Source organism: Rhinoderma darwinii, chromosome 5 (genome assembly GCF_050947455.1).
Source record: "Rhinoderma darwinii isolate aRhiDar2 chromosome 5, aRhiDar2.hap1, whole genome shotgun sequence".
NCBI classification, from domain to species: domain Eukaryota; kingdom Metazoa; phylum Chordata; class Amphibia; order Anura; family Rhinodermatidae; genus Rhinoderma; species Rhinoderma darwinii.
In genome coordinates this window covers 146,933,498-146,994,445 of record NC_134691.1, presented here as the reverse complement: position 1 = coordinate 146,994,445, position 60,948 = coordinate 146,933,498, and the positions used below count along the sequence as shown (strand labels likewise).

The 60,948-nt window shown below is 43.5% G+C and overlaps 1 protein-coding gene across 1 annotated transcript; it reads right to left on the bottom strand.

The window, feature by feature from the left end:
- Positions 1-5,445: 5,445 nt before the first annotated feature.
- Positions 5,446-32,155, bottom strand: MCUR1 (mitochondrial calcium uniporter regulator 1). The gene is made up of 9 exons (XM_075826616.1): positions 31,717-32,155; positions 27,235-27,351; positions 27,045-27,148; positions 26,064-26,165; positions 24,852-24,893; positions 21,596-21,667; positions 13,619-13,672; positions 7,132-7,246; positions 5,446-5,708 (listed from the first exon to the last, which is right to left on the bottom strand). Exons 1-9 carry the CDS (start codon positions 31,817-31,819, stop codon positions 5,653-5,655), a joined length of 765 nt encoding a protein of 254 aa, XP_075682731.1. The 5' UTR covers positions 31,820-32,155; the 3' UTR covers positions 5,446-5,652.
- Positions 32,156-60,948: the final 28,793 nt, after the last annotated feature.

Genomic DNA, 60,948 nt, shown 5'->3' with positions numbered 1-60,948 from the left:
TGGTAACACTGTTCCTTTAACTTTATTCTGCAGGTCCACACGATTACAGCAATACCAAATTCATAGTTTTTTTTATGTTTTACTACTTTTACAAGGAAAAAACTGATTGTTAAAAATAAAATTTGAGTTTTGTCACCATATTCTGAGAGCCATAACTATTTTATTTTTCCATCGATTGAGCAGTATGAGGACTTATTTTTTGTGGGGCCAGCTGTAGTTTACATTGGTACCATTTTGGGGTACATGAGACTTTTTGATCACTTTTTATTCCATATTTTGTGGGAGATGAAGTGACCAAAAACAGTGATTCTGACGGTTACATTTTTTGCGGCATTCACCGTGTGGACTAAGTGATATATTGTAATAGTTCTGACTTTTACGGAGGCGTCGATACCAGTTTGTTACTTTTTATTTGTTTTACATTGTGCTTGGGGAAAAATGCCAAAAGGTTTTTATTAACTTATAATATTTTTAATTAATTATTTTTATTTTACTGTATTTAACTTTTTTTATTTGTCCCCCTAGGGGACTTGAACCAGTGATCGTTGGATCGCTTGCATGATTTACTGCAATACTGATGTATTGCAGTATATCGTGATACTGACACTCTCCTATGAAGTGCCTGAGGCAGGGCTTCATAGGAGTACAAAGATGGCAGACCCGGAGGCCTTCATCAGGCCCTCAGAATACCGTGCCAACCAACAGCATTGGAACGTTACAGTGGCCGCATGTTTCTAACCATTTAAATGCCGCGGTCGCTATTTAACGAGTTAAGCTCATGTTAAAGCTTAAGGGTATGTGCACACGATAACGACAATTACGGCTGAAATTCCGTAGCTGTTTTCAGGAGAAAACAGCTCCTGCATTTCAGACGTAATTGCTCGTACTCGCGTTTTGCGAGGCGTCAATTACTGCCGTCATTTGGAGCTGTTCTTCAATGAAGTCAATGAAAAACGGCTCAAATTACGTCCCAAGAAGTGTCCTGCACTTCTTTGACGACGCTGTAATTTTACGCGCCGTCTTTTGACAGCGACGCGTAAAATTACAGGTCGTCGGCACAGTACGTCGGCAAACCCATTGAAATGAATGGGTAGATGTTTGCCGACGTATTTGAGCCATGTTTTCTGGCTTAATTCGAGGCGTAAAACACCTCGTTTACGCCTGAAAATAGGAGTGTGAACCCAGCCTAAGTGTCAGCTTTAAGATACAATGTATGTAAGTTCTATGGAGCGGGCTCAGCCCGTGACATACTTCCCCACCCGACGTGCGCCGTATATATACGGCGGATTTCGGAAAGGGGTTAAAATTATTTATTTGAAAAAAAAATTCATGGACGGTATGGAGGGTATCATGGATGAGTTGGTGGGCCCCATGTAGGGCACCAGTGCATGTAATGACGTCACTGGGGTGAGGATATCAAAGATGTTATGTCATAGATGTTGTGATGCCATAGATGTTATGATGAGCAATGTCAGTAACTTGTCTTTAAGTCCCTAATATGATGTCACAAGGGGTGCTGACCAAATAAATTCAGCACTAGTTTCTGCAACTGCAAGACAGTCATGATGGCTATACCAGGGAGCAGGCATGGCCTATACTGACAGCGGTTGATGAAGCCACATACATTACACTGCCTTTGCGACATCACCATGGTTTACATAATCGGAAGGTTGCCATGGACATGGGCTGGAGGGTCCCCTGTATGGCACCAGTGCATGTGATGATGTCGTGGGGTGGTGACATCATACAGGTGATGACATAATGGGCAATTTTATGCATCTTTGCCTGACGTGTCCCCTATAAGGCCTCATAATAGGTGTATGATGTCATAGGTCATGTCACTTGTGGGGTTGTGGTGGAGGATGACATCAAAAGGGATGCCAACTCTATACGTTGAGCGCCAGAATCAGTGGTTTCTCCAAAGCAAAAAATAACTCTGTAGTTATATGGACAGTGACATCAGGGGCTTCTCCAGTACTGGAGTCCTCGAGGTTGAGTTGCTGTAGTTCCTAACGCTTCCACTTTCCAACCAACCTAAGCATATTTGACTATATCTATTATACACCAAATAAGTTCACTGATCATGAAATGTAGCGTATCTGAACTGATTCTCAGCACACCTGACTGTTAGAGCATTAGTAAAGTTAGCTACTATATAGAATGGCCTCGATCTTTTTAGTTCCAATTCGTTCATTAAAGGAATTTTCAGGTAAGTAAATATTTTATGCAAAGGTTTCTATAAGCCAGTCTCACACACACATACCATGTCCTGGTATATATATCTCCTGCTTGTGTGACTTCATGTATTCTGAACATGTGATTATCTCCTCCTCCCTGTAGTATGGGACATCACATGCCTTTCATGACCACTGCTCCCTGCTCTCCACGTTCCCTCTGTCTCTGGGGGATCCTGTTTCACATGCTGGGCAGCAGATAGCGCAGAGCTATGTCTCAGCACTACCTGAGGCTCTATTCACACGACAGGGTTCAAGTGTCAGCCGATAAAAATGTCAGTTTTGGTCCGGTTTTCTCTGCCGTTTTGCATCCATTCTGTTTAAGTCCGTGTGTCCATTTTTAATGGCCGATATAGACCCGTTTTTTCCCTCTCCCGTTTAAAAACGAATTAATTTAATGTCACACACTGCCCCGTCGATAATGCCACACTGCCCCGTCGATAATGCCACACTACCCGTGTAGATATTGCCACACACTTCCCTCTGTAGATACTGCCACACAGCCCCCTTTAGATACTGCCACTTAGCCCCCTGCAGTTAGTGTCACACAGCCCCCTTCTATCCTCCTGACTCTTGGAAATATATTTGGAATGGACCATTTTAGACATAGTGATTACCATTAATTATCTATTTGCTGTTGGATCATTAAAGATTATCACGATGTATCGATGCACACTATATATACGGCTAACGTAACCCACTTTATTATAGAGGACCAAGCTGAGCAATTTTTTTTTATATTTTGCCTGAAAGCCTAAATACAACTTAAGGAAGGGTTCCATTTATTTTAGGGTTTACATTCGCTGTGTGCTGTCCATTTCAGCATGATGTCTATACTTCTGCTGAATAGTAGTCAGTCAATCAAACAAACAAACAAACAAACAGGAGTCCTGTTCCAAGTTTTGAGTGAAGATGCAGCTACCTATGTTCCACTGCCTCTACAGTTATACAGCTTAAGGCCTCATTTACACGAGCGTGTGCGTTTTGCGCGCGCAAAAAACGCTGCGTTTTGCGCGCGCAAAAGGCACTTGGCAGCTCCGTGTGTCATCCGTGTATGATGCGCGGCTGCGTGATTTTCGCGCAGCCGCCATCATAGAGATGAGGCTAGTCGACGCCCGTCACTGTCCAAGGTGCTGAAAGAGCTAACTGATCGGCAGTAACTCTTTCAGCACCCTCGACAGTGAATGCCGAACACAATATACAGCAACCTGTGAATAAAAAGACTTTCATACTTACCAAGAACTTCCTGCTTCCCCCAGTCCGGGCTCCCGGCCGTTGCCTTGGTGACGCGTCCCTCTCTTGTCATCCGGCCCCACCTCCCAGGATGACGCCGCAGTCCATGAGACCGCTGCAGCCTGTGATTGGCTGCAGCCTGTGCTTGGCCAGTGATTGGCTGCAGCTGTCACTTGGACTGCAGCTGTCATCCCGGGAGGTCGGACCGGAGTTATCGGTAAGTCAGAACGTCTTTTTTTTTTTACAGGTTCATGGATTTTCGGAGCGGAAGTCACTGTCCATGGTGCTGAACCAGTTTAACGCTTTCAGCACCGTGGACAGTGACTGTCTCCTGACGTCGCGTACCCGAACATTTTTTACCGGTTTCGGTCAAAACGAGTTTGGCCGAACCCGGTGAAGTTCGGTGCGCTCATCTCGAATTTGACACTCCGTTTGGATGTTTGTAAACAGAAAAGCACGTGGTGCTTTTCTGTTTACATTCAGGAGTTTGACAGCTCTTGCGCGAATCACGCAGTTCGCACGGAAGTGCTTCCGTGCGGCATGCGTGGTTTTCACGCACCCATTGACTTCAATGGGTGCGTGAGTGCGCGAAAAACGCACGATTATAGAACATGTCGTGAGTTTTTTTCTGCGCACACGCGCTGAGCGCAATTCACGCATCGTCTAAACTGCCCCATTGACTAATATAGGTGCGTACGACATGCGTGCAAAGCACGCGCGTCGCACGCGCGTATATTACGTTCGTGTAAATGAGGCCTAATACAAACTCATGCTGGTTACCAGCTCTGAGCCAACGTTCAATTGTTCAAAGACTCTTTACATTGTAATTATTTGTGAAAATTTACATCATCAGTTTTCTTGGCACCTTAAGGAAATTCGGTTTGTCAGATTCGATGTCTTTCAATGTCTAAGTTTATACAAAAGACTTGAAGGTTTTGTCCAAGTAATGAACATATTTCACTTTTATGACCGATCAGTAACCAAAATGTGGCTGCACAGCCAATCTCCAGAGATGAATCGGAGTGATTACAATAAGCAATGAAAAATTTGACTACAATGATATTGCTTAGGAACTTTGCAATTTAATTTTGGTATGACATTTTTGTTGTGCAGTTCTAGATAATGTTTTATTAATTAACTATTGTTGTGTATGAAAAGTAATGCTACTGTCATGTTGCAAGTTATGGATAACATTTCTCAATAGATTTAAAATAAAAGATCACCAGAGCATTGTATTGATATATTCTGAAGCACATACATATAAGCAATTAAATGAAAATGCTGGTAATTTTTGCCAGTGGTATATTTGTGATGACATAGCAAATATACATGTTACTGGTGGGTTTGGAGGTATCACTGTATCTGGTAGTGCCGACTGCACTTCCACCCCCTGTGTTTTACAGGGAAAGATGGGCACAGGTCCCTTTTTTTGGAGCATTATCATTTTTTTTTTTTATTTTTTTTAACGAAGGCCAACACGGACACTTTTTCTTCTCTTTTGTTTTAACCAGAAATGCAGTTGACCGTTAAGAGGTTGATATATCCAATTGACATACTGTACATAAACGAGCTAATCACCTTTGTTTAATGCACTATACCAAAGTTGTAACTGAAAAACTATCCTAGCCAGCAAAAAATAAACATATAAGAATCAGATTTTCTATTGTTGTTGCGCCAGTATTCTAGAAAAGGGGGCAGACATAAAATATGCTGACTTGCGCCAAAACTTTGACACAAAAAAACTGGCTTAAAATAAGCTAACCAAGAGGTCGCATAAAATAGAAAAAAGAATAACATGTCTAGGAAGATGCGCCAAATTTATTATACGGCATGCGCAACTGTGAAAAATTTGCCTGGTCTAAGTTTACGCTGACTAAATATTAGGCTGCGTTAGTAAATCTGCCTCAGTGTGTCCATAGAAGTAGGATCATGTGTGTGCATTTGCATGGCCTTACATTATACAGAAGAAATAAAAACATTTCATATATAGCACCCTTTTTATTGAGTGGACGGAAAAACATTAACAGTCACTCCATGTGTGGTTCATGTGCGTGATTGTTCACCATTCTTTGGTTAGACAGCTGCTTGTTAAAATGAATGAATGCCACGGAATCATCATATACAAAGTATGCTTCTGATAACATAAGAGGAGATGACATACTCTGAACTGTGCCGGTGAATAACGTTACATCCACAAGCGGTAAAAACCCAGTGCTATTGTAAGGCATGTAAAAACAGATCCTGTGATGGAAAGAAAAGAAAAATCAGGTTATAGAATGGCTATCATTTACGATACAGTACATTGACCTTGCAGACAACATTCACTAAGTCGGCAAAAAATATGGACACCTAATTAGAGGGTTCCGCCATTTTAGCTATCACTCCATGTAATCTACACTGAAGAGCATTAACAGTTGACTGGGTCATTCTAAACAGTCAGTGGCTTTTATTGTGAGGTGGAAACATCAATGAGCAACAGAAAGCGGTAGGTCACACAAGATCGGAGAACTCGGGACAGCCAAGTGGTGAAGCACGTAGAAAGATAAAATATTCTATCCACAGTTACAACACTTATTTCAGAGTTTCAAACTGCCTGTAGAAGCGATGTTATTAAAATCTTAATTTAACTTATTATTAAATATTTTTTAATAGGGGACGTGAATAAGTGATCAGTAGATTGCTAGTACAATATACACTGCAATAGTTATTAAAGTGTATTGTACTTTTACCGCTCTTCTATTAAGCCCCGTCTCTGAAAAGATAACAGACCTGGGGGCTTCTTTAGGCCCCCAGGCTGACATGTCAACCATCGACACCACACCATCGCATCAAGGGGAGGCCGATGGGATGACGGAAACCTCCTTTCTTTCTAAAGGCTTAGATAACGTGCTCGCTATTGAAGCGGCATCTAAGTGGTTAGACATCCGGGTTTGGAGTGATCTCCGATTTTTGCTGCTAGAGTGAAGTGTCGGCTGTAAAATACATCCAACACCCGCTGGGTATGGAGCGTGCTCAGCCTGTAAACGTGCTCCATACTCCACTTTCCCGGCTATGATGTAGTTACCTCAAATGTCTTAAAGGGGTTAAGCATGAAAATGCCACTGTATACGAATCAAGGCCCGTTAAAAATATGGTTTTCAGAGTTAAGCTTGGAAAAATTTTACTGGTCTGCACAAAGTCCTGACCTCGCCTCCATTAAATCTTCCCCTCTTCTATGTCCCATTGTGGTTTTCTTTACTGGGGGAATCTTTTATGACAGACATGATGACAGACAGACATCAGTATGAGACTAATGAAGTAATTGTCTGCGGTTACAGAACTCCTTTGTTGCTTTGTGAATTTGTAAAGCGGAGTGGATAGCTGCACTGGAGGCTCCATTGGCAGTTGCATGAGATTTTACAGCAAGAATATAAGTCCATGCAGAGCTATTCTTCCCGTCAAAACCCCAACTTCATTGTAAGTCAATATAGTCCATTGGGTGCCGTTGGTATCCGTTGCACAATAATCAGGCACTACCATTATAAACGGAAGGCACAACGCAGATGTGAACAGAGCCTTAGGAATTCTCCAACCTGTAGAGGCAGCTTTACACCTTCACTTTTTGTATCTTTTGTAGGAGAAGGAAAACATATTGAAAGACGAAAATAGTATAAAAGAAACTTACCTGCAAGGTATTTGATGGTGTCAAGTTTATTGGATTCTAACATTGTCTTTATTCCTGCTATTTCTGTGTCAATTTTCCTTTTTGTTTGTGTCAGGGCTCTGTCTTGTTGGGAATGCTAAAATAAAACCATGTTCAGTTATATGAACAAACTGCTCCACTTTTGCAATATATATATATATATATATATATATATATATATATATATATATATATACACACATATATATATATATATATATATATATACATATATATATATATTTATTCATTTATTTTTTTTACGCCGTTCATCGTCTGTAATAGTTCAGATTTATGGACGCAGCGATACCATTTTTTAAATTTATTTTTTACATTGTGCTTGGGGAAAAATGTGAAAAGTTTTTTTTAACCTTTAATATTATTTTACACTCCTGAAAATGTATCTAACTTTTTTGTTTTACACATTTTATTAGTTCCCCTAGGGGACTTGAACCAGCGATCATTAGATCGCTGGTACAATACACTGCAATACATGGATGAGTTATGGAAACAGCGTAACTCGCTGAGCTACGCTGTTTCCGTAACTCCCATAGTAGTGAATGGCAGTTACAGAAGCAGAATAGCATGCTACTCTGTTTCCGTAACTACTATTCAGTTCTATGGGAGTTACGAAAACAGCGTAGCTCAGCGAGTTACGCTGTTTCCATAACTCGACCATGTACGCTGTTTTGGTAGCTACCGAGTTCCGGAAACAGTGTAGCTCGCGGTGCTACGCTGTTTCCGTAACTCCCATTCGAAGTGAAGCACTCGGCTGTTTCCATAATTCCGAACACCTAACCAGGAAGTGGCGGGGAGACAGCGGAGCCGAGTAAGATAGAACGGGGTTTAGGGGGCCCCGTTCTAGACATAGGTGCGGGTCCCAGGGGTAGGACCCGCATCTATGTGACATTTATGACATATCCTGTGGATGTCATAAATGTCCTTCATGGGAAGACCCCTATAAATGCTGCGGTCACTAATGACTGCGACATTTAACTAGTTAAACGGCCAGGAAGAGAGCCATTGCGGTTCCTGGCCGTTAGAGCAGCGTGTCAGCTGTAAAACACAGCTGACACCTGCAGTGTATGGAGCGGCTCAGCGCGTGAGCCCGCTCCGCTCCAAATATCATCCTCTCCCCGCTCCATGATGTGCTGGCACATCATGGGTCGGGAACGGGTTAAGTTAGAAGCAGTCAGGGGGCCCTGCGCTGCCGGGTCCCATGACTGCCGACTATAAGACACAGGGACTTTTTAGCAAGATTTACTCTTGCTAAAAACTGCATCCTATAGCCTGAAAAATACTGTAATATATATATATGTAAATAAAACAACAACAACAACACACACTGGCAACTTATAAATAGCAGATGAAAACATAAATTATAAATGTAGGGCAGGCAGACTTAGTTTTCTAGGATTCAATTCAGTATTTTCATGGAAAAAGTTGCTCAAATGTGGCCAGAATGCATAGAGAAAGCCTGTGAGTCCTGTTCCCCTGCCCGTACACTGTGATTGACAGATTTTCTTGTATGAGTTTGTGTGCAGAAAAAGCTGTCAATCACCCTATGGGTGGATTCACACACGGCAGATTTTGTAGCAGAAATCTCTGTGGCTGAAAATCAGTTCAAGTCATCTGAATAGAACTTGCAGAAATGCATGCACATGCTGCAGAAAGCTACAGATTAAGGCCTAATTCACACGAGCGTGTTCGGTCCGTGATATACGGTCAGTATGTCGGCAGTATTTCCCGGACTGAACACACTGCAGGGAGCCAAGCTCCTAGCATCATAGTTATCTATGACGCTAGGGGACACTGCCTTGATGCGTGAAAACTGTCCTGTACTGTAATCATGTTTTCGGTATGGGACAGTAGTTCCACTCGTGTGAATTAGGCCTAAAAATCACTGATCAAAGGGATCTAAATAGCTGTAGATATGCACATAAGCCTTGTAAACAGTCCAATATGTTGCAGTCATAGTAGCACCTCTTCCAATCAGAAGTTAAGTAAGGACAGGTAAAATTGCTAAGTACGCATCAAGCTAACTGACCCTCACATATAAACCCTAAAAAATTATCCCTACATTTTTATGTAAGCATCCATACCAATTGCACAGTTGTCTGCATTGAACTTCCTGGAAAGTAAAGGTTGGTATTATAGATTAACCTTTTCAAGTATACGAAATACAATATCCAACTTGCAACTAAGACATACCCTTCAGTGTGAATTTCCATATCCTAGGCTACCCATTTTTCACACATTTTGGTGTTCATCAGCCCTTTGGGAGGGCCAATAATGGCTAGCTGACACTCAGGAGACTAATTCATGGAAGAACATTTTCAGATGTATACCCCTATCCTGACTCTTGACAGGTGCAAGGCTTCCTGGACACACAGGCTAGGTACTGAACATAGACCTTTATCAGATCACCGGCTCTACAATTATTGCATGGGTGCCCCATAACACCTTTGCTTATTACCCTGGTCACACCTCAAAACAAACCCTAGTGATAAACTAAAGACAAAACATTTTTCCCAGCCTGATTGCCCTGGGCTGATGGTGTCCCTGAATTGTTTAAAATAGCACTGCCCTCTACGGGAACAGGAACTTGGCCACAGCTCAAAAAGCTATTTTCAACTGGAGTTGTAGTTTTGATATTAGATATATAAGCACTTCTGAAAGCCTTGTAAACAGTCCAATATGTTACTCTCTGTCTCACACCTGTTCCTTTCAGATGTAGAGATACCTCACTCCCCCTTTCGCTTATTTCCCTTTACTCACCTCAAAAACAAACCCCTTTATAAACTTAAGGTAATTCTATTTTCCCATGCCTTAGTACCTAGAACGGTTAATGATGCCCTAATTGTTTCTATAAACAGCACTGTAAATAGCACTGCTCTTCACTGCTTTAAAAGGGGTTCTTCAGGATTGTCAGAAACAGTGCCACACCTGTACACAGGTTGTGTGTAATACTGCAGCTCCATTCTATTAACTTCAATGTGGCTGATCTGCAATACCAGACACAGTCTATCGACAGGTGTGGAGCCGTTTTTATTTCTACGTTCACTTTAACAGGAACTTACCTGCTATAGCAGCAACTTAAATGTATCCAATCTCTGCATAACAAATGTGAAATGAAGAATGATGGATACCAAATACCTTGGTAAACTTGTGATTTAAAAAAATAATAATAATAGAAAATTATATTATATATAAAAATAAATAAATATATACATATATATATATAATAAAAGTGGAAGAGTCCATTACTTTTGGCCAAGTCAGCAAAAAAAATAATATAAAGATGTATATCCTGTTTTAAATGTGGAATACATTTTCACAACTGCCTGTGGCCGCAACCTCATCATGTATATAATTTTATTAAACAGGATCAGCATGTTTTGACTCAGGCACGTTCCAAGGTGCAGCAATAATCATCTTCACGGTATACAATATCAAATTTTGTGGTGTGATTCATTGGGCTGGACTAGATTTTGCAAATCTTTTATGTGTAAAGCCTGTCATTGCTGGCTTTCTTGTAATCCCACATAAAACGTGATCTCCTTTCACAATAGAACACAAACACAAAAAAACTAAAATTGCACAAATAATAAAATTAGACAATCTGCCTAGAATAAAAGTGTAAGTAAAAGAGTGATCTGTTGCCTTTTTCTCTCTGGAACGGCTTTCATCTGGAAATAGTCAGAGAGGTCACTGTACCCAGCGTAGTCCAGATGACTTTTTGAACCTTGCAGGCCCTATCAATTATCCAACTGTAGACACGTCTACAGTCACCAGAGAGCTGAAGTCACCAGCAAGTATATTATCTAATAAGAATGAAAGCAGTAGAAAAGTCTACAGCAATCTGATTTCAAGAGGCATTTTTTACCCTCTGAATACCCTCTGCACTTAGAAGTCACACCTGCATTAGGAACATAACAAATGTAACTTGACAGATTGCTATGGGAAAACCTTCATTTTGTTTACACTGGTTTTTATTGCTAAACTCATACACAAACAGCACATTGCTTGCGGTTTCCAACACATTTTCTGCAACATAGTTGGGATGGAGAAACAACTTGCCTAATCTTATTTGGGCTGGTGTCCTCTGAGACACGCCAATTCCAATGAGACATCATGCTCACATGATGCTGCATCGGGACCGGATTGGTAGGGAGAGTACTGGGACAATGATGAGAAAATTTAATTTATCAAGGTTTTCCAGGATTTACCATTTTTATGAATTTGGGCAGAAAAAAAAAAAATGCAATATACTTACCTTACCAATTCAGCTCCCTTCACCTGCCACCAATCTTGTTGTCCCTCTGTGCGGCATGTCAGTTGACCATGATGGCCAATTGTCACCACTGTGGTGTCATCTTTATGGAAAGAACAGCACCATTGTCCACCACTGGTCATGACATCAAGTCAGAGGAACAACAGGGCATATGGGGGATGCCCAAGACCAACGAGCCCAAATTCATAGACTTAAAGAGGCTCTGTCGCCACATTATAAGTGGCCTATCTTGTACATAATATGATCGGGGCTGTAATGTAGATTATAGCAGTGTTTTTTATTTAGAAAAACGATCATTATTGACGGAGTTATGACCTATATTAGCTTTATGCTAATGACTTTCTTATTGCCCAACTGGGCGTGTTTTACTTTTTGACCAAGTGGGCGTTGTGGAGAGAAGTGTATGACGCTGACCAATCATACACTTCTCCCCATTCATTTACACAGCACATAGCAAAATAGCTATATCGCTATATGCAGCCACATAAACACACTATAACGTTACTCAAGTGTCCTGACAGTGAATATACATTATCTCCAGCCAGGACGTGATGTCTATTCAGAATCCTGATACTTCTGTAGCGTCTGTGTGATATTTACAGCAAGGCAATCGTAATCTCGTTTTAAATGACAGGTTACATCGTAATCTCGCAAGATTACGCTTGCCTTGCTAAAATAGGTCACAACTCCGTCCAAAATGATCGTTTTTCTAAATAAAAAACAAATAATCTACATTACAGCGCCGATCATATTATGTACAAAACAGGCTCTGTCACCACATTATAAGTGGCCTCTTTAAATTCCATAATATTTCTTTAAATTGTTAAAACAACAAGGTGAGGTTTACCTTAAAGGAAAGGTGTCATGATTTTCTTTTTATTAATTTATGTGTTTTTATTTAATAAAATATAATATTGACTATTTTTTCACACACACTGGTTTTTTTATTAACACTTTCTTACTTTACTGGGGGCTGCCATGTTTTATTTAATTTGTGTATGTGCCTTTTAACATACGGCAGCTACAGGGCATAGGACATAACAAACGGGACCCATTCCTTACATCCTCAGCTTCTGCCGTCTCGCTCTGTACTGCACATGCGCACTTCAGAGCGAGCCAGCATAGAAGCTGGTTTGTAGGGGGAAAGCCGGCACTATTTTGAAGACCGGCCGCACTGCAGGTAAGGTGTGTGTGTCTGTCTCTCACAGCCCCCTTCTCGCGACCCCCCCTTTGCACACCTTCTGTAACTGTATGTGTGTGTAGCAGAGCTGTGTGTGTGTATATGTGTGCGTGTGTATAGCAGAGCTTTATGTGTGTGTATCAGAGCTGTGTGTGTAGTAGTGCTGTGTGTGTGTATATGTGTGCGTGTGTATAGCAGAGCTTTGTGTGTGTGTGTAGCAGTGCTGTGTGTGTAGCAGTGCTGTGTGTGCGCGCGTAGCAGAGCTGCGTGTGTGGTGTGTGCGCAGCAGAGCTGTGTGTGTGCGCGCAGCAGAGCCGTGTGTGTGAGTGTATGAGTGTGTGTGTGTGTGGTGTGTGCAGAAAAACTGTGTGTGCGTGCACAGCGAAGCGGTGTGTGTGTGTAGCAGAGCCGTATTTGTGTGTAGTGTGCACAGCTGAGCTGTGTCCTATTTTTGTGCAGCGGAGTATGCACGGGCGCCGCTGATCCTTCATAGTCGCTTATCAGCTGTTTTGAAGAATCAGCGGTGAGCACCCCACCCCCCCACACCCACACAACCCCCCCACTGCGAAAAAGTCTGCTGTTAGTCAAAGAGGGTGGGCAGGCAATCGGGCTAGAAATGAGTGCACAGAAAACTCTGATGAGCATAATTTGCATAAGGGGTACAGAGATTTTACAGGTTTAGTGCGGGAGAATGAACGTAAATTTTATGCTAATAAATGCAATCAGCGTACTGTACTAATTAGTTATAGAAATTATATTGGTTCAGAGAACTTTCATTCCTGCTGACAGATTCATTCATCTCCCATCTGTTTCATATGTCACAAAGCACAGGGAAGAAAGTTTTATCATTTCATAGTCTAAGTAAATGTATAGAAAACAATTCTTGAATTAAATTTGCTATCCTGTCTGAACTTAATTGTTTAAGCAAACTATTATGTGTATAGGCACTATTACTGTAAATGTGTTATTGCTCTATGAATTAAAGCAGTACTTACCATTTCTACTATTTCTGTTCGAAGTTCCTGAAGTTTCCGGTTATTGTCAGCAAACTATGTGAGCAAAGGGAACACAAATATGCGCCTCAAAAAGTGATATACAATATATAACTAAAAACATATTAAAAGATAACTTCTACAAGGGGATGTCATAAAAAATAGTTTCGTAGTGGTCTTCCTTGTAGCTGCAGTAAATAAAACTGTCATATCATGTAATTTGATATTTCATCACTATATAGAAGATGCAGCATGTGTAGTTGATACAGCCAGTTTAGCAATGGCAACCCTGTTGTGTGAGTGCATGAAAGAATAGGTCCAATCAGTAAATCAAGGCAGAACAGAAGACGAACCGTATGAAGGCTTTGCTCGCATTCCTCCTGCGGTACATCAAAGGTGTATGGACAGTTTGAGTGCTATAATAAGGGAAGTACAAATCAGCCGAACACCCTCCCTGGATACTTTATTTTTGTCCATGCAGAGAGTGGTACGCATTTGAAAAACCTGCTTAATTAGCAATCTCCTAATAACATTTTATTATGGGAATTTTTGCTGTTATTAGCAGGAGCGTCCCAATAATGAAGCGGGGAAGCTGCAGATCTGTCAGCATATACAGGCTGTTTTAAAACACTGTGTCTATTAGCCCTTATCTAGAATACAGGATCACTTCTGCTGATTAAATGGGACAAAAGTGGATAACTTCATGTAAAATATTTATATTCAGGCAATTTGTTTAATGTTATAAGTATCAGTGTCACAATCTGGGGGTATGTGGACCCACTGGGCCATACCACCGTAGCGGGATAGCAGCTGGCCAAACAGTGTACCAAGTCAATGTCTATATAGTCCAAGCACAAGGGTACCTGTAGCAGTTCAGACATTAGTAACATCTAGGCTCAGATGGGACCTTGGCAGCAGACACCAGGCGTGGCGTAACACAGCAGGCGTGACCGATGGCACAACACGACTCCAACCTTCTAGGGCACAGAGACAATGATAGCACGCGATACAGGTAGCAGGTAAGACAACACTGGGAACTAGATGATACTAAGGGACAATTTGCAAGACTAACACGGGTAAACACAACGCCCAGGCAATGAGTGAAAGGGCAGAGCCCTTTTTATAGTCCAGGGTGATTATGGGTAAATTGATGATTATATTCATGTGCGCCCTTTGGGCCGTGCACGAGCGTGCGGGCGCACACAAGAACGGAGCGGAAGTGAGCGCTGGCGTCTCCTGGGGGGGGGGGGGGGAGAGGCGGGCTAGCGATCACAGATCCATGGCTGCGGCCGTCGGGGATGAGTAATCCCAACGGTCCGCGGCCGTGGACGCTACAGTATCTTACGCCCCCTCTTCTTGGGACCGGAGCGAGAGAGGAACTTTTTAATGAGGGCAGGATCATTGAGGTGCTCTTCTGGCTCCCAGGACCTCTCCTCTGGACAAAACCCAGTCCAATCCACCAAATAAACGTTCTTCCTCCTATTTTTTTGAAGTCCAGGATCTCCTTAACCTCGAATACATCGGAAGAACCGCTGGGAGCAACTGCAGGGCTAGGCGTTTTTGTGTAGCGGTTCAGGACCACAGGCTTCAGGAGGGACACATGAAAGAAGTTGGGGATCCTGAGGGGAGGAGGCAGCCAAAACTTGTAAGAGACAGGGTTGATTTGCTGTAGGATCTCAAAGGGTCCAGGGAACCAGGGAGCAAACTTGTATGACGGCACCCTTAGCCGGATATTCCTTGAGGATAGCGAGACCTTGGTACCTGGAAGAGGCCGCTCTCTTCTCCTAGCATCTGCTTTTCACTTCATGCGATCGACTGCCTGCAGAATAGAGGACCGGGTTTGCTGCCAGACCTGTAGAAAATCTCCAATATTGAGGACCCTGCTCGCAAGTGCTTACAATATATGAGGAAATAAGGGAGACACAAAGTGTAGAAGTGTTTGTTCAGTACAACGGTCCAGCCAGCATTTATACACATGTGGTAGTACACATAAAGCTGCATGAGCCAGTCACCAGCCAGTATCCGTGTATTGCAGACATGAAATGCAGTACGCTGCAAGAAGTGCGAGGGAATCTTATTCTGATGACTAATGGGGCCGAGGGAAGGAATCCGATTAGGGAATGTTATAGGCCTAGAAAATTAGAAAGAATTACAAAGGTTCGCTCACTGCGTTTCCACTGTGTTATTTTCTGCGTTGGTTGGTTCCACGTCTAGATGTTACAGGTGCTTGAAGATACTCCCAGAAGAATCCTGAGTCGACAACAGGTATGCAAGACAATGAAAGTGGACAAAAATTCGGTGTATGTATCCAGCACTCTGATAAAAAATTTAAATTTTATTCGGTCATTTTAAAAACAGAACAATTAAAATGAAAATCCCGGGACCACACTTAGGTGTTTCGAACCTCTGTGGTCCTTAATCATAATCAATGTTATAGGCCTGTCTAAAAAGATGTGTTTTCAGGGCACGTTTAAAACTGTGGATATTGGGAATTAATTTGATTGTCTGGGGTAGAGCATTCCAGACGGGAGTGGGAGTTTCGGATTATGGAGGATTTTAATCTAAGGTCGTTGGCAGAACGTAGATCACGAGTAGGCAGGTAGACAGAGATGAGGGAGGAGATGTAAGGAGGTGCAGCACTGTGGAGAGCTTTGTGGGTGAGAGTAATAAGTTTGAATTTAATTCTGAAGGGGATGGGCAACCAGCGTAGTGATTGGCACAGGGTAGAGGCGTTGGTGTAGCGGTTGGTCAGAAAGATGAGCCTGGCTGCTGCATTGAGGATAGATTGGAGAGGGGAGAGTTTAGTTAGGGGAAGACCGACTAATAATGAGTTACAGTAGTCAAGACGAATCAGACCAATAATAAATGCTTTGGCTGTTTCCTCAGTAATAAAAGGGCGGATTCTGGAGATGTTTTTGAGGTGAAAATGACAGGAGCATGTAAGTGATTGAATGTGAGGAGTAAAGGGAAGATCGGAGTCAAAACTGACCCCTAGACAGCGGGCGTGCTGCCTAGGAGTTATGGTAATGCCACACACGGAGATGGAGACATCAGGTTTTGGTAGGTTAGTAGACGGTGGGAACACAAAGAGCCCAGTTTTAGAAAGAGTCAGTTTCAGATAGAGGGAGGACACGATGTTAGAGACAGCGGACAGACAGATAAGATGTGCAGGATGTAGAGATTCGCCAGCCAAGGAACAGAAAGTAGGCCGGTCAGCAGGATAAAATTAGCCATCTTCGAGAACCAGTCCACCACCACCCAGACGGTATTGCATCCTGCAGAGGAAGGAAGGTCAGTGACAAAGTCCATTGCTATATGCTGCCAGGGAGCAATGGGCACAGGCAGAGGTTAGACCAGACCGGCAGGCTTGGAGTGAGCAACTTTGTTGGAAGCACACAGGACGAGACAAAGTCCACTAATCTTTTGGCAGCGTGGGCCAACAGAAATGACGGGCAATCTGATCTCGGGTCTTACGAGCACCCGTGTGCCCAGACTGTTTGGAGCTGTGCCCCCCCCAGCGAAGGATTCTCCTCATGTCTGTCAACCGCGCAAAAGTCCTTCCCAGGGGGATGTCTCTAACTTGCAGAGGATTAACAGGAATAATACAGGACGGGTCAATGATACTTTTCGGAGACTCCACGGTGTCCTCTGTTTCAAACGACCTGGAAAGGGCATCGGCCATTACGTTTTTGTCAGCGGGACGGTAGTGGAGCACAAATTGGAACCGGGTGAAGAACAGTGACCACCTGGCTTGACGGGGATTCAGCCGTTGGGCCGACTTGAGATAGGTGAGGTTCTTGTGGTCGGTATATGAGGTGAGCTGTGCCCTCTAGTAGATGTCTCCAGTCCTCCAGAGCCAATTTGATGGCCAGTAACTCCTGATCCCCAATAGAGTAATTGCGCTCTGCGGGAGAAAAATGTCTAGAATAATAGCCACATACCACTGCCTTCCTTTTGGAACCTCTCTGGAACAGAAGTGCACCTGCACCAATAGAGGAGGCATCCATCTCCGACAAAAACTGTTGAGACACGTCGGGATGATGGAGGGTTGAGGTTGACGTGAAGGCACTCTTAAGGCTATTGCATGCAGATTCTGCCTCTAGAGTCCACACATTGGCGTTCATACCTTTTTTGGAGAGGGTAGAGATGGGAGCTGTCAATGAAGAGAAGTTTGGGATAAACTGCCGGTAGAAGTTGGCGAATCCAAAAAAACACTGTATGAACCTCAGGCCTTGAGGACGTGGTCATTCAAGGAGAGACTTTACCTTCTCAGGATCCATCCTGAGGCCTTGGTCCAAGATGATGTAGCCCAGGAGGGGTAGAGAATTCTTCGAAACCATTCTCTCTTAATCAAAGCAGAACTTGACGGACATGCCTCCGATGTGATGTCGGATCTGGAGAAAAAAAATAATCTGAATATCATCGAAATAGACCACAACACAGACATAGAGGAGATCTCGGAAGATATCATTGACGAATTCTTAGTAGACCGCGGGAGCGTTACACAGACCGAAGGGCATTACCAGGTATTCATAGTGCCGATCTCGAGTGTTGAATGCCGTTTTCCATATGTCACCCTGGCGGATCCGGATCAAAAATTGTAAGTACCACGCAAGTCTAGTTTAGAAAAAATCTTGGCTCCTCGTATGTGATCAAATAGTTCAGAAATTAGTGGCAACGAATATTTGTTCTTGACCGTGATTTGATTGAGACTACTGTAGCCAATGCAAGGTCGAAGAGATTAGTCTTTTTTCTTGGCAAAACAGGAGAGGAGGATTTTTGTATAAAACCCCTCTCCAGATTCTCCTTGATATAGACCGATATAGACGGAGTCTCTGGCAAGGAGAGTTATACCAGACGACAGGGAGGGGACACTTTTGAAACCAGTTCAATGTGACAGTCATAAGCCCGGTGTGGGGGGGGGGGGGGGAAGCGTCTCAGCCTCCTTCTTGCTGAAGACATCCGCAAACTGAGAGAAATGAGGGGAAAATCCTGACAATGACCGAGGCAGAGGAGGCTGGACAGGATGGATCTGAAACAGACAGCGGCGGCGACATTTGGAGCACCATTGGAGAACCTCTCCGGAATTCCAATCCAGGACTGGGGTATCTGGTCAGAGCCAAGGAAGGCCCAGTAGAACAGGAATGATGGCTTTAGGCAAAACAAGAAACTAAATAAGTTCAGTATGAAGGGCTAGAAACTTGGAGCTTCAGCGGCTTGGTTTCAGATACAATCGGGTCGGGCAGAGGCAGTCCATTCACCGAAGCAACAGCCAAAGAAGTCTCTAGAAGGACTGTGGTTAACTGGAGAATAGTCTCCTTAGGAATTTCTGGATTAAGTTTGCTGCGGACCCAGAGTCCAGATAGGCAGAGACCCAGTGCGTCTTCTCGCTGGACACTACGGTCATGGGGATGGACAGTCTTGAAGAGAATTTTTTATTGAGCGCCGTTCCACCTAGGGGTTGTCTCTTCAACCAATCCTAGGCATTGGAGTCCTTTTGGCTTCTTCTGCGGACACAAACTCACAACATGGCCTCCGAGGCTGCAATACAAAGTCCCGAAATGCATCTGCGTAGTTTCTCCTGGGCTGACAATTTGAGCCGGTCCACCTGCATAGGCTCCTCTGGTGGAACAACTGGTGAGGGCAACAGGGATTGCTGGAAAGTAGGAGCCAGCCTGGGGAATCTTCTCTCCCGACGAACCTCTTGGGTTAGCACCCGGATCCTCAAGTCAATCTGGGTGGCAAGAAGAATGAGGTCATCCAGGGCAGGTGGCAGATAAAGAGAGGCAAGTTCGTCTTTAATCTCAGAAGACAGTCCCTGCCAGAATTTAGCCACCAAGGCCTCGTTGTTCCAGGACAGCTGTGCCACCAGGGTGCGAAACTGAATGGCGTACTCGCCCACGGAGAGGTCTCCCTGGTGAAGGGTCAGCAGAGATGCAGCTGCTGACGAGACTCATCCAGGTTCCTCAAATACCGAGCGAAAAGTCTGTAGGAAACACTGGAAGTCACGTGTCTCTGGTCCCTGATGCTTCCAGATAGGATTCACCCATGCTAGGGCCTTGCCAGTAACCGTTGGCACAACATGACTCCAACTTTCTAAGGCACAGGAACAACGGTAGCACAGGCTACAGGTAGCAGGTACGGGAACACTGGGAACTGGATAACACTAAGGGACCATTTGCAAGACTAACACGGGTAAACACAACAACGCTCAGGCAATGAGTGAAAGGGCAGAGCCCTTTTTATAATCCATGGTGATCATGGGTAAATTCATTATTATTTTCATGTACGCGCGCTGGCCCTTTGAGGCAGGGCACGGGCGCGCACGCGCACCCTACGGGACACAGCAGAACGGAGCGGAAGTGAGCGCTGGCGTCTCCTGGGGAGGAGATGCGGGCCAGCGCTCACAGATCCATGGCTGCGGCCGTCGTGGGGGTAAGTAATCCCGACGGTCCGCGGCCGTTACAATCAGAAAGTAGACATGAGTGCAAAAATAAACAAAACTCAAAAAGTTTTGGAATACATTGCTAAAACAAAGCTCAACATGTTTTCCAGTGTACAACATACACTCGCTGATCAATGATCCATCCCTAAAGGCCCTTTTATACAGGACAATTATGGGGCAAACCATCGTTCATGTGTAAACATGGCAGCGGTCAGAAAAATCGTATCGTTTTAAAAAAGTTAAATATTATCGTGCAAGGAGACATGCGGCCGACATAATAATAACGGATGGGGACAAGCGATCGGGGTAACGAGCTCTCGTCCCCATGCTAGCTCCTTGCGAAAGGAGCAAACGAGCGCCTATCAACTAGCTGTCTCGTTGATCGGTGCTCATTTATACGGCCCAGGACGGGCCATGTAAGAGGACCTTAAAGAGACTCTGTCACCACATTATAAGTGCCCTATCTCCTACATGAGGAGATGGGCACTGTAATGTAGGTGACAGCAGTGCTATTTATTTAAAAAAAACGATCTTTTTTCACAAAGTTAGGAGTGATTTTGGTTTATGCTAATGAGCTTTCTTAATGCCCAAGTGGGCGCACTTTTACTTTCGACCAAGTGGGCGTTGTACAGAGGAGTGCATGACGCTGACCAATCAGCATCATGCATTCCTCTCCATTCATTTACACTGCACTAGCGATATAGTTATATCACTATGTGCAGCTACATACACAAACCCTAACATTACTACAGTGTCCTGATAATGAATACACATGAAATCCAGCCTGGACGTCATGTGTACTCAGAATCCTGACACTTCTGACTCTTTTTTTTGTGAGATTCCGGCAAGTGAAACCAAATCTCGTTTAGCTCCGTGATCTCGCGAGATTTGGTTTCACTTGCCGGAATCTCACAAAAAAAGATTCAGAAGTGTCAGGATTCTGAATACACATGACGTCCAGGCTGGATGGTCATGTGTATTCATTATCAGGACACTGTAGTAATGTTAGGGTTTGTGTATGTAGCTGCACATAGTGATATATCTATATCGCTAGTGCAGTGTAAATGAATGGAGAGGAGTGCATGATGCCGATTGGTCAGCGTCATGCACTCCTCTGTACAACGCCCACTTGGTCGAAAGTAAAAGTACGCCCACTTGGGCATTAAGAAAGTCCATTAGCATAAACCAAAATCGCTCCTAACTTTGTGAAAAAAGATCGTTTTTTAAAATAAAAAGCATTACTGTCACCTACATTACAGCGCCTATCTCCTTATATAGGAGATAGGACACTTATAATGTGGTGACAGAGCCTCTTTAAGCCTTAAATGTTCAAAATTATTAGTATTCCTTTAGCCGCACAATACAATTATTAGCACCAAGCAAACCCATCTGAGAAAGGCCTTCATATAAAGGCAGGGATACTGTAGGTTGAAAAATTCTAGTTCAGCTTACAAATAAAGAGTCCACATAATGGTTGTTTTCTAATCATCTAATTAAAAATGAATAGATATAAATATCACAGAGACTATGCTTACCATTTCTTTTACTCTGCTTTTCTCCAAATTAAAATCTAATTTGTTGTTTGCACGGACTTTGGCAATTTCATCCTTAAAGGTAAGAAGAAAAATCATAAGATTTGTCAGTGCAGAGATGTGTTTCTATAGTTCATACCTGCATGAGAACGATTCATAGACGATTCATGGCAGTAGTGTTCTGAGGAAAAGCTGCTGGTCAAGATCAGCAATTGCTATAGGGTTCACAGTATACCACCCTTAGGACACCGAAACATTTCAGCCCAGTTAAGTACAATTATTCTGCCAATATGAAGCTGCTGTAAAGAAATTCACAATAAATCATACAGTAATGGATCTTTGCTAAAGATACTGATGTATTTCATTTATCACCCATATGGTAAAGTCAGTTCTGGCCTAACAATTCTTTCAGTTGTTTCCCTCGTGTAAGTGATGAAGCCAAAGCATAACTTGTGGAAGATTTATTAATTTGATTGCGCCTAGACCTGGTCATAAAATGCGCCAAAATGTGGCGCATTTATGGTGCATAATGTCACATCAAACTTTAGACATATTTATGAAGCAAATGCGCCAAAAAGAACACGTTTGTGCCTCTCTAGACACTTTTCAAAAGTGGCTCGGGGGCATGGATTAACAAAACGAGGCGCGACCGAAAATGTGCCAAAATTGCATACATTTTTTTCCAAAAAACTAAGCCAACCAAGAGATGGTGTAAGGAATAGAAAAGTGTCTAACATGTCTAGCAAGATGCGTCAAAATGTATCATTCAGCGTGCGCCACTATTGACTAAATTTGGCGCTTCTGACTGCCTAGTCTAAGTTTACTCTGTCTAAATCTTAGACGGTATTAGTAAATGTTCCCCCTTATGTTTTTTTTTTACTAAAGTCAAAGTACAACTAGAAAGCCGGATCATTTGCTTCACAATTCACTGTAGATGGGCTGTTCAGTTGGAACAGACCCCACCCGTCCCACAGGATGATGATTGCATATATAATAGTTGCTTTATTGGAAGAGCAGATCTCATTACAACTGTGGGAAAAAAGGAAGCTCATACACATTAAAGAGTCTTTTAGTAAGAGTGACTTGGAATATAAGATTCACAAACAGTAGATTCCGAGTCCATATATTAATATGAAAAATGAATGAAGGAACCTTGTTCACCCTGCTATACCGTATACCAGTGGCGGATTATCATTAGGGCGTTTCGGGCGGTCGCCCGGGGCCCAAGGCTGCCAGGGGGCACAAGGCTCCCACGGGGCCTATGACCGCCCGAACCCCCTCATGCCCAGTGGCGTCGCTAGCACCAGAGGGAGCCCCGGTGCCAGGACCGCACCTGTCAGGCGAGGGGAGCTTTGCTTCTACTTAGCAGCCGTGGTCTGTGCTGCTTTAGAAGCTCCCTCTCCAGCCCCCCTTCCCTGCTCTAAACATCTCTCCTCTGCTGCTAGCTGTCGGGACATGGGGGAGGGGAGACTGTCGGCGGGCTCTGTGTAGTGCTGTGAGCAGGAGAAGAGCTGCAGTGAAGACATAAAAGGTAAGTGCATGTGTGTTTAATGTCCATATTCATGTATGTTTAATGTCCATATTCATGTATGTTTAATGTCCATATTCATGTATGTTTAATGTCCATATTCATGTATGTTTAATATCCATGTTCATGTATGTTTAATATCCATATTCATGTGTGTTTAATGTCCATATTCATGTGTTTACAAGGTGTACTTTGTGTATAATGTGCCTACTTTGTGTACTTTGTGCATAATGTGTGTACTTTGTGTACTGTGCGTACTTTGTACTGTGCGTACTTTGTGCATAATGTGTGTACTGTGCGTACTTTGTGCATAATGTGCGTACTTTGTGCATAATGTGCGTACTTTGTGCATAATGTGGTACTTTGTGTACTGTGCATACTTTGTGCATAATGTGCCTACTTTGTGCATAATGTGCGTACTTTGTGCATAATGTCCTTACTTTGTGCATAATGTGCGTACTTTGTGCATAATGTGGTACTTTGTGTACTGTGCGTACTTTGTGCATAATGTGGTACTTTGTGTACTGTGCGTACTTTGTGCATAATGTGCCTACTTTGTGCATAATGTGCGTACTTTGTGCATAATGTGGTACTTTGTGTACTGTGCGTACTTTGTGCATAATGTGCCTACTTTGTGCATAATGTGCGTACTTTGTGCATAATGTGCGTACTTTGTGCATAATGTGCGTACTTTGTGCATAATGTGCGTACTTTGTGCATAATGTGCGTACTTTGTGCATAATGTGCGTACTTTGTGCATAATGTGGTACTTTGTGCATAATGTGGTACTTTGTGTACTGTGCGTACTTTGTGCATAATGTGGTACTTTGTGTACTGTGCGTACTTTGTGCATAATGTGCGTACTTTGTGCATAATGTGGTACTTTGTGTACTGTGCGTACTTTGTGCATAATGTGCCTACTTTGTGCATAATGTGCGTACTTTGTGCATAATGTGGTACTTTGTGTACTGTGCGTACTTTGTGCATAATGTGCCTACTTTGTGTACTTTGTGCATAATGTGCGTACTTTGTGCATAATGTGGTACTTTGTGTACTGTGCGTACTTTGTGCATAATGTGCGTACTTTGTGCATAATGTGCGTACTTTGTGCATAATGTGCGTACTTTGTGTACTGTGTGTACTTTGTGCATAATGTGCCTACTTTGTGTACTAGTGTTTAGGTAGTGTTAGCAATAGTTACGGCGCGGCAGGGTGGTGGTGGAGAAGGGGGGCCCAAGTTTGGGTAACAGCCCAGGGCCCATGGTCTTCTTAATCCGCCACTGCCGTATACACAGAGAAAGAATAATAACCAAATATAAATAAATGTATTAATCATGGCGAAAAGAACTGGAGCACATGAAGTGCTCTAACTTCCTAATATACTTTGTATTACAATTTGGTGCCCATACCATGGTCTCAGAGACTGCTGTTTTTAGTGTGTGATGGGAGTACAGCCCTCCTTAGCCCTCTATAGAATCTATAGCATTTTATCCATAGAGTGACACGTGAGAATAACCCATGCGGAGGGTGAATACAAATTCCCCACTATTAGATCTATTGTAAATCTGGAGCAACAGACATAAACTACAAGAACCTTTGTCTACGGATGAGCCGACAGGGAAAAGGAAGAGGATTTGAATTCCCTATGGATTCCCTACTGTTTCATCAGAAATATCCTGCTTGTAAGCGAATTGAGTTTGGAAAGTAGATCAGAGTTTATTCAACACTCACAATAGACTGTTTCTTCAGTTGCTCTAGCTCACTCTTTATTTTCTGAAAAAAGAAAAATAAATGTTAACTGTCCTGAATATTTTGAACTTTAAAGAACTATACTTAGAGAGGATTTCCATACGTTCTAATAAATCAGAAGTTAGAGCAGTAGCCAAGGTTTAGTAATGACATTTGTTTAACTTGTAGCGTTAATCTGGCCACACACATAGGACTTTAATTTTTAAAATAACTGACTCCCTGGGAGTAAAGTGGCAAATGATCCTCCGAATTAGTCTAATAATGCAATACACACAGTTTCAGCCGATCACGGCGAAATTCTCCAACCATATTAGATTAGAGGCAGCAGCAGTGCCGCTGCCTCTATGGGTCCCATCACATGATCACAGGTATGCCGGTAGTAGAAGGCTGCTGCTGGGTCTAACTAGATCCAGCCCCAGTTAAGTAAAAGAGTAAAGTGTAAAACAAATAAAATGAAATAATAAAGTCCCCCAATGGTCTTTTCTGACCTTTTGGGTACAGACCATAATAATAAAAATAATAAAAGTAAAAAAAAGCAAAAGTAAAACAGAAAATACACATAAAAAACACAACCCAAAAAGAACCGCTCCCCCCACCAATCATTGTAGTAACACTTGCCCTGACCTAATTACCCTAAAATAGATATGTAATAAAAATTTTTTTATGGTAAACAATGCCGATTACACATAAAAAGCTTATTTTAGCGTAATACTATATTATGAATAAAAACTAAATTTCAGCAAAAAAGCATATTTTATTTAAAATTTTAAGCTTTAAGATTCTGGATAAGCAAGAATTATATGTATGAAAATGATAAGAAAAGAAGCCTGAATTGTTAATGAAAATAATCTGTTGCAGAAATCATATTGCTAGCCCAACAAATAAAAGAGTTATAGCTGTTAAACTAACGAATGCTAAAAATGGCTAAACGATGTCCTAAACAGGTGAAAACTTACACTGAAACAGGATTTGTACAGTCAGTGAATTATTTGATATCTGCAATTGTTTTAAAAAAATAAAAATAAAAAATGGTGGCCATACCATAAAAATCAGGCAAGAGTGGGACCATAAATGGGACCGACAGATAATCACAGGTAATGGAAACTTCTGGAACTAAGCAAAGGAAGGTCCCTACAGGGTCTAGGGGGTGTCAAAAATCAGAGTTCCCTAGTATTCCCAGTCTTTATAGAGTACCTCATTTTCTGTTCTGAGAGCTGAAAATTCACTTTTCTCCAAGATGATCATGTCCTTTTTCGCAGAGGCTATATGTGACATGACTTGTTGAAGACTGATCTCCTGTAATGAAATGCGCAGATCCTGAGTTAGCTTCTTGGCAATGACGGCACATTGCATATATTTACTAGTGGTCTCGCAGCGGTGCGGGTCTCTGCTGCACCATTACTGACGTGCTTTATTGTACAATAAATAGGATTATGCCATATACTTTGCTTTAGCAAGTAATCAAGTATGTTCTATAAATTCATATAAATTTCTAACATCAACCACCATCTATTATGTGAAACGTGTATGATTTATTTAACTCAGAAACAAAAAAATAAAGGACAGCAATCTGCTTGTTTGCCAGGTTATTTGAAACACTGCTCAAGGAACGCAGACTCTCTGAGCCTACCAATAGTTATTGGGCACAGCGCTCATGAAGCAATGTGCCCGATCATTGAGAGAACTGTGCATCTATTTAATCAGAGCCACTCAAGCTTCTCTATCCATTCCCTGCACTGATCTCAGGGAACTGGGCATTAACACCTTAACTACCCTAGATCACTAGAAACTGTGGTATTAACCTCTTAAGTATGCTAGACCACTAGGTATGTTGGTATTTAACGCTTCATTACCTTTGACTCCAAGGATGTCACTAACTCTTTTAGTACCCTAAATCTCCAGGGATGTTGGCAAGAACCTCTCCACCACCTTAGCCCCCCCCCCATTAAAAGCTGGCATTAATCCCATCATGGTCTTAAGTCGCTAGGGATGTTGGTATTAACTACTTACTAACCTAGGCCACCAGAGAACGTGCCTTCATACTTTCACACCCATAGACTACTAAGCAACACTTGTCTTATGGGCCCAATCTATGGGCTGCCCTGATTTATTTGTTATTTATAAATGGTTTGTAAAATTGAGACCTTGATAGTCCCCAAAAGTCTTCTGTCTAACCTGTTGTACTTTGGAAACCATGTCCTGATATATGAGGTCCATATTGGTATTCATGATTTTAAACAATGCCGATACAATCATCTCCGACTGCTGAGTTGTGAATCCTATACAAAACAAAGAGGTAATAAAACTAAATATCTGAAGAAAGATATAATAGACCGTACGGGGTGCAGGAACAATCAACAGTTACCTCTGGCCTCCAGGATCTGAACAACTGCATGAGTATCAAAGTAGAATTTCTTTCCCACTGATGAAAATATACTCCTTTTATGTGTGTGCCCCCTCGCTAAACACAAGGCATTACAATCTGTAAAACAAGAACAAGCAGCAGACTTATTAGCACTATTGTACCATAATACATGTAACATACTCCTATGGAAAGTTGTGACGTTGGTATGATGGTGAATGAAGATACAACAGTACGATAAATCAACACAAAATATGCATCATGTGTGCTGTTATGGTCTAAAAACAGATTGAAAGGAATTGTAAAACTCAGTAAAAATAGACTCCCATTATAAGCAGACACTACTAAAACATTGCTCTATGTAAATGGACCTCAAATCATAGCTATAAAATAGAAAATACATAGCATTTATAATGTTAATAGTAAAAGGTCATTAGGCTTCATGTACAGATGTGTCTTTCCTTTCCTCTTATCTCAACATATACTGAGATTAGTGGCACATGATGAACAACTTTAAAGAGGCTCTGTCACCACATTATAAGTGCCCTATATTGTACATGATGTGATCGGCGCTGTAATGTAGATTACAACAGTGTTTTTTATTTAGCAAAACTATCATTTTTGACGGAGTTACGACCCATTTTAGATTTACGCTAATGAGTTTCTTAATGGACAACTGGGCGTGTTTTACTATATGGCCAAGTGGTTGTTGTGGCGAGAAGTGTATGACGCTGACCAATCAGTGACCAATCAGCGTCATACACTTCTCTCCATTCATTTACACGACATATAGCGATCTTACTAGATCACTATGTGCAGCCACATACACACACACAGTAACGTTACTCAAGTGTTCTGAGAGTTAATAGACATCACTACCAGCCAGGACGGGATGTCTATTCAGAATCCTGACACTTCGCTAATGTTTGTGTGTCATTTACAGCACAGCAAGCGTGATCTCACGAGATTACGCTGTAAATGACAGCCCAGCGTGATTTCGATGTGCTGTGCATCACACACAAACGTTAGCGAAGTGTCAGGATTCTGAATAGACATCCCGTCCTGGCTGGTAGTGATGTCTATTAACTCTCAGGACACTTGAGTAACGTTAATGTGTGTGTGTATGTGGCTACACATAGTGATCTAGTAAGATCTCTATGTGCTGTGTAAAGTGTAAATGAATGGAGAGAAGTGTATGACGCTGATTGGTCAGCGTTATATACTCCTCTGTACAACGCCCACTTGGTCAAAATGTAAAAACACGCCCAGTTGGTCGTTAAGAAACTCATTAGCATAAAGCTAAAATAGGTCGTAACTCAGTCAAAAATTATCGTTTTTCTAAATAAAAAAACACTGCTGTAATCTACATTATAGCGGCAATCATATTATGTAGAAGATAGGCCACTTATAATGTGGTGACAGAGACTCTTGAAAACAAAACATGATTTTGTGATACTCATGAGATGTCTATGCTATATGTGTAGCCTTCCAGTGGTTGTAAAGTAGCCATCCAGCCTGTCAAAGATTTTGCTTGTATGTCGCAATATTGTAGCATGAGAAATTGGAGTCCTTAACCAAATTCAAGAAAAGGTAAGGGTGGAGACATCTGCACACAGCAAATCCTGTGTGGACGCACACAGAATCCCTGCATTCCATACGACAAAGCCGCAAGCCCTCCGTGTGCGTCGCTGCACTACCGAGATATCCTCCCCTTTAAATTGTTATTACCTAGTAACATCTGCATTGCCTCCGTGGAGCCTTTTGGACTCTTAAGAATTACGGCTACCCTCTGTTAAGGAGGCAACTGGGTCACAGAAGGTGTACTTTATCGTTGTTCTTTAAAGGGGTTTTTAGGATAGGCCATCAATATTAGATCGGTGGGGGTCCGACCCTAGGCATCCCTGCCGATCAGCTCTTTGAAGAAGCCGTGGTACCCGTCCGAGCGCTGCAGGCTTTTTTTTTTTACCTTGGTTTAATTTCTGTTCGTACTTGCACAAGCCGTTACTTTTGTAGCGGCTGTGGAAGGTATTGCAGCACTGAACAAGACACAGCGCTGCAATACCTCACACAGCCGCCACGGAAATAACGGCGCGTTCAAGTACGAACAGGAATGAAACACAAGGTAAACAATGAAGAAACTGCAGCGCTCGTATGAGCACCACGGCCCCTTCAAACAGCTAATTGACTGGGGTGCCAAAAGTTGGACCCCCACCGATCTAATATGGATGGCCTATCCTAAGAATAAGCCACCAATTTTAAATCCCGATAGGACCTCCCTGCTGTTATTTTTAATTTAGGAATGGATGAGTACAAATCTTATTGGACACATAATTTTTTCAATTTTTCGTCCCATTCAACAAATGGAAAAACATCCAATGAAGTCTGTTTTTTGTATCCACCGCTTCTTCTTTTATACATGGTGGAGATTGGTTCAGAGTGCACTAGACTAGAGGAGGTGCACGAATAGGGTCCCAACCCAATCGTATTAGAAAAAGTATTCGGCACACAAAGTCGTGGGTTTTAAATTCTTTGAATTTATTGCATTAGATGCCAGGGGTTTGGTGCGTGCAACGTTTCGGTCAAGGGACCTTCGTCAGGCACTTGTTCCCACTGGTCGCTGGTGTGTCCAGATGTTCGGCGCTGTCATCGGTATGGCGGGTTTCCACTTATTTTTGGCTTCACCAAAAATAAGCCGAATACTTCTTCTTTTATACATGTTTATTATTATCGGCACGATGGATGTAAAAAAAGCTGATGTGAAATCCGTTGTTTTGATCTATTGTCCCATTGTCTGCAATGTTACACAACTGGATTGGACAGGAAAACATTACATGCAACGTTTTCCGGTAAGTGGCAAACAACGCTCAGGACATTTTTAACCAAACGTTATCCCATTAAAATTAGTGAGATCTTTTTTTATGTCAATTTCCATACGTCTTCATGTCAGATATTGACAACAACAAGAGAGTGAAAAGAGCGGAACTCACCTTTATCTCTCTGATGCGGTGAAAAGTTTTACATTTTTATTACACTCCAACTCTTTTCTGTTACAATACTTCAGACTTCATGATAGCCCAAAGAGTGGAGCCCATATATACACAAACACATGGCTGCGTTGGAGCGTATGCCGCAGATCCGGTCACACATGCCAGACAAAATAGCACAGGCTTCATCACAATTTTGTCTGGTAAAATAACGGAAACCCAATGGACCCCATTATAGTCAGGGGCGCCGGTATCCATCTTGTAATTGAGCCGTCACTGCCTTCATTTTCGTTGTTCTGCTCCTATGACGTAGAAGAACAGCGGAAATAAAGAACGCAGATATGAGCAGCGCCTTACGCTGTGAGCACCTATGGAGAGTGGTGTCAATTTCTTTACATTGCTGTGGAATTTGCTGGTGCTATATAAGCAACAGGAAATAAACAGTAACTAAGAGCCTGTTCACATCAGCGTTCATTTCCGTTCCGGGGTTCCGTCTGAGGTTTCCGTCGGTTGAACCCCGCAACAGAAAGTGAAAGCACAGCTTCCGTTTCAGTCACCATTGATCTCAATGGTGACTGAAACATCGCTAATGGTTTCCATTCGTCACCATACCGGCGGAATCAATAGCGGAGTCGACTGCGCTATTGATTCCATCGGAAAACCGGAAACCTGCCGGAATGGTGACGAACGGAAACCATTAGCAATGTTTCAGTCACCATTGAGATCAATGGTGACAAACGGAAGCTGTGCTTTCACTTTCTGTTGCGGGTTCACCCGATGGAAACCTTCCGACAGAACTCCGGAACGGAAAGCGAACGGTGATGTGAACAGGCTCTTACACAGATTTTAAAAACGGAGCAGTTACCCTTAACTACCAATCAGCTTTCAATTTTCAGGGCAATTTAGTTTGCTATGGGCAACGAATTCACGTTTTATGTGACCCAGTTTTTTTTATGTTGTTTACACAAAAATTCCTCTGGAGCATCAGGGTATGTTCACACGGCCTATTTACGGACGTAATTCGGGCGTTTTTGCCCCGAATTACGTCTGAAAATAGCGCCTCAATAGCGCTGACAAACATCTGCCCATTGAAAGCAATGGGCAGACGTTTGTCTGTTCACACGAGGTGTATATTTACGCGCCGCTGTCAAATGACGGCGCGTAAATAGACGCCCGCGTAGAAGAAGTGACCTGTCACTTCTTTGGCCGTAATTGGAGCCGTTATTCATTGACTCCAATGAATAGCAGCGCTAATTACGGCCGTAATAGACGCGGCGTTCAAGCGCCTGCACATGCCGGTACGGCTGAAATTACGGGGATGTTTTCAGGCTGAAACATCCCCGTAATTTCAGCCGTTACGGACCCCCGCCGTGTGAACATACCTAAGGCGTTTTGCAAAAAAACAGAGGTGCAGGAAGCTTATGACAGTCTATGCTAGGACTTGTTGTCCCGCGCCACCAGCAGCTGCGCATGCGCCCTTATGTGATAGCCGAGATCTCACCTCTAATGCGCGGCCTCTGTACCGCTATCGCGTGCGTACGCCTCACGCATGAGTATGTGGAGCGCAGTATCGGCTCCATCGTAGAACGTCCGTAGCTCAACATACCGAGGCAGCTATGGCCGCCCAAGTGTGTCCTGTCACCAGAACATAATCCTGATCTCTGCCGGCCTTCGGATGCTTCTCATATGACAGAAGTATTACTCATTCAGTTAACAATTGCTGTTATAAAATTCCAGGCTCATCGCCCACGTATATGTCTTTATTAGTATTTACATCCACCTGAGCTGTACAGTTAATAAAGTTCGGAGGATACAAAAATGAACGCGGAAATGGGCGTCGCACTGTCAACTCGCGTCATTCAGCTGTTTGTTGCTGTGTTTGTCTGTTACACAGGAGACATTTTGGGTGAGCCAATTGAGAGCGTTACCACGTATTGCAGTCGGTGGCCACTGGGAAGCGCTCTATCCAGTACTGCAAAAACTTTATTTAGACCCTATTATAACAAAAAAAAACTACAACTTTATTTAGACCCTGTTGTTAGCGTGCTGCTGTTCGGAAAAGGCATAACAACTAGACAAAGCTGTGACTCTTTTTGGTTTTTATTTTGTGAAGATCAGTGGGACAAAAAGCATCTCATTCATACAAACAGCAAACTTTAGTTTCTGGACAGCTTCAGTCAGGGGCGTAACTAGGAAAGACTGGGCCCCATAGTGAACTCTTGACTGCCCCCTTATAAATAGTGCCCCCTGTAGATTATGTCATACAGCGCCCCTGTAGACAGTGCTATACAGCCCTGCCTCTAGACAGTGTCACACCCACTTGTAGATAGCGCCCCCACCTCGCCCTTGTAGATAGTGCCATACAGCCCCCCTATATATAGCGCCACACAGCACCCCTCCCTTAGTAGATTGCAACACACACACACACACACACACACACACACACACACACACACACACACACACACACACACACACACACACACACACACACACACACACACACACACCCCCTGTAGATAGAGCCACAGCCCTCCCCCTTGTAAATAGTGCCATGCAGCCAGCTTAGTTGATAGTGCCACACAGACCCCCCTTAGTAGTGCCACACAGCCCCTTATATATAGTGCCACACAGCTCCCCCATGTGTCTAGTGCTACACAGCTCCCCATGTGTATAGTGCTACACAGCTCCCCCTTGTGTATAGTGCCACACAGCCCCCTCTTGTGTATAGTGCCACACAGACCCCCCCTTGTATATAGTGCCACAGCCCCCCCTTGTATATAGTGCCACACAGACCCCCCCTTGTATATAGTGCCACAGCCCCCCCCTTGTGTATAGTGCCACACAGCCCCCCAAGTATTACAAGGCAATGGCGCATCTGAGAAAGTTGTATCAGCCAGGGGGATGTCAATCAAACATGGAAAGGTAGGTTTGGAGGCAGGACTATGTGGCTCTTCAGAATAGTGGCACCGCCCCATGAGCCTTTAATGAGTAATTAGCCTTTTAACAGTTGATTTTATAGATTTTGCTGCATCTGAAAAAAACATACATTTGGAAATGTTGTCAGGTCATGTATTACCGCATGATGGCGGTTCAAGCGGTTAAAACTACCAGACAGGTTCCCATTAAATATACAATGAATTGAAAACACTTCCATCTGCATTGCAATTTTGTTATAAATATATCCTGTATAATTACATCTCCATAACCAAGCTCATACATATATACAGTACCAGAACCAAGCTCTGTACATATGTACAGTACCACAACCAAGTTCAGTACATAAATACAGCACTATAACCGAGCTCAGTACATATATACAATACCAGAACCAAGGTCAGTACATATATACAGCCCCGGAACTAAGTTGAGTACATAAATACAGCGCCAGAACAAAGCTCCGTACATAAATACAGCACAAGAACAAAGCTCAATACATATATACATCCCCAGAACAAAGCTCAGTACATATATACAACACCAGAACAAATACAGCTCAATCTAGTGCAACCCCTGCTGTATAGGTTTGTGCGGCGTAAAACTACAGCTCCCAGCATGGCCCGAACAATGGTAAGGATATGCTGGGAGATGCTGTTTCGCAAAAAAAAATCATACCACCCATCATCTAGCTGCAGATCATACAGTGACTACAGTACTGATTAGAGGCAGAATAAACATTTACATTAAGTGACTCATCGGTGATGTCTCAGATTCTTGTTCTTTTTCTCTTTTCTTCTCTCTCCGGTCCAGACCTCTATGATGGTTTTATCCCGGCCACGACCCATTTCTGCAATTTTCCGCTCAGATATCTTCAGCTTCTCACTTTTGAAACGTTTCTGCACCTATAAATGAAGATAAAATTCTCAACACATCTAAATATAACAGTGCCATACACTGTGTCCCTGATTATAATAGTACCATACACTGTGTGCCACACACACCGTGCCCCCTGTAGATAGTGCCCCCGTAGCCCCCCTGTAGATAGTGACCCCCATAGAGCCTCTGTAGATAGTGCCCTACATAGAAGCCCCTGTAGATAGTGCCCCGCATATTGACTCCAGAGCTACAAGGCAATAGTTCTAACAACTGAGCCACCGTGCTGCCCTACATATAGCTTCCTTATAGATAGTGGTCCACATATAGCCCACCTCTGTAGATAGTGCCTCACATATAGCCCACCCCTGAAGACTGTGCCCAACATATAGCCCCCCTGTAGATAGTGCCCCACAGGTTACCCACCCCTGTATATAGTAGGGTTGTCACGATACCAGAATTTGGACTTCGAAACCGATACTTTGTGTAGTATTGCGATTTCGATACCAAAACGATACTTTGCTAACGGTAATAAAAAAATAAAAAGTTCTTCGATTTTCTGATGTGAGGAGCGTGGTGTGATGATTAATTTAACCTCCATCTGCCTCACATTAATAGTAATTAACCCCATTATGTTTCTCAGTCATAATGGGTTAATGTATGAGGTACATGATGGGGTTAACTACTATTAATGTGAGGTACATGGAGGTTAAATTCATCACACCTCGTGCCTTACATTAATAAGTGAAAGATTTTTTTTTTATTTTTTTTTTACAGCGTACACATCATAAACGTCGCCAATACCGAATATGTGTATATTTTATGTATTGAGACCTATTTTAATGTTTATTGTAAAAAAAAGGTGTATGTGTATTTTTTTAAATGTAATATTACTTTATTTTTAAACTTTAATGTACTGGCATATATCAGATATATGCCAGTACATTAACCTGTGTACAAATAGTACACAGGCAGTTGTTAGGACATACCTAAGTGTGCCCTAACAGGAGATATGGTAAAACAGCCCTGGGGTCCTTCAATAGACCCTGGGCTGTCTGGCCATATATGGTATGTCCCTCAATCGCGTCACAGGAATTTCCTGTGACCCGATCCACGGGCATCCCCCCTTCTCCTTTTCCCCTGAATGCTGCAGTCAGCTTTGATCGCAGCATTCAGGGGAATAGCGGCGGAGATGAGAGGTTTCTCTGATCTCCGCCGTTATAGAGCGGGGCTGCGGCTGTGTAATACAGCCATCGTCCCGCTCCTGACATTAAGTGCGCGCGCGGTCAGCATGAGGAGATGCGGCCGGCACTGCACTAATGAGCGCAGGCACTGAAGACAGAACATGGGGGTGTTTTGCAGTGCGCCCCCACCTCCCTGTTCTGTCTTCAATGCCGCCGCTCATTAGTGCAGCGCTAGTCGCATCGTATCATCCTAACGGCGCGCACTTGTCAGTACTCAGGAGCGAGGCAATGGCCGTATTACACAGCCGCAGCCCCGCTCTCATACATTCATGTGTTACTATACTGAGCTGTGCGGCCGCACACCTTAGTATCAAAATACATGAAACAACGGTATCGAACAGTTTGGGGATGCACAGTATAAAAACAGTATCGAAGTTTTGTTGCATCGTGCATAACTAGTATATAGTGTCCGACATATAGCCCACCCCTATAGATAGTGCACTACATTTAGCTCCCCCTGTATATAGTGCTCCACATCCCCTTATATAGACCCACCTGTAGATAGTGCCACTCACAGTTTTAGCAGAATAAAAACACTTTACATACTCACCCTGATCCCGTTCCGGCCCCGTCATGTGGCAATGCAGATCTGCTTTCTGCTGAGCAGGTCTGCTGGAGCTGAACGACGCAAGCAGCGCGTCGTTGAAAGGTGCTGATTGGCAGGGCAGAATGACTTGCCCCGTCAATCAGCTCCTTTCATCCACAGAAGTGGTGCGATGGCGTCATCGCGCCGCTAGCGTCATTGAAAGGTGCTGATTGGCGGGGGAAGTCATTTTGCGCCGCCAATCATCATTGCAAGGCGCTGAATGTTCGGGCACGTTACGTGCTTGGCCATTCAGCGCAAATGCATGTATTTGTACCAGCGTGCTGTAGACGCAGGTACAATTACTGCAAGAGGGGATGGCTGTCGCTAGCACCGGGGCCCCCTCCGGTGCTATTGACGCCACCGGGCATGAGAGGGCCTGTGCCGCCCGGCCCATAAATTTTAAAGGCTCGGCGTCGCGGGCCCCGTAGCAGCGTCGCTACCGCTGTAGCTGCCATAACGGCTGCTAGCAGCGCCACCGGGCATATGGCGGGGGGCACGGGCCCCCTCATGCCGCGGACCCCGTAGCAGCTTAGAACATAGACAGCAATTTCTCATAGTTTTAAGAAAATTTCAAAAGCCTTTTTTTTAAGGTACCTGTTCAGTTCTGAATTGGCTTTGAGGGACCTATGTATCATAAAACACCCCATTTTAAAAACTAGACCCCTCAAAGTATTCAAAACAGCATTTTTAACCCTGTATGCATTTCACAGGAATTAAAGCAAAGTGGACGTGAAATTTGCAAATTTCATTTTTCTTGCTGAATTTCAATTTTAATCCATTTTTTTCTGTAGCACAGAAGGTTTTACCAGAGAAACACTACTAAATATGTATTGCCCAGATTCTGCAGTTTTTAGAAATGTCCCACATGTGTCTCTAGTGTGCTCGTGGACTAAAACACAAGCCCTAGAAGCAAAGAAGCACCTAGTGCATTTTGGGGCCTCTTTTTTATTAGAATATATTTTAGGCAGCATGCCAGGTTTGAAAAGGTGTTGAGGTGCCAAAACAGTAGGAATCCCCCAAAAGTGACCCCATTTTGGAAACTACACCCCTCAAGGAATTCATTTATGATTGTTGTTACCATTTTGACCCCACAGTTTTTACATAGCACGTATTTGAGTTGGGCTGTGAAATTAAAAAAATGATTTTTTTTCCCAATAAAATGATAATATCCCATTTTGTTGCCCAATTTGTCCTTAGTGCAGCAATACTCCATTTGTGGCGATAAACTGCCGTTTAGGCCCATGGGAGGGCTCAGAAGGAAAGGAGCGCTATGTGTTCTTTGGAGTCCAGATTTTGCTGGATTTTTTTTCCGGTGCCATGACGCATTTGCAGTGCCCCAGAGGTATCAAAGCAATGGAAACCCACCAGAAGTGACCCCATTTTAGAAACTGCACCCCTCAAGGAATTCATTTATGGGTGTTGTGACCATTAAGACCACACAGTTTTTTTCACTGAATTTATTTGAATTGGGCTGTGAATTTAATTTTTTTTTATTTTTTCCAATAAGATGTAGGTTTGGCTCAAAATTTCTTATTTTCACAAGGAATAAAATACCCCATTTTGTTTCCCAATTTGTCCTGAGTGCGGCAATATCCCATTTGTGGTGATAAACGGCCGTTTGGGCCCATGGGAGGGCTCAGAAGGAAAGGACTACCATTTGCCCTACTGGGGATTTTCTGGTGCTAAGTCATGTATGCAGAAGCCCCTGAGGTACCAGTACAGTTGAAACCCCCGAGAAGTTACCCAGTTTTAAAATCTACACTCCTTAAAGAGGCTCTGTCACCAGATTTTGCAACCCCTATCTCCTATTGCAGCGGATCGGCGCTGCAATGTAGATAAGAGTAACGTTTTTTTTTTTTCAAAAACGAGCATTTTTGGCCAAGTTATGACCATTTTTATATTTATGCAAATGAGGCTTTCTTAAGTACAACTGGGCGTGTTTAAAGTTAAGTCCAACTGGGCGTGTATTGTGTGTGTACATCTGGGCGTTTTTACTTGTTTTACTAGCTGGGCGTTGTGAATAGAAGTGTATGATGCTGACGAATCAGCATCATCCACTTCTCTTCGTTAACACCCAGCTTCTGGCAGTGCACAGACACACAGCGTGTTCTCGAGAGATCACGCTGTGACGTCACTTCCTGCCCCAGGTCCTGCATCGTGTCGGACGAGCGAGGACACATCGGCACCAGGCGACGCCGATCTGCTGCAATAGGAGATAGGGGTTGCAAAATCTGGTGACAGAGCCTCTTTAAGACATTCATCTAGAGGTGTAGTGAGCATTTTGACCGGAGACATACACCCCATAAATTGTAATGTGGGTTCTCACGGGTTCGGCAATACCCTACATGTGGCTGTTATCAGCTGCCTGGGCACACAGCAGGGCTCAGAAGGGAAAGACGAGGGGGGATAAGCTGTGCGGAGTGCATCAGGGTAAGTAAAACGGGGCTAGATTAAAAATCAAGGGATGTATGATAAATATTAAAACACTCTTTCATACAGAGCCCTGGTTTTTCGGGACACGTGTCACATTGATATATTGTGACTCTTATAGCAGACTTTGCAGCTCTTTTGACTTTTTCCCTTCTTGCCAGTTTGGGGAATTTCTCCTGGAAAGTGTTGCCCTGGTACGATGCGTGTGGCCTCGCTTCCTGAAGTACTGGGTGCCCCCCCTTCTTGTTCCCTAAGGATTAGGTTCTTGATAACCACCTCTTGAAATTCCAGGGAAAGTTCCCCTCTGGCCTGCCCATCGACGTAGCACGTACGCATTGTACAATGCCATCTGTATGATGTGCACCGCCAGCTTCTTATACAACACCGCATGGCGCTTCAGGGCTTGATCTGACAAGTCCACCCCTCCCATGTACCTATTGTAGTCCAGGATGCAGTCTGGTTTGGGGGTCTCTGTACTGGTACCTCGTCCTGCTACATTGGTACTGGTGTGGCCATGTATTATTGTCAATTCAAGGACATCTCTCTTGTCCTTTTACTTGACACACAATATGTTGCTGCTAAAATGTGCCTTCTCTCACCCCTGTTTGCCCAAACAGAGTCTTAGGGAGGCTTCTCAGATTTCTTCTAGCAGTGCTGCATGCCGCAGTCCTTCTGGAAGCGAGGCACTTGAAGAGTGGGACTCTCGTATAAAAATGATCCAGGTAGAGGTGGTAACCCTGGTCCAGCAGTGGGTGCACCAAATCTCACACAATTTTTGCATTAACTCCCAGTAAGGGGGGGGGGGGGGGCATTCTGTGGGCTGAATACTGCTGTCCTTCCCTTCATATATCCTAAATTTGTAGGTATACCCTGATGCACTCTCACATAGCTTATACATCTTCACGCCATACCTTGCCCTCTTACCCGGCAGGTACTGGCGGAATTGAAGCCTCCCTTTAAAATGTACCAAGGACTCATCAATAGAAATACACTTCTCGGGGGTGTATGCTTGGGAAAACTGGGCATTGAAACAGTCTAATAGGGGTCTCCGTTTATACAAACGGTTAAAACTAGGGTCATCTCGGGGTGGGCACTGCTCATTGTCAGTATAATGTAAGAAGCAAAGTATTGCCTCATTTTTTTTTTTTTTTAGGTTCCAGTTCAGTTCTGAAGTTGCTTTGAGGGACCTATATATTAGACACCCCTATCAAACACCCCATTTTAGAAACTAGACCCCTCAAAGTATTCACAACAGCATATAGAGAGTTTATTAACCCTTTAGGTGTTTCACAGGAATTTAGAGCAAAATACAGGTGAAATTTACATATTTTCTTTTTTGTCAGAAAATCTTTTTTTTTCTTCCATTTTTTTCTGTAAAACAGAAGGTTTTACCAGAGAAATGCAACTTAATACTTATTGCCCAGATTCTGCAGATTTGAGAAATATCCCACATGTGGCCCTAGTGCGGTAATAGACTGAAGCACCGGCCTCCGAAGCAAAGGCGCACCTAGTGGATTTTGAGGCCTCCTTTTTATTAGGCACCATGTCCGGTTTGAAGAGGTCCTGTTATGCCAAAACAGTACAAACCCCCTAAAAGTGACCCCATTTTGGATACTAGACACCTTGAGGAATTCATTGTAGTTTTCATGGGGTGCATGCGGCTTTTGATCCGTCTTTATTCTATTTTTAAGTGGCGTGGTGACTAAAAAACAGCAATTCTACTATTGTCTTTTATTTAAAAAAATTTACAGCGTTCACCGTGCGCTATAAATGACATTCACTTTATTCTGCGGGGCGATACGATTACGGCGATACCTTATGTTTATAAAAAAATTTCATGTCTTATGGCGTTTGCACAATAAAATACTTTTTGTAAAAAATCATTTACGTTTTGTGTTACCTTATTCTAAGAGCCAGAACTTTTTTATTTTTCAATCAACAAAGCGGTGTGAGGTTTTTTGCGTAACAAACTGTAGTTTCGATCAGAACCATTTTTAGGTACATGCGACATTTTGATCTCTTTTTATTAAATTTTTTTGGAGGTGAAGTGACTAAACAATTGTGATTCTGCTATGGTTTATTATCATTTTATTTTATGGCGTTCACCACGCGGGATAAATAACAAAATAATTTTGTAGTTCAGGCCGTTACAGACGCGGCGATACCAATTATATATAGTTTATTTGTTTATTTATATTTATTAATAAAAAAGGACTGCTAAGGGAAAAAGGGGAATTTTTACTTTTATTTAAAACTTTTATTTTCTTATTTTTACACAACTTTTTTTTACTTTTTTTTAACTTTATTACTTTGTCCCACTAGGGGACTTGAGGTTCAGCAGGCCCTGATGGCAATTCTAATACACTGCATTACATGCCTACTTTACTGTGAGAGCTGTGAATCTATGGAATAGTCTACCGCAGGAGCTGGTCACAGCAGGGACAGTAGATGGCTTTGAAAAAGGCTTAGATAATTTCCTAGAACAAAAAAATATTAGCTCCTATGTGTAGAAATTTTTCCCTTCCCTTTTCCCGTCCCTTGGTTGTACTTGATGGACATGTGCCTTTTTTCAACCGTACTAACTATGTAACCCCTGCACAAGGCCCATCATATGGTTGCCTCGACAACACTGCAACTAGATTGGTCTGGACAACAAAATGATAGGCACTCTTGGTTAGAAAATAGTAGGGGATACATGGAAGAAAGTATAGCTGCAAGAGCAGACTACACAGAGCTTGTTTGTAGTGTTTTACCATGGAGAGACAGGTCTGCATAGGAGCTGTAGCATACCTCCCAACTTTCAAGTATCACAAAGAGGGACTACTTTTTTTTTCTTTTAAGCCATGCCTCTAATCCCACCCGATCCTCACCCATACACACCCGGTCCTCACCCATACACACCTGGTTCAGCCCACACATTATCATGCTCCCGTAGTGCCTCCCACACAGTATAATGCCAAATAGCTGCCACCATACAGTATAATGCCCCCATAGATGCACCCATACAGTATAAAGTCAACACAGGTGCCCCCATTTATTCCACTCAATCAGTAGCCACTGACGTCACTGTAAATATATCCAGCGCTTAAAGTAGCGTTGTGCCCGGGGAGTCCTCGGCGAGTGGATGAGCTCCCTCTGCTCTGAACTAATTCTGAAGCAGGGAGCTGATGGTTTCCTGCTTCAGCATTGGGTTCAACTGTATCTGCGTCCTAGGGACGCAGATACAGTTGACAGCTAGACATACCCCCGGCCGCCCGGGACAGCGGGACACCACCCGGAATCCGGGATTGTCCCACTGAATCTGTGACGGTTGGGAAGTAGCCATAAATCAGCAGCCGTAGTGCTTCTTTAACTGCTGCTCTATATATTTTGACTAGATTTTGAATATATTTTGCACCTCATTGTTTAATCAAACTAGACAAGAACTACCAACTTTGACACTTCTTGATCTCTATGCACTATGTCAGACAGGTTGCTCTAGAACCAAAACCCCCTTAGAATCACTTTGTGTTGCGTCAGGAGGCCATACTCTCGCCTACATCTATGGAATTTATATCTGTAATGTTCGTGCCTGCGGGCTGTCAGCTCCAGCCTCCCGCTGACAGCCGCAGCCACGAGTCGGCAAGCGCTGGCCCCAGCCTCCTCCTCAGGAGACGCCAGCGCTTGCATCCACTCACCTCTGCCGGAGCCCGCAGGGTGCGCGCGCACGCTCGTCCCCGCTCTTAAAGGGGCAGCGCGCGCGGACCTTTGACCCGTGAGTACCCTGGGCTATAAGAGGGGTCCAGCCCCCTAGTTCGATGCCTGAGCGTTGTTAGTTTCCCCAGTCTGTCTTGCAAATGGTCCCTTAGTGTTTCCCGTTCCTGTTGTTACCCGTACCTTGTTCCCTGTTCCTGTTTCCCGTGCTTTGCCCTATTATCAAGTCGTGCCACGTCCTGTGTCATCTGCCACGTCCTGTGTCATCTGCCACGTCCAGAGGAATCTGCCACGTCCTGTGTCATCTGCCACGTCTGGAGGAATCCGTCACATCCTGTGTCATTGGCCACGTCTGGAGGAATCCGCCACGTCCGGAGGAATCCGCCACGTCCTGTGTTATCTGCCACGTCTGGAGGAATCCGCCACGTCCGGAGGAATCCGCCACGTCCTGTGTTATCCGCCACGTCCGGAGGAATCCGCCACGTCCTGTGTCATCTGCCACGTCCAGAGGAATCTGCCACGTCCTGTGTCATCTGCCACGTCTGGAGGAATCCGCCACGTCCTGTGTCATCTGCCACGTCCAGAGGAATCTGCCACGTCCGGAGGAATCCGCCACGTCCTGTGTTATCTGCAACGTCCGGAGGAATCCACCAACTCTGGCGCAACTTGCGGCTCCTGTGTCATCCGCCACGTTTGGCGCCATCTGCTGCACCCATCTCATCTGTGCCAGAGTTGCGGCCACCATCTGGACTATTCAGGTACCCTTGTGCGGAACATTGTATTTCTGGGGTGTCCTGTTGTTTGGCCAGCTGCCTCCCCGCTGCGGCGGTACGGCCTAGTGGGTCCACTAACCCGCTCCGTGACAATATCTCCCCATCGGGATCTCCGGCTCTGACATATATGCTTAATTGGGAGATGGATTTACATATCTCTTTCATGGCTGACCAAAGGGACCAATTGTTCACCTTAACTCACAAATCCTCTATCTCCAGCGGGATATAGGAGGCAGGGTTTAAGGTCCTCTCCAGATGGTATTGGGTCCCTTCCAAGCTACACTCACTCATGTCGTCAGCTTCCCCTCTGTTGGCAATGTGTAACCAAGACTGGCACACTTCTGCATGTCTTTTGGGAGTTCCCAGTGTTGGCTAGCTTTTGGTCTGATGTTTGGCACATAACCTCTAAGTTTACTGATTTTACCTTGCCAAAATCTCCCGCCATGTTCCTGCTCCACCATTGCGACATCCCGCTTCCCACATACAAATGCTCTGTCGTTCGACATCTGGTGAGTGCTGCTAGAGTCTGGTAACCGGCACTATGGAGACAGACCACTTCTCATTCAGCTCATATGTGGGTTAATAAGATACAGGGGGTCATGAGGATGGGAGGCTTAGTGCATTAATATTTTTACAGCTTCTAATTGGTTCAATGGTAGCCGTATAAATTTATATGCACCGAGTTCCCCCTGGTGGTGATTGCACGCACAAAGTTTTATCATGTGTGAAGGGAAGCAGAGGATTTGGAGCTGTATGGAGGAGATATTTATCAATGTATATATGCCAGTAATCTTGTGTAAATACATGGAAAAATATAGTGTTCAGACTGAGCGCCATAATTATAAAGCACCTGTTCCACTTGCACACAACCAAGTTCGGGCAGTGAAAAACGGTCAGAGTGTCGGCTGGATTTCCCAGCACCACCGCGGTCCAGGTGAACAGGACTTCTGCCATCATAGACATTTTATGATGTTAGGAGTCCCTGCCTCCCCGCAGAACTGCTGTTCCGTACTTCATCATTTTGTTCAGTTCGGAACAGCAATTCCATGGGGAGACAGGGACTGCTAGCATTGTAAAATAGCTGTGATGCCAGGAGTCCTGTTCACCTGTACCGCGTTCGAGCCGGGAAATGCGTTTTTCACGGCCCGAACTCGGTCGTGTGTGAGAGGTGTAAATGAGTAAGAGATACTGCCACAAATTATGGTGAATATCAACTTAATAAAAAATTAGTATCTTTGTTGAAGCTCTCATTGGAGCCCATACTAAGTTTTGTTATAAGGCGTTATAATTTCTGTGTACACCCCTGTGTAGGACCCTGTGTCTGATGAAAGCTTATAGTTTGGCCCTTTATCTTGGGACACTAGAGCTACTGTGCGTCCAGTGACGCCTTGACTTTGGCCAGTGGTAGGCTTGTGGTGAGTTGTTAATAGGGTTGCTACTTTTCCAACACAAAAATATCTGTCTGGTTAAGATGCGTAAAATAGTGGGTGTGGCTTCACACAGAGTGTGATTTTACACGTGGAGTTTCAATGCTAATTTGGTAAAGGTTGCCATACACATTTGATGAATATTGGCCGAACCCGCTGCCCCGTGCTGCTTCAGCACTGACGTTCCGATGACGTCACATACGGCATTGTGGGTCCGCAGGATGCTCCTCTTTTTCATTAGCTATAATTGCTAACATCTTACTTTACATTCAGTAGCTGCAGTAAGGGCTGGGACAAGGTATTTTGGTTCCCTTGGCAGATTAAATTGCGCCCCCACACACATGCTGTGCTCCCGAATACACTTAATGTCACACTGTGCCCTCTGAATGCAATCGTGTCACGCACACACAGTGTCCCATAAAAATAGTACCACATGATGTGCCCCCTGAAAATAGTGCAATAGGCTGTGCCTATATAAAAATAGTGCCACACACAGTGCCACCTGTAGAAAGTGACACACACAGAGCCCCCAGTAGAAAGTGCGACACACAATGCCACGTTTAGATAATGCCACATGCAGTTCCCCCTTTAGAGAGTGCCACACGCAGTGCAATTTTTAGGTGGTGCCAAACACAGTTCCACCTTTGGATAGTTCCACACACAGTGCCCCTATAGAAAGTGCAACACAGGGGTACCCCCTGTAGAAAGTGGCACAGTGCCCCCTATAAATAATTCCCCACAAAGTACCCCCTGTGACTCCAGACCTTTGATAAGACCACAGATCAGACTAAAAAAGGAAAAAAGTTCTGAATTAAAAAAAAGATTACTCACCTTTTAAATGCACCTGCCGCTCCAGCACGGATGTTCCGCTGGTCCCTGTCAATCCTGCAGCAATGATGTCATGTACATTAATTACGCGTACGCTGAAGTCAATCACGGGCCCCTAATGCTGTAAATGGCACATGAATGATGTACGTAGCGTCATTGCTGCAGGACTGGTGGGGACCACCAGAACGTCAGCGCTGTAGCGGCAGGTGGATTTAAAAGGTGAATAATCATTCTTTAGTTTTTAATATTGACTGCAGTTGCTGAAAGTTTTTTACGGCAATTATTATTAGCGGTGAAAAACGTTTACCGTTACCGGCTTCTTCATATGGATACCGGTCGGGTGGCAACCCTAGCTTTGAAGTGTAGCGACGGGAAGCCGAGAGGTGCAGAGTGGATAGAGGAGATGCCATAATACTGTTGCTAATCCACAGCACATGCCTGAAGTCCCCAATGGGGGCTGTACCAAAGAGCTTGTGCTTGTCACTGGCAGAGAAACTGTGAGCAGTGATAGAAAGTGTAATGATGGGGGTAAGGAAACAGACAAGTGAGCCCTAATCTACCCGCCACTCAGTCCCTGCCTACTTGCAACGACCCGCCCTAGATGACGGGGTACAACTGGGCGACGGTCCCTACACTCAATAAGTGCCCGACAGACAAACAGACAAGGGTACACAGAAGCAAGGGAAAAGGGGCAGTTGCCCACGGCAACACCGTGAGCAACAAGAGTGGTGAACGAGACGAGTCAAACCAGGAGTGTACGAGGTACCAAACGCAGAGCAGGAGAGTAGTGAACAAGCCGAGTCAAACCAGGAGTGTACGAAGTACCAAACGCAGAGCAGGAGAGTAGTCAGTAAGCCAGGGTCAATATGAAGCAGGGTCAAATGGTTCAAGAAGCTGCAGCAGGGCCAGGAAACAAAACAAGAAGAATCACAAGCAAGGAGGAACAGGAAAGGCAGGTATAAATAGACAGAGGGCAGGAGCTAGCTCCGTCTGGCCAGGCTGTGATAGGCTCTCCCACTCCTAAGCCTGCCATCCTGAGTGGTGAAAGATGGAGTCAGTCTCACAGACATAGAAGCAGGTGCAGACTGATTACCTATGGCCGTGGATACAGAAGCTGTGCCTGGCAGATCCTTAACAGAAAGCCTTCTTTGTTTGGGAGCAATTACTAGGTTCGTGTGGGATGTGATAAGTCAGCCCCTGTGAGGACGTTATTAACCAATACTTATTGGGAGGTGGCTATCCTGAGGCCTAGTAATTGTCCTGCAAAGAACGTGGACTATGACCACTAAGGAAGTTGTCTTGTGAAATAACTGGACGGGGCACTGTGCATGGAAGTGAGAGTCCTGTGACGTGTGGATTAGTGAAGGATAATGGGACAGTGGCGGATCACCATAGGGGCGTTTATGGCGACCGCCTGGGGCCCGAGGGGCTCATATCCGCCCAAAGTACATTGCAGTTTTGTTGCAAAACTGCATTGTGTATGCCCTCCAAAAGGACTTGCAGATGACTTTATATTTGCAGTTCTTGTTACTGTTGAAAGACCTGCAGGTTGCATGACCCTGTAGGCAGGTCCTTAAACAAGAGAGTACAGCAGCAAGACTCCATAGAGAAGACTGTGAGCTGCTATGTAAGTATATGGGTCTGTATTAGTTTAGGAGGTCTGGGTGTTTGTATTTAGGGGGTCTGGCCTGGGTTTTTTATTACTTTAAGGGGTCTAGGGGCTGTATTGAGGGGGTCTGGTGTCTGTATTAGTTTGTATTTAGGGGGTTGGGGTCTGTATCTAGGGGTCTAGTCCAATGTCTGTATTTAGGGGGTCTGGTCTAGGATCTGTATTTATTTAGGGTGCTTGTTCTGTGGTATGTATTTGTTTAGGGGGGTCTGGTCTGTGGACTGCAATAGCATAGAAGGTCTGGGGTCTGCATGTATTCTAGGATCTGGTCCGGAGTCTGAATTTATTAGTCAGAATTAATGTATGGGCCTGGGGTCTGAATATGCTTAGGGGTCTAGTCTGCAGTCTGAATTAATTTAGGGAGCTTGGTGTCTGAATTTTTGTTTTGCTATATAGGCTGGAAATAGATGCAGAAGCGAGAGGCAAAGAGATCTCAGCAGAAAACTCTGCAGTGGTCAGGAGAAGTTGCCATAATGTTTTGTGTCAGATGGTGAAGAAAAGAAAAGAGAACGACTCCTATCAGAGAAGACGACACATGTCAGTCACTGGATTTATAGAGAATCTGTCACCTCTCCTGACATGTCTGTTATAGGAAATATTTATATTCCACAAAAAGTCTCTGTGTAGCCAAAGACTTTTAGAGAACTGGTTGTTACCATTCCCTTTGTCAGGAGGATGTGTTCCTACACATTGTGATACTGTCAGTGATGGTTGGAGACTGTCAGTATGTAGGGACAGAGCCCTTTGACAAGGGGAATCGTAAAACCCATTTGTCAATGCTCGCACACAAAGGTGGTGTTGACTATAGGCACGGCAGGATGGTGGTGGAGAAGGGGGGCCCAAGTTTTGAGAACAGCCCATGGCCTATGGTCTACTTAATCCACCACTGTAGTAGGATAAAGTCAAGCCACAGAAGTATGTAGTATATGTATATATATTTGAATATATATATATATATATATATATGTGTGTATATAAAAAAAAAATATATATATATATATAAAAACAAGACAAGTGTATTTAAGTAATCCCTCCTGCAACTGCTTTGTCTACTGCGATCATCTTATCTGCATCTCTTTTATTACAAACAAAAGGGGAGCCCCCGTTAAACCCCCTCTAATAAATCCTATTATCATACTACCTACAGAGAAAGTGAAGAATCTGGTACAATATTTGTCCACCAACATTGTCAACCCATGACATATTACCTAAAACATAGGGATTAAAACAATAATCTGTATCAACACGTGCAGAATACCTGGGAATTAACCACTTTGGCCTCTAAACCAATTATTAAGGGTTGAACCAACTAAGCCACTCAGGCCATTTCAGATTCCAGTCCTGAGTTTTCTTTTCTGAATTTTTCCTTCACCACAATTTTCTACAAATGAGAATATTATTTTTTTTATGAGAGATTATTATTTTCATATTTGCAAGATGCAACTATACCCTTTAGCCTGACACATGCCTCACTCGCTAAAAGTCCATTACTAAGTTTTGCTGATGTTGCAACTATAAAATGGGTGCAAAAAAGTACCTGTATTATGCACGTCTAAGGTTGCCACCTGGCTGTTAAATCACCGGCCCAATCAGTGTTACTACCGGGATGCCAGTGCCTGTATTTCATTTGTATCGGCAGTAGTCTTTACCAGTAATCTTTACAAAATATGTTGGTGCAGGTGCCCTAATTTATTTCATGGATGGCAGGAGGGCTGTGGCATGGGAGGACAGCAGTAGCAGGACTCGAAACTCCTCTCCTCTGGTGGGAGCAAGTCCTAATTCCTTCCTTACACTGGCCTGGAGGTGGTAGTCAATTAGGAGTATGGCCCGGGAAGGATGAAGATCTACTAGTACTGAGCTCTGACTCTGACTGTGTCCCTTCCTGAGAAAGTGAGTTGAACTGTCTTGCACTCTTGCGGGTGGCTGTTTAAAGGGAATGTGTTGCTAGAAATATATTTTATTTTTTTTTTAGTTAAACTATTATTATTTCAGTGATTACACATTGTTTTAATTTTTTGCATTTTTTCACAAGTCAGGAAATATTATAAATTAGATTCTAATTTATAACATTTCCATGTACTGGGCACTAGAGGGAGCAGTTCCCAAAATTGCAGCATTGTCAATGTGGTAAAGCAACCTCATTGCTTTATGCTGCAAATTTGGGGTAGACACACACTCTCTAGTGTCCTCACACAATCCCCCCTCCCTTATTCTGGCTAGTGCCAGGAGAAGGAGGGGGTTGAATCTTCAAACCTTCTACACTGTGTGCTGCCATTTTCTGAGCGACTGCACAGTGTAGGAGGATTAGATACAGTGCTAAGCAGACAGTATAACACGAACACACACGAACATAATACACACAGCACATACACAAACGTAAATTCTGCCGCCTCTGCTGCCTCCGCTCCTATTCCTTGCGCCTTCGTTTCCTTGAACATATGGCCGGAAGCCGTGGCCGGAAGTCGTCATCTTACTGTCCGGCAGCGGCTTCCGGTCCAAACAAAAATGGCGGCAGATTTCGCTCTGCTAACGAGCTTTGTTTTGGTCTGTGTGGGAGCGGCGCATGCGCCGTTCCCACACAGACGGCGTACGCTGCAGAGAATGGAACGGCTTCCGTTCGCATTCTCTGTGGGGATGTATGTGCCGTATTCCCTCTCTGTATGTGTCGTTAATCGAACACAAATAAATTAATTTTATTATCTTACTAAAAGCAATTAAAAAAAAAAATTTCATGACACCTTCCCTTTAAGTTGGGAGTGGCTCCCCAGTCCCCAAGTATGTACCTGTCTGCCTGAATCATGCAGACAGCTCCTGCTCGGCCTCGGCTGCTCCCTGAATGTTAGGCTGGCTAGGGCCATTCAGTCAGGGGACACTGCTGCGACGCTCACACAGTGGGACTTCTGGGCACTCACAGTCCCTGGCGGCACCCTGCATCTGCAGGGGCGGCTGTGCAGACAGACACTTCCCTGGCTGTGAGCTGCTTTTTTTCTCGTCTCTAAAAACCTGTCAGATTCACCATTTTGTTTTTTATCACCACCCCTCACAAAACATGGAATAAAAAGTGATCATAAAGTCGCATATAACCCAACATGGGAGAGACGGGTTTTCCATGGGGACGGCGCCTGCGCCGCTGACCATGTGCATTCATGGTTACGTTACATTGACGAGATTTTCTTTATTTGGCAAGGATCGGAGTCTGGTCTGATGAATTGCATGCAGGTAGGAACTTAATAATAATTCATTTAATATTAAGTTGACTTACAAATACCATCAACAATGTACAGAATTTCTGGATATACGCATTTTTGCAGACACTCTGGTTTTTTACATACTGATGTCTTTCGAAAATCGACATCAGTCAACTCTTTACTGCATGCATCATCAGCCCACACTCTGTCAACCATTAAAGTCATCCCGGTTGGCCAGTTCCTCAGGATGAAACGGATCTGTCCCTCAGATGCCCTATTCGAACAACAATCTAAAGACCTGAGATCAAGGTTTAGAGAGAGGGGCTATAGTAACAGAACCATCAAGTTGGGGTATAGGAGAGCAAGAGCTACTCCACACAATGATCTCTTGAGATCTAAACAACAACAGATCAGTGAATCAGGTGTAAGATTTATATCTACATATAATGGCCAGTGGAACAAGATGAGAACCATCTTGGAAAAGCACTGGCCCATCCTGAAATCTGAACCACTATTGGCTCAAAATTTATCAGATAGGCCGATGATGACAGCTAGAAGAGCTAAAAATCTGAAAGACTTCCTCGTTAAAAGCCACTATATACCACGCCAGATATGTCCCTTTGGCTCCAGGGGACTGAGAAAGGGATGATACCTATGTGACGACTGTAGAGCCTGCGCAAATAACTGCAGGGCAACCAACTTCTCAGCCAACGGAATGAGGGACTTTGAAATTAGAGAGTATATCTCATGCAGCATCATCATGCAGCATCATACATGTGGTATATTATGCCATGTGTGGCTGTCCTAAAATTTACGTTGGATTAACTTCCAGAGAGCTGAGAATTCGTACGAGAGAGCACGTACTCGACATTGTAGGGGCTGGTGAGATAGAGAATTTAACACAGCTAAAGACCCTACCCAGACATTTTAAGCTATACCATGGCTGCAATCCTAAAACACTATTAGGCCTCATTTACACGAGCGTATGCGTTTTGCGCGCGCAAAAAACGCTGCGTTTTGCGCGCGTATGCATGGCGTATGCACTGCGTATACGCAGCCTTGTTGCGTTTTAAACGCGCAAAAGGCATTTGACAGCTCCGTGTGTCATGATGCGCGGCTGCGTGATTTTCACGCAGCCGCCATCATAGAGATGAGGTAGTCGAGGCCCGTCACTGTCCAAGGTGCTGAAAGAGCTAACTGATCGGCAGTAACTCTTTCAGCACCCTCGACAGTGAATGCCGATCACAATATACACCAACCTGTGAATAAAAAAAGACATTCAAACTTACCATGAACTGCCTGCTTCCTCCAGTCCGGTCTCCCGGCCGTTGCCTTGGTGACGCGTCCCTCTCTTGCCATCCGGCCCCACCTCCCAGGATGACGCCGCAGTCCATGAGACCGCTGCAGCCTGTGATTGGCTGCAGCCTGTGCTTGGTCTGTGATTGGCTGCAGCTGTCATTTGGACTGAACTGTCATCCCGGGAGGTCGGACCGGAGTTATCGGTAAGTCAGAACGTCTTTTTTTTTTTACAGGTTCATGGATTTTCGGAGCGGAAGTCACTGTCCATGGTGCTGAACCAGTTTAACGCTTTCAGCACCGTGGACAGTGACTGTCTCCTGACGTCGCGTACCCGAACATTTTTTACCGGTTTCGGTCAAAACGAGTTTGGCCGAACCCGGTGAAGTTCGGGGCGCTCATCTCGAATTTGACACTCCGTTTGGATGTTTGTAAACAGAAAAGCACGTGGTGCTTTTCTGTTTACATTCATCCTTTTGACAGCTCTGGCGTGATTTTCGCGCATGCAACGCAGGACCGTCAGTGTGGCATGCGTTGTTTTCACGCACCCATTGAAGTCAATGGGTGCGTGTTGCGTGAAAAACGCAAGATTATGGAACATGTCGTGAGTTTTACGCAACGCACTCACGCAGCGCAAAATACACGCATCGTCTAAACAGCCCCATAGACTATTATAGGTCCGTACGACACGCGTGAAAAGCACGCGCGTCGCACGCGCGTATAATACGTTCGTGTAAACGAGGCCTTAGTGAGAGGAATTGACAGAATACATGGTGGCATCAGGGGTGGCAATGTGATGAGAGTGTTAGCACAAAGAGAGTGCAAATGGATTGTCATGGTGGGATCCATGGCACCCCAAGGATTAAATGAAAAACTCAGCTTTGTTCCGTTTTTATAGTCTCTACCATCTTTGCTTTTTTATTAAGTGTGTTCTTTATTGCTTGTTTTTATTAGGTTCCGTGTACGATATACATATTTGTCCTTTGTCTGATACTTTGAACTGGGGAGAAGATACTCTTCAAACATCATACAACATTGTGAATATGAGAATTTGCGTCTCTACCTTAGTTATATTAAATCAACTGGATGAATTCTTTCATCTTGACTATCCATCTATAACTGATTAGAAATGCATATTTATGAGACATTTGACTCATCTTGTTTACTTGTCATTAATGAGTATAAAAAATTGTTTTCATTACTATGTGATAGATACCCATTGTCCATCATACTCGGCTCTTATTATGCTTTGTGTGATGCACAATGGTTAATTTGCTAATTTGATGTAAACCCCTGAATGGTAGTATTATTATTCACTTTTCTCACTTGTGTGTATATATATATAAAATATATTTTCTTATGTAAAAATATTATTAAATATATTTTTAGCACTGCACTGTTATATTTTGCCCTAATTGAGATTAATAAATTATTTAATTATGCACAAATTGGCATATAATTTTTATCCTATATCACATTGTTTTTTATTTGTCCATTTCACTTTGTATTTTCTGTTGCTGTGCAGTATGAATTTTTGTGGGATCTGCCTATTTTTATGTTTCATTAGTCCCCCACATGTGTTTTATTTATCCATTTTTTTTTTCCCTAACCTTTTCTAATTATTTTTTCACACTATTTCATACCCCTTAATTTTTATGTATTCACATAATACCTCTTTTCAGGGCTATATACATATTTTTGGCTACGTGTCAGTTAAATCATCTATGTCCTCCGTATCTATTTATTCTAATTGATCTCGTTCATCCCATATTCAAGTTTGACGACGAGGTGCGCATGCGTGTGGAGGCTGTCGTGGCGATATCTTATCCCCTCCGGCTCCTATGGGCGCAATTCGCATGTCCGGAACTCCCGTTACGCGTCGGGAATCCGGATGTGCGCTGCAGTGCTTGGAGCCGGAAGTGGGACACGCCCCGTTTCCGGCCACGCCACTATACATGCGCCGTTACTCGTCGCCTAAACGAGGACATCTGCTTCACATTCTCTCCTCACTATTTAAGGGTGACTTTCTGTCAGGACACACACACACACACACACACGCACACACACACACCCTGAGGAAGCACTGGAAGCGAAACGCGCTTTGGGGTCCATGTGGAGAACCAAGTACTGAGTTACTCTTTTGCTGTTGCTATGGGTAAGGCTAGGGTTACCTATTATGGATTGATGCACTGACACTTTATCCTAACTTCCCCTCTCCCTTCTCTATACCATAGAATCCAATATGTATGGGGATTATGTACTAGAAATAGGGAACCCATCCTTCATCTAAATACAAAACCACTAAATTACTCATTTTAGCCCACAGCATTTATATATATATAACTCAGTATTTTTGTCCATTTGCTCAATTTATCTTACTGGAGTCTTGTCTTTATGTATGTTTTTAATACATTGTTTGTTATATGTGTTCAATAAAATATTTACATTTTTTAGAAATTTGGCTATAAGCTCTGCTTTTTCTCTTGTGTATGGTTCATGATATGGAGCTGCCTTTGTGGTAAATGATGGGGGATGTTTTTGTTTCAAACAGTGCCCAGCCCGCATTATAACTGCTTTTGGAGTTTATATAGTGAATATAACCCAACATAGTACCAATAAAAACTACAACCCGTCCCGCAATAAACAAGCCCTTACACAGCTTTTTTGACTGAAAAATCAAAAAGTTATGGCTCTCCGAATAAAGTGACACAAAATGTGCAGAGTGTCCAAAAGCGGATAAGATTGGGCACCATTTATCAGTGTGACATTGTCCGCATATCTCTGAAATATTATTTATTTACCGCATTATTATACCCTCTTATTATGCCCTGATGTACTCCGCACAACTTACATATGCCTCCACATTATAAACTGAAATACCAGTAAAACTCCAAACAGAACAACTGCCAAGCAATATCTGCGCTCCAAAAGCCAAATACTGCTCCCTCCCTTCTGAACCCTACAGCGTGCCCAAACTGCAGTTTACGTCCACCTATATGGCATTGCCATACCCGGGGAAACCAGCTTAGCCGTTTACGAGATGTGTGTCTTCAGTGGTACAAACTGGGCATAACATATAGTGCACTAAAATGGCATATCAGCGGAAAATTGCAATTTTCACTTTGCACCATCCCCTTCCAAAAGCCATAACTTATTTATTTTTCCATCTATATAGTCCTATGAGGGCTTGATTTTTGCGGGACGAGTTGTAGTTTCTCGTAGTATGTTCTTTTGTGCCATAATATACTAGGAAACGCGAAAAAAATTATTTGTGGGGTAGAAAATTAAAAAACAGCGATTCTGACATTGTTTTTTGTGCTTCGATTTTTAAGGAATTCACTGTGCAATTAAAACATGTTAACTTTATTCTGCGGGTCAATACGATTACGGTGATACCAAATCTATATAGTTTTTCCTATATTTTACTACTTTTACAAGTAAAAAACGAAGTGTAAAAAATAAAATTAATTTTGTGTCCTCAAATTCTGAGAGCCATAACTTTTTTATTTTTCCATCAAGTAGTACGGGGGCTTATTTTTTCGGGAAAAGCTGTCGTTTTTAATGATACCATTTTGGGGTACAATCAACGTTTTGATCACTTTTTATTCCATTTTTTGTGGGAGGTGACCAAAAAATAGCGATTCTGGCGTTTACAATTCTTTTTTTACGGCGTACACCATGGGGGTTAATTATGTTTATTTACTATTTGTTTTTTACTATGCTCTAGGGGGAAAATGGGAAAAGGCTTTTTTTTTTTACTTTTAATTTATTTATTTATTTTTTTACACAAAAAAACCCTTTATTTTACAAATTTTTACTTTTTTTATTAGTCCCCCAAGGGAACTTTAACCAGCGATCGTTGGATCACTTGCACGATATACTGCAATACTAATGTATTGCAGTATATCATCTTTCTGACAGGCCAGAGGCAGGGCTTAATAGGAGTACAAAGATGGCAGACCTGGGGGCCTCCATTAGGCCCCGAGGCAACCATCGCCACCCTGCAATTGCATTGCGGGGGGTGTGATGAGCTGCAAGAGGGGGTCGCCCCCCACTTTCTAATGATTTAAATGCCACGGTCTAAAGAGTTAAACGAGCAGGATTGCGCTCGAGCACGATCCCGCTCATTACTGTGAAGTGTCGGCTGTAACATACAGCCGACACCAGCATCGTATGGAGCGGGTTCACTCCGTGAGCCCGTTCCATACGTCCCCTACCCGGCTATGACGTTACCATATGTCAAATGTCGGGAAGGGGTTAATTACTAATGGAAAAACACCTGTGGGGGGCAAAATGCTCACTACACTCCTTAAAATGCTTTAAGGGGGTACAGTTTTCAAAATAGGGGTCACTACTTGGGGGTTTGTTTTACTATTTGACCTCAGAGCCTTGCAATTGTGGGCCAATGCTGTGAAAATCACCAAAATCGACCTCGAATGCGTATGTTGCTCTTCACTTCTGAGCTCTGTCATATGTCTAGGCAAATGTTAAATGTCTTGAGGGTGTAGTTTCCAAAATGGGGTCACTTCTTGGGGGTTTCCACTGTGTTCTGGTATCTTAAAGTTTTGCAAATGCGACATGGCACCCAAAAACCAATCCAGCAAAATCTGCATGCCAAATAGCGCTTCTGCCTTTCTGAGCCCTGCCGTGTGTCCAAACATCAGTTTATGACCACATGTGAGGTATTTCTAGAGAAATTGCTTTACAAATGTTGGGGTGCTTTTTCTACTTTATCCATTGTGAAAATGAAAAAATTCAACTTTAGTGGAAAAAATGTTGAGATTCATTTTAAGGCCTACTTCCAATAAAATCTGCAAAAGACCAGTGGGGTCTAAATGCTTACTATACCCCTACATAGATTTCTTAAGGGGTGTAGTTTCCAAAATGGGGTCACTTTTGGGGGGTTCCCACTGTTTTGGTCCCGCAGGCACTTGGCAAATGTGACATGCCACCCGAAAACCGTTCCAGCTAATTTGAGCTCCAAATGGTGATCCTTCCCTTTTGACCCCTGCCGTGTGTCCAAACAGCAGTTTATGACCTATTATTGCCGTAATCGGGAGAAATTCGTTCTCAAATGTTGGGGTACTTTTTCTTCTTTATGCCTTGTAAAAATTTAAAATGTCAACATTTTATTAGAAAAAAATGTAGATTTTCATTTTCACAGCCAAATTGCACTAAAGTCACCAAAAATGTGTGGGGTCAAAATGCTCACTATACCCCTCGATAAACTCCTTGAGGGGTGTAGTTTCCCAAATGGGGTCACTTTTGAGGGGTTTCTACTGATTTGGTCCCTCAGGAGCTTTGCTAATGTGAAATGGCACCCGAAAATCATTGCCGCAAAACTTCAGCTCAAAAAGCCAAATGGTTCTCCTTTCTTTCTGAGACCTGCCGTGTGTCCAAACAGCAGTTTATCACCACATATGGGGTATTGCCGTAATCGGGAGAAATTGCTTTTCAAATGTTGGGGTGCTTTTTCTCCTTTATGCCTTGTAAAAATTGAAAATGTTGACATTTTATTAGAAAAAAAATTATATTTTCATTTTCACGGCCTAATTCCACAAAAGTAAAAAAAACAAAAACCCGTGGGGTCAAAATGCTCACTATACCCCTTGATCAATTCCTTGAGGGGTGTAGTTTCCCAAATGGGGTCACTTTTGGGGGGTTTCCATTGATTTGGTCCCTCAGGGGCTTTGCTAATGCGACATGGCACTTGAAAATCATTGCAGCAAAACTTGAGCTCAAAAAGCCAAATGGTTTTCCTTCCTTTCTGAGACCTGCCGTGTGTCCAAGCAGCAGTTTATCACCACATATAGGGTATTGCCGAAATCAGGAGAAATTGCTTTTCAAGTGTTGGGGAGTTTTTTCTCATTTATGCCTTGTAAAAATTGAACATTTCTACGTTTTATTGGAAAAAAATTTAGATTTTTATTTTCACGGCTTAATTCCACTAAATTCAGCAAAAAAAACGTGGGGTCAAAAGGCCCACTATACCCCTTGATAAATTCCTTGAGGGGTGTAGTTTGCCAAATGGTGTCTTTTTGGGGGTGTTTCCACTGTTTTGGCATCACAAGACCTCTTCAAACCAGACATAGTGCCTAAAGTATATTTGAATAAAAAGAAGGCCCCAAAATTCTCTAGGTGCTCCTTTGCTTCGGAGGTCTGTGTTTCAGCAAATTATCACAATAGGGCCACCTGTGGGATATTTCTAAAAATTGCAGAATCTGGGCAATAAATATTGAGTTGCGTTTCTCTGGTAAAACTTTCTGTGTTACAGAAAAAAAAGGATTAAAAATGAATTTCTGCAAAAAAAATGAAATTTGTAAATTTCATCCCTACTTTGATGTAATTCTTGTGAAACGCCTAAAGGGTTAATAAACTTTCTAAATGCTGTTTTGAATACTTTGATGGGTTCAGTTTTTAAAATGGGGTGATTTATGGGGGTTTGCATTGTATGGGCCCCTCAAAACCACTACACAACTGAACTGGTCCCTGTAAAAATAGCCTTTTGAAATTTTCCTGAAAATGTGAAGTACAGTCAAAAATAGTGTAGTACCGTGTAGTACCTCAATCTAACACCTGGATTTATGAGCCACTACATGGACACACGTCACATCCCCCATCAGACTGACTCCAGATGCCTTAACTTCTAAGTCATCACCCCTATAACCTCAGTTTTATTGCCCCGGCTTATCTTAATGATATATCACTTCATGTACTAATTGTCTTTGTGTAATATCTAAAGGTTGTGCTTTTTTCTAAGTCATTGATTTGTTAACATGCCTGAAGGAGCCTGTGTGCTCTGAAAGCTTGCATATAGAACTTTTATGGTTAGCCAATAAAGGTAGCATACAGGGGCGTAACTAGGAAAGACTGGGCCCCATAGCAAACTTTTGACTGGGGCCCCCCCCTCCCCTGGGTGTCACACAACCCCCCCCCCCCCGCTTGTAGATAGTGCCCTTTTTACAGCCCCCCCTGTAGATAACGCCATACAGCCCCCCTCTGTAGATAGCGCCATACTTCCCCCTGTAGAGAACGGCATACAGCCCCCCTGTAGATAACGCCATACAGCCCCCCCTGTAGGGAACGCCATACAGCCCCCCCTGTAGAGAACGCCATACAGCCCCCCCTGTAGGGAACGCCATACAGCTCCCCCCTATAGGGAACGCCATACAGCTCCCCCCCTATAGGGAACGCCATACAGCCACCCCCCCTGTAGGGAACGCCATACAGCGTCCCCCCTCCCAAAAAAAGGCGACATACAGTGTGTCCTACAAAAGACATGTATCCCCTCTCCACAGGATCTCCACAGGATAGGGGATACATGTGTGATCGCTGGCAGTGATAGGGAGAACGGGGGACTGAACGTCCCCTGAAGTTCTCCATGACTAACCTCTGACTTCTGGCGTCTGCGCAGCTCAATAACAATGAAAGGAGCGCTGGTCACGCATGCGCACAAGCACGACCGGCGCTCCATTCATTTCTACGGAGCTGCCGACACAGACCCCGGAAGTCCGAGGTTTGTGATGGAGAACTTCAGGGGACTTTCAGTCCCCCGTTCTCTTTATCAATGCCAGCGATCACACATGTATCCCCTGTCCTAACGACGTGATTTTTGCGACGTTTTTTCCGTAGACAATGCAGGTTTCTTTTTTTATCAATTTTATACACACCTTTTTTGCTATTTTAGAATTTTTATTGATAAAGTTTGAAAATAGTAAAAAAATAAGCTTTTTTACATTTCAGCTATTTTTTTTTTGGTAATAACATAGTTTTACCCTAAAATAGACCTTTTATTTGTGATCGCCATTGTCTACCGTAAATTTTTATATATTACATGTCTATATTAGGGTAATTGGGTCAGCGCTAGCGTTACAACAATGATTGGCGGGGGGAACGTTTTTTTTTGGGGTCGGTATTTTATGTGTATTTATTATTTACATTTTTTTTGCACTTTACTTTATTATTTTTTTATTACCATGGTCTGTCCCTCAAAGGTCAAAAAAGACCTTTGGGGAACTTTATATATTTTATTTCTTTCTTTTGCACCATGTTTTCCCACTGTAACTGGAGCTGCACAGCAGCCCCAGTTACAGGGGAAATCAGCCCTCTCATAGTGACGATTGTCACTAATAGGGCTGTGCTGGGTCTAGTAAGACCCAGCAACAGTCTGCCACTAACGGCACCCGGCGATCATGTGACCAGTCACATGATCACCGGGAGGAATAGAGACAGCGGCGCGGCCGCTGCCTCTATTCATATACACAGCGTTCATTGAGCGCTGTGTACAAGTGATCAGAGAAGACAGAAGCAGCGAAAGCTGCTTCTATCCTCTCCTCAGGGTCCCCGGCAGTCCCTGACAGCCGGAGACCCGACATTCAGCTGCCCGATCGCGCGGGCAGCAAGTTAAAGCCCGAGCCGCAGAAAGTCTATGGCTCGGGTTTTAAGGACCCTGACCGCTGGCCGTAAAAATACAGCCAGCGGTCGGGAACCAGTTAATGGCAGAGCGGGGAGATACCTCCCTGCTCTGCCGTAGTGTTCAGTGGCGTCCCGCTGTAGCAGCCACAGCGGCTGCTAGCGGAGCCTCCGGCCACGGTGGGGGCCCGTGCCGGCAGGCGACACGGGCCCCCTCATGCCGCGGGCCCCGTAGCAGCCGCTACTGCTGCTACGGCGGTAGTTACGCCACTGGTAGCATACCTTCTATACTTTTGTCTTTTTTAACCCTGAAAATGTGAGAAATTTCTGCTAAAGTTCTGAGCCTTGTAACATCCTAGAAAAATAAAAGGATGTTCAAAAAGCGATGTCAATCTAAAGTAGACATGTGGGAAATGTTAATTAGCATTTAATTTGTGTGGTATAACTATCTGTCTTACAAGCAGATACATTTACATTTAGAAAAATGCAAATTTTTGCATTTTTTCGCAAAATTTTGGTGTTTTTCACAATAAAATACTGAATGTATTGACAAAATGTTACCACTAACTTAAAGTATAATGTGTCACGAGAAAACAGTCTCAGAATCGCTTGGATAGGTAAAAGCATTCCAAAGTTATTACCACATAAAGTGACACATGTATGATTTGAAAAATGGGGCTGCGTCCTGTATGTGCATACAAATCCATGTTAACTACCAAACAGCTTTTAGCTGCTCTCACTCTGAAAAATCTTCCGTCATGCATTGCGACCGCAGCGTTTACACTAGATTATAGATTGACCGGTGACAGCATTTACATTAGATTGTGGACTGACTGACAGCCACCTTTACACTAGACTGTTGACTGACCAGCGGCTGCGTTTACATTAAACTATGGACTGGCTGACTTAACTCCGTATTAAGACGTCCCAAAAGCCACGTAATTTTTTTTTTACCTTGGCAACTCTACACAAGTCTGAAAATGGCCTTATGATGCAAGCTTTAACACCTTAATGACCGGGTCTGAAACGGCCTTAATGACCAGCTACATTTTTTAGTTTTTGCCTCTCTGCCTTTCAACAGCCATACGTTTTTTAATTGACGTGGCTATGTGAGGCCTTGTTTATGCAGGAAAAATGTCATATTTTTCTGCGCAGTTTGGGGGTAGAATTTTTTTTACAGTGTAAGGCCTCATTTACACGAGCGTGTGCGTTTTGCGCACGCCAAAAAACGCAGCGTTTGGCGTGCGCAAAAAGGCACTTAACAGCTCCGTGTGTCATCAGTGTATGATGCGCGGCTGCGTGATTTTCGCGCAGCCGCCATCATAGAGATGAGGCTAGTCGACGTCAGTCACTGTCCAGGGTGCTGAAAGAGTT

What these genes read in the sequence shown, in the direction of transcription:
- MCUR1 (XM_075826616.1), bottom strand. Translation starts at nt 31,819, where the DNA reads ATGTTGAGCTACGGACGTTCTACGATGGAGCCGATACTGCGCTCCACA. An exon ending in AAAGCAGAGTAAAAGAAATG is followed by an intron (nt 13,673 to 21,595) that starts GTAAGCATAGTC and finishes TTGCTCACATAG; the next exon opens with TTTGCTGACAATAACCGGAA. An exon ending in CACCATCAAATACCTTGCAG is followed by an intron (nt 5,709 to 7,131) that starts GTAAGTTTCTTT and finishes TTTCCATCACAG; the next exon opens with GATCTGTTTTTACATGCCTT.